The sequence below is a fragment of the Choloepus didactylus genome, chromosome 13 (genome assembly GCF_015220235.1).
Source record: "Choloepus didactylus isolate mChoDid1 chromosome 13, mChoDid1.pri, whole genome shotgun sequence".
Taxonomy (NCBI): domain Eukaryota; kingdom Metazoa; phylum Chordata; class Mammalia; order Pilosa; family Megalonychidae; genus Choloepus; species Choloepus didactylus.
In genome coordinates, this window is record NC_051319.1 from 99,142,205 (window position 1) to 99,214,008 (window position 71,804).

At 45.4% G+C, this 71,804-nt stretch overlaps 2 protein-coding genes across 2 annotated transcripts; both read left to right on the forward strand.

The window, feature by feature from the left end:
- The first annotated feature begins 10,365 nt into the window (after positions 1-10,365).
- On the forward strand, positions 10,366-21,821 carry STC2 (stanniocalcin 2). Its single transcript, XM_037801435.1, has 4 exons — positions 10,366-10,761; positions 12,765-12,907; positions 15,291-15,502; positions 20,683-21,821. Exons 1-4 carry the CDS (start codon positions 10,611-10,613, stop codon positions 21,074-21,076), a joined length of 900 nt encoding a protein of 299 aa, XP_037657363.1. The 5' UTR covers positions 10,366-10,610; the 3' UTR covers positions 21,077-21,821.
- A 24,432-nt stretch (positions 21,822-46,253) lies between these two features.
- LOC119508077 (cytochrome c-like) lies at positions 46,254-46,583 on the forward strand. Its single transcript, XM_037801523.1, has one exon. It carries the CDS (start codon positions 46,269-46,271, stop codon positions 46,581-46,583), a length of 315 nt encoding a protein of 104 aa, XP_037657451.1. The 5' UTR covers positions 46,254-46,268.
- Positions 46,584-71,804: the final 25,221 nt, after the last annotated feature.

A 71,804-nucleotide genomic window follows, 5' to 3' on the forward strand; every position in this document is an offset into this window, starting at 1 on the left:
CAAATCCAAAGCCCCTACTTGTCCCACCCACCCAGAAGCTGCCCCCCACCTCCACCCACCATAGGTCACCTCTCCTTGCCTTCAAACATGTCTCTGTGTGTCAACAAACTGAGATTGATAGCATAATGCGTTCCTCTTTTCTCCCCTAGCTGCCCACCGTCTATCTGCTGAACCCACAGGGAACCTCAGAGAGTTAGTAATGGCACATCCATTCTGACCACTGGTTATTCTCCTTTCTGACCAGCTTCTCCTCTTCTCTGCCATCATTCCCTAGCGGGGCAGGGGGGATTTCCCCTTTTTCTCTCTCACCAATTATCAATTATCAGCCTTCTTGCTTCAGTTTTGTGTGCCTAACTTATATTGTTACCCATTTCTTCTTGTGGGTAGCTTGGCCAAAAAACAAGAAGAATCCAAAAATATAATTTGGCTCTCTTTTAGATTATAATCTTACCTTTGTTTGTTTCTATTTCTTTCTTCTGAGGGCTTGCTTCTATTTATACTTTTCTCTCTCCACGGTTCTTCTGCTTTTCTTGAGGTTTTAAGGTCTTAGAAAAAAATTACGTATATATACATATACATAAAATATACATATATACTATATATATAAATAAAGGACATGTGGACTGGCTTCCTCTGACTATCACGCTAAGCTCACCTTGATTAGCATCAAAAAGAAAGTGTTTTTGCAGCAGGATCTGCAATCCTTTCTGTTAACTGGTGAGGCTGGAGGAGTTGGTTATGATTTCTAGAACCATGAAAAAATACGAAGAGTGGGAATTTGAATACCCAGGTTCGAATCTGAACTTGGAGACCCTTTCAGTTGTGTGAACTCAGACAAGAATCTCTGAATTTGAGGTTCTCATCTATAAAATGCAGATAGCAGTTCTCCTCCCTCCCAAGGTTGTAGAGATCTAAACAGACAATGCATACAAAAGCATTTTTAGCCTATTAAATAATCCAAATGCAAAGTGATATGTGATCAAGGCCTTGACTAAACTAGAAAGTGTCTTAAGAGTTGGGGATGCCTATTGAATTGTCCACTGGACGTCCCACCTGAAAGGTCTACTAGCCTTTTACATTCTCCCCTCCCCAAATTAGGCTTCTCCTCTTTAAGTCCTGATTCTGCTGATAGAATTAAGAGGTATTTCATCATCCAACACATACACGTATGTAGACAATGATAGACGACACAAACATAGACAGATGGATAGATACATACATACATACATACATACATAAATACAGGTAGGTAGATAGATAGAGATAGATAAGTAAGTACAGACAGATGATAAATATGGATAGATGAGAGGGAGAAAGAATGTTCCAGTTTGCTAAAGCTGCCATTATGCAAAACACCAGAAATGGATTGGCTTTTATAAAGGGGGTTTATTTGGTTACAAATTTACAGTCCTAAGGTCATAAAAGTGTCCAAACTAAGGCATCAACAAGAGGATACCTTCACTGAAGAATGGCCGATGGCATCCGGAACACCTGTGTCAGCTGGGAAGGCATGTAGGTTGTGTCTGCTGGTCCTTTGCCCCTGGGTTGTTGCTTTCAGCTTCTGATTCCAGTGGCTTTCTCCCTAAGCACCTGGGAGTCCTCTCTTTGCTTCTCAAACACCACACAATGGCTTAAACAACAGGAATTTGCCTTGTGGTTTCTGAGGCTGGAAAACTTGCTTGTTCTGAGGGTTCCTAGTGTTCTAGCTGGTTGAGGATCCTTGGTTCCCTGACTTTCCCATCACAGGGCATGTCTTCTCCTTTCTCTTCTTTCTTCTTTTCTTCTCCCGCTGACTTCCAACTTCCAGCTTCCCCACCCCATGGCTTTCTGACTGAATATTTTCCGCTTATAAGGGACTCCAGTAATCTAGATTAAGACCCAACCTCATTCAGGTGGGCCACACCTTAACTAAAATGACATCTTCAAGAGGTCCTATTTTCAATGGGTTCACACCCACAGGAATGCAGATCAAGATGAAGAACATGTCTAATTTGGGGTACATAATTCAATCCTCCACACACACTAAACCACCCAGTGCTACCAACCCACCCTGCTCTCTGCTTCTCTGAGCCCTGCATATGTTGGTTCATACCCCTGGAATGTTCTCTCTCCCCTTTTCAACCCTCTGTATGCCTCCCAAGCATCCTTCAAGATCCAATCTCCATTTTTTTAAAGGAGTGAATGTAAAAACTAAAATTTTTAATCTTCAACACCTTTTGTGAATGCCTCAACCCTTCTCCTAGTTACCAAGATTATCTGTCCTCATGTTTATAATTCCCACCTATGAAACTGTAATAATTATTGCTTTCTTCCCTCTAGATTGCTACCTGTATTAGTTAGGGTTCTCTTGGGAAACAGAATCAATGAGAGATGTCTCTGATTATCAAATTGTAAAAATGACTCACGCAACTGTGGGTATGCACGAGTCCAAATTCTGCAGAGCCGTCAACTGTCAACTCCGAGGAAGATGTCCGATGAACTCCTCGGGAAACGAACAGACAACTTCAACTAACTCCTCAGGAAACGAACTGGAAACTTCGACAAACTCCTCAGGAAATGAACTGGGATCTTCGATGAACGTGCTCAATGAACTCCTCAGGAAACGAACCGGCAACTTCGACGAGCTCCCCAGGAAATGCTTCACTGGGCAGCCGAAGAAGTAAAGGTTCTCTAACCATCCTGCTTATAAGCCTTCAACTGATCACCCGGACCAAATCCAGCCAATTGCATTCTCTCATAGAAGGCACACCCCTTGATGAGTCATCAGTCAGCTGCAGTCAATTGACTGATGATCCGACAAACCAGCCCGCTGGTTTATTAACCAGCCTCAAATATCCTCACAGCAATCATCAGGCCAGTGCCCGCTTGACCAGACAGCTGGGTCACCTAGCCAAGTTGACACATGAACCCAACCATCACACTACCTCTATAAGGGCAGAGACCATGCCAGTCTCTTCCTTGTCACCCAGTGTGCAATATAAGATTTAGTAAAGAAACATGCACAAGAGTTTGTTGAATGAACAAATGAATGAATGGAGGGTGGGTTAGGTTCCAGAATCTTCAAATAAAGTAAAAATCTTGAACAGTTGAAATTAATCTCAAAAATCCCATAGATTATCCATTGAAATATAGTATTCATTTTGTGTGAATAGAGCCCTGTACAGTAATTCTTATCCCCACTGTGGTTTGAGAATCAGTACGTTACACTAAAGAAGAGAATAAACAGAGAAGCTACATGAAGGTGTCTCTCATTTGAACCACTGGCTTTAAAATAATCATCAATCCCTAATGATGAGCATGTGTGGGAATGTGGGGTGAGGGAAAGAATTAAGAATGGAGGAAGAATTCTACAATCCCCTCATCTAAAAGGGTGTACTTCAATTTTGTTTTAATATTTGTCTCTATAACCTTAACACCCCAGTCTACCAGAAAAAATGTGTCATCATCATTTACCACCAGAAAATGGAACCTTTAATTTTTATAAATAATTATTTATAGAAGTAAGAATAGAAGGATGATTTAAAAAAAACTTGAGTAGAAAATTTTGTAAGAAGTTAAACATAACAAATTAAATTTCCATCCTACGTTTTCCTGGTTTCAAAGGTATATAAAGCCAAAATGGGCAATGTCCTTTGAATGCAACTAACTGCTCAACAATCATGCATGAATCTGGAAAATATCCATCTTATAAATTTTGATTCCAGACTCCAAGTACATCACTAATAAGTAATATCATTACTTCTGGTTCATTTTGTACTTGCATAACTAAATACCTTTAATACCTTTGACAGCCCATAATTTTGCTAAAGAGAAGACCATCATCTTCTCTGCTCCATAACTGCAAAGCATTTGCATCTTTAAATTTATAAACATCAATCAGAACAAGTCCAATGATTTTTTTTCATTTCTGTGTCATCTATTTCTTTATGACTTCATCACTTGTCCCCTTCAAACTATATCAAGTAAATGCTGGTAAACAAGCATCATAAAAGGTAAAAGAATATTGCCGCCCACCCTCCACCACCGCCCGTTCTTTTAGCAAAACAAGATGGCCCAGCTTCTTGTTGCCAAATATTGTTTGATGGAGTCATTTCTGTTGAATGACTAACTGGATAAGAATACTATATTTTTTTCTTTGTCCTTGGAAATATATTGGTCACTTGTCGATTCCTGGGTTTAAGAACATTCATCTAGAATATTGTTATATGAGACTCGCACTCTGATGCTTTGCTTTTACAATCAGTGTCATCATTGTTATTTAGAGTCCTCAGTGCTGCTCTCTATCCTTTGCATCATCCTCTGATTTGTTTAATAATTGTAAAATATTTGCCTTTGTCACTTTTCTTCTCTTTGCCATTATGTGCAGAAAATAAAAATATCTGTATTCTCAACTGTATTCAACAAAAGCAAAAAAATTAGACTACTAAGATGGTATCGTCTGTCTTCTTTTGTACCTTCCTGTGAGATGATGTAATAGTTTGAGCAATGTAACAAGAAAACCAACAGATGATGCAATAGCAATGGTTCGTTTCACTGTTGCTTCATCCTTACAGGTGATTCCTTCATTCTTCTATTTTATTATTTTAGTCTTTTTAGCATAATTGTAATAATTAATGAGCAATGATGAAACAACTCCTAGGATGATAAAATAGAAAGTGTTCCAAGATATAAAAAATACAAGATCACTAAAGTTCCAATGGGCCTATATAGTAAATTCAAGAAAGAAGGAGCTTTATTCTGTTTTTTGGTTTTGTTTTGTTTTTTTTTCTTAATGTTCTCTTTGACCTTTGGAAGACTTCTAAGAAAGAACAATAGTCATGTAATATCAACCTTCACAAGTAGTTAGAACTGCTCAGAAAAGAAACAGAAAAACTAAAATTGGGTCCAATGGGCCCTGATGGTATACAGAGGTTAAACCACATTAAGAGATTTACTAATTTTGTGAAGGCTTTCAAAATCCGGTTCACTGGAAAGCAGTCCCACAAAAGGACTCTTCCTTCACCCAGCTGAAATCCAAAAGTTCTGAAACCCAGCCAGAGAGAGCTCTGTAATATTCCAGCACCGGGGCTTAACCTGCCTCACTCTTCATGAAAGCCAAGATGTCCCTTCCTGATTTTTCCTACTGAAGTTTGTCTCAGCATACAATGAGGAAGCAAAAATTATGGCCCAAAGAAAACAGACGGATGATTCTGGAGAGACTATTCAGGTTTCAGAGCAAGGCACTAACTAAACTTGGAACACAGTCGAACACCCGATGTTTACTGCTTTATATTCTTTCCAGTAAATGGATTTTTTATTGTCGGGGATACAGGGTTCCTTTTATCCTGGGCTTTAAAAAGCATTGTTTTAATCTTTTCTGTTTCCAGTCAATCCACGAACACAGTTTGACTATTGATCTATGACATAGAGGAAATACCCAATTCACAAAAGTGTTGCATTCCAAAACTTTGGGAGTTGGCTGTTTTGGGAACTCAGAATATATTTCCCTCCAATAAACAATGTTATAAATGATGGTTAGGTTTCCAGGCCAGCTCACAAAAGCCTACTTCACTCATAATATTGTTGAAACACTGGACTTTTATGGTGGAAATTAGGAGTCAGCAATTTTGTTGTAGTACTAATCAACAAACCCAAATAGCAAAGACCTATCCTCCTTTATTCTGAACTCTGACTTAATAAAACAACTGGTTTGATGAAAGAAGATCAGAGGAAGAGGAGACTTTTTACAGAGAGAATTCTGCTTCCAAAAATGTTTGAGGGCCAGTAGCAGTTCTTTATTTTGCCTGTGTAGTGTCCCTTCCATTTTTTTTTCCTTTGGGAGGGGGAGGGGAGATTCAAACATGTCATTGGGAGAACACTGCCTAAAGTGGCATTAATTGATTTGCTATAAAAAAGGAAACTGGGGAGAATTGGTGCCTAAGGCCCTAGGGTCGGCTGGAGACACGAGGAGAGCGTCAAGACTGTTTGGTCAGGCAGTTCCCAATCTGGCCATAAGGTGGCGCCATCAGCGCAGACAGGCTGCCCCGAGGGGGCGGAGCGTGCAGTGGGCGGAGCTCTCACGTGCAAGCCATGTTCTCTGCTCAGGCTCTGGACCAGACAAACACTGTCATTGCCTCATCTCCCAAGAACCGTTTCCCATCTTCCAAGGCCCCAGTTGCACACACCTGAGGAAGAATACCTTCTGGTCCTGCTGGGCATCACAACCGACCTCAGGAGTCCAACTCATTACTTCACATTCTTCTCATCTTTATGTGCTCTACGATAGCACTGAGCTCCTAAACGTTTCCTAATTCCAGAACAGCATCTAGACTAAGGGCAGCCTAAAGTCTCATCCTTAAATACCATCAGGATGAGAGAACGAGGTCTTCCATGGTAAGTACACATTGGTCACAATGGCCCCAGCCTGGACAGCTGTGCTCAAATGACCTCTTCCAGCTTCACCTTCCATCAAACTGGGCAACCCTGTTCCTGGTACACATTCCACCATTCGTCCCTCCATGCACTTTTTGGTTCTTCCCCCTGAGGCACCCTCTCTCTTCTCCCTACCACTTCTTGTCAGAATCTTCCCCCCATCTTCTAAGATCTAACCCAAATACTCCCTTCCTGAAACCTGCTCATTAAACACTGAGTGAATTTAACTGGCAAAGGGGATTCAGAGAGGAAAACATGGGCTCCACACGTCACCCACAGGAGCCCCTGATGTCACGAGAAGGCCTGCTTCATCCTCTGGCATGCTCAACCTCAGGGCAACCGGCTGATCTGTCCTTGCTCTTCCCAGGAGGTGGTTCGATATGATCTCAAGTCCCATCTAGGATGGACTCAGGAGGGACACCAAAGCTCCCAGTACAGTGTGTGGCACAGTGTCAGTTCTCAATTCATGTTAGCTTTATAATAATCATCATAAATCATCAGCCACAGTCTGCCAAACCAGGCCTGAGTTACAGAACTAAAGAAATCAAAGGGGACCAGGCTGAAAACCCCCTACCACCCTGTCCTCACCCACCCCCACTTCCCTCCCCCAACTCCCCCCCCTCCCCACCCTCAGGCCTGGAGCCTGAAGCAGGGGCAATTCCCAAATATGGGTCTGTTGCTCCGCGCGACTAATAGAAGTCACACCAAACCCAGCTGAAGAGGAAAAGATGATTTATTTTACGCCTGCGGAAAGCAGGGGAAGTTTTCCCAAATCTGCCTTCCCTTGGAAGTGTTTCTCCAGTTGGATTTTATACCCAAGTTCAGAGACAAAGAGAGATAATCATCCAATTAACATGCAACAAGAGTGATAGACAAAAGGCCCATCTATCTGGGAGGTTTGGGGCAATCTCCCCATGATTCTTGAATTGGCTAAACCCATTAGAGACAAAGGGAGTCAATTATTTTAGTTAACATGTAACAGGTTTGGAGAACTTCAGTAATTTCTTATTTCCTGTTCTCTAGGTGACACTTGGGAAAGGTGCAAACTTTACATTTACATATGTTTGCAGACCTTACATGTACAAATTGCTCCTTTGTGAGAATAAGAGCTTTCCTTATAGCCTGTTCCAGTTTTAAAGGTTACCTTTTAAGGTTACTTTACAATTTCCTGCTTGTTTACAGTTTAAGATTATATTTTAAAAGTCACTGTTACAGGCCTCAACTGAGTCCCTTGCAAACTGCCTACTCATTCTACAAAAGAATTTTCACAGCCCTAGAAGACTGGAATGGATTTTTCCTGCCCCAGTGCCCTGGCTAAGTGGTCTGGACATAAAACTTTTAAGAACCAGTATCTGTGCTTGCAACACCTCGAATTCCAGCTACAAAGTGTTCTTTTAGTTCCAAAGGGGCAGTTGGCTCAAGTGGAGCCAGGAATGTCCTTTGTGAAATTCTGGAGCAAATAAGCCTCAAGATGAATTTTTTTAATTACATTCCATTAAAAAACAGCAGCAGTATCCCATAGGCCCACTGAGAGCAGCCCCTGGGCCTCATGGTGGCCAAAGGCAGTGCTTAGCTAAAGGCAGTGGGGAGGCAGGAGCCCAGGGAACCCAGTGGTCAGTCCCTTTATCTGCCTGGTGACCTCTAGTTGAGTATCTGCATCTGGCAAAGGTGGGCTTGCTCCACCCCCCCACCCCACCCCCACCCCGCATCTCTCCAATTTCTATTGTTCAGAGAACCAGGTGGCCAGATGCCTTTTTAATTCCAGAACTGTTCGGGTTCTCACCTACAAAAGAGGCTGTGTGAAAAGAAAGCCTACCCAGCCATACCTACAAGCAAGCGAGGGACCAGATGCCTTCTGGCCCCAAGAAGTTTAGCGGCTTAAAAAGTTAGTGAGAGGCCAGGCTGCTGCTGGGTTTTTTTTGGTGGTTGTTTTTTTTTTTTTTTTCTTCCTTTTTTTTTCCTTAAGGATCTACAGGAGGTTGTTTTTCATTAACTAACAAAGGAAGCTAAGTTAACTCTGCAAACAAAAGCGGGGCGGGAAATGCGAACCACCCATTTTAATGTATTTGTACCCCCACCTCCTTCCACAAAAGATCTGAGGCTGCCGGAAGTAATTGCAGCTGGAATCCCAGGCATGAGTAGTCAGTTTCTCCCCGCCACTGCAGTCTCAGACCTCTAAAGTGACCATTTACTGGGGCTCTGAAAATCGGGCGGGGAGGTGAGCGCTGGAGCCCTGGGAAAAGCCCACTCCAAAGGCGCCTTCCCCACGCCGCCTTCTCCCTCCTGCCTCCTCAAGGCCGCTCCAAGCGCCGGACAGCTGCAGCCACCCTGGCCCCCCGCCTCCACCTTCCCTACGCCCCAGTGCAGCCGAGACCCCGTAAGGAAGCCGATCCGTGGCCGGAGGATGACCTGCCCCGCGCGTCTCCGCGCCCCCTCCCCCAGCCGTGTCACATGGCAGCCCCAACTAGGCGGACAGTGCGCCCCGCCGTGGAGACTTAAGTCCGCATCGCCGCCGGCAGTGGGTGATGAAACCTCCCTGGCACATTACCGCAGAGGGCGGGGAGCAGGGCGGGGGTGGGGGGTGGGAGCTGGTACCCCGGCTCACCTGTTCTCCAGGAGGAGGGTGGGGATGACGGGGGAGGGGCGAGGATGCGCCAACTCGGGTTGCGTGCCCAGGGGCGCTGGGTAGCTGCTCTCGCTCCCCGCCCTCCCCCAGCCCTGCGAGACCCCGAGCTGCGCCGTCCGACTGACGATGCCCGGAGCAGTTCCTGTCCCCGGCCCCTGCGCCGGGGAGACGTGAGTGTGCACACGTACACACACAGCAGGGGAAGAGGCGCTCCGAGCGGCGCCCAACTTTCTCCAAGCTTCCACGGCCCGGGAAGAAAGCAGCCGGGAGCAATCCAGCCCCAGCCGTATTTGGGGAGGGGGCTCGAACCAGGAGAGAGAAAGAAATGGAGAGAATTTCTGGGGCTTGGGGGTTGGTTGATTGGATTGTATAACCATTTCCACTCTTTGGAGAATAAGGGGGAGCCGAAACAGGGCGGCGAGTAGCGCTTTGGGAAAATGGAAGAGTGTGTTTGGAGACGCGTAAAGTTGCCTTTCAAGCTCCAGCCCCCGGGGCACGCGATGCTCCGCAGCGGGCTGACTCAGGGCTGCCTGGGCCTCACTCCTACCCGCCTGAAAATGATGCAAGTCCGGACTGTCACCTGGATCTCTGCAACCCAGTCCGGAATACGTCTAGATTGGGGGAAGGGGGCGAGAAACTGCCACCCTAAGTTGCAGAGCACCACCGAGACACTACCACCAAAGTGGTGCAATAACAAAGGGGAAAGATGGGGCAGTTGCTCAGGCCAAGTTCTACACCTAGAACTTGTGCTCCTATTTTCAACAGCTTTTTTTTTTTTTTTTTTTTTTTTTTTTTTGTAATGCAAAGCGTCACACCACCAGAAATTCCCATTTGTGCTCAGTTTGCCCCGAACATCACTGTGCCCAGGAATCTCCTTGACTCTGTCAAGGCCTGGGGTCTGGGAATCCCAGTTAATTCCAAAGGGCGGAAAAAGGAAACTTTCCCGCGCGGTGCGGGAGTGCGGCGGGCCAGGGGTCTGGGAGGACGCTCTCCCAGAGCAGACCGTCTCCTCTCGTCCTTCTTTGGCTGCAACTGGAAGTCAAATTCGCTTTTTTTTTTTTTTTTTTAGTCTATCCGGCCATTGCCCTGGAGTCCCCGCACACGCGCGCGCATCTCCAGCCGCGCTCACACACATGCCGCTGGCCGCTGCCAGGTCGGCAACTTTGCTGGGAGCTCCCCACGGCGCTGGGCTTCCTCCAGTAGTAGTTGCACGCTGGCCCCGCCTCCCGGCGGTGTGTCAAAAGGGCTGGGGTCTCGGATTGGTCCAGCCGCCGGGACAACACCTGCTCGACTCCTTCATTCAAGTGACACCAGAGCTTCCAGGGATATTTGAGGCACCATCCCTACCATTGCCGGGCACTCGCGGCGCTGCTAACGGCCTGGTCACATGCTCTCCGGAGAGCTACGGGAGGGCGCTGGGTAACCTCTATCCGAGCGGCGGCCGCGAGAAGGAGGGAAAAGGCTAGCAAAGAGGAAGAGTGGGCGGAGGAGGGGAAGCGGCGAAGGAGGAGGAATAGGAGCAGGGGCGCACAAAGAATCCAGGTCTCCCGGGGGGAGGTGTATACCAAGGACCATGTGTGCCGAGCTGCTGAGCCAGTTCGTGACCCTGGCTTTGGTGTTGTCCACCTTCGATCCTGCGAAGGGGACCGACGCCACCAACCCGCCCGAGGGTCTCCAAGACAGGAGCTCCCCGCCGAAAGGCCGCCTGTCCCTGCAGAACGCAGGTAAGCGCGTGCGCCCCCGCAGCCGGGAGGTGCTGGGAGAGGAGAGGACACCGTGCGCCCACGCAGCGCGCCCGGGACGCTTTGCCCGGAATCGGGTGCCCACCCAGGGCCGCGCAAACTATTGGGGCGGCGCTGGACGCTCAAAGGGAAGCGCGAGGCGAGGCGAGGTCCGCGCCGGGAATCCGCACGCGCTGGCAGGGTGATGAAATGGCTGAGGCAGGACTTGTTGCTGTCCTCCCCGGGGTCAAGGGAAAATGAGGCAGCGCTTGACGCTGCCAGCGCCTGCTCCCGAATCCTGGATCCGGTGCAAAAGCGCGCTGCTCCATCCTGGCTGGCCCGCGGGAGGAAAGGAGGGTATCGGAACCGGGCTGCGCCTGAGCCCAGAGGACTTCTTTTCCCAGCCGGCCGGCCTCGGCAGGACCGCTTCTCCCCCTCCTCAGAAGATAGATGCCAGACATCCGAGAACTTTGTCAGCGTGACAAATTTGCACAGCGAACTTTGCCCCGGGGGTATTGCTTTCGGAAAGGGGGAGGGGGTAGGCGCAAAGTCTACCTCCGCCGCGCTGTCGCTGTCCCCCATTCCTGGGCAGCTCAGCAAGCCAAGACATGGTGACACTGCCCGAACCGTGCGTCGCTGCTGCTTGACCGGCTTTCCGATCACCAGCAGACTGCCGAGCACAGCCAAGCGTGCAGGGCACGGGGCTGGACCTCTTCCCAGCTCCAGGAAGAGAAACAAAAAATCTGCCTGCGGCTCATTCGCTCTGCGCCCCCCACCCCTCCCCTTTTATTCTGGTGGGGGTGGGGTGGGGTGGGGCATGTGAAGCGCGGCGGCGGCGTGCGTGCGCTCCCCGCACGAGCAGGAACGCACGAGTGCCCATTAGGGACGCCCCAAGTGAGTGAAACACCCGCCCTGCACGATCCTGCCCGGCTGCCGGGACCGCGCGTGGGGTCCTGGCGGAGCCTCCCACCTCCCCATGCCGGTGCCAGCCCCCCAGGTCCGCGCCTCCCCACGTCCCTAATTCGCTGCCTCTCCCTTCCCCCTCTCCAGCGCTTTCCCAGGGAACTGAACGTGATTCTCGGTAGTTAGTGACCCTCAACAAATACACGCCTCATTCTTTCGCTCGATTTAATCTGAATACGTATTATCTACTCTGACCCCGCCCTTCTTCCAAAATGTACTTTTCTGATGTAATTTTGTGGTTGGTTTAAATCAGGGAATTGGGTAGGGGGAGGGAGGGAGGGAAGAGAGCCTTTGCACATGGCAGTCTGACAGTTAACACCCTCTGTCCTTTCGGAGAGAGGAATTAGGGCCACATTCTCGTAGGGCCGTGGGGCTTCTGGGGGATTTAAGTGACATCTCACACCGGATCTCTAATTAAAAGGGGCCTCCAACTGCGGATGGTTGCGTTTCTGAAGGCTGTCCCCCATCTGACTCGCTTGCCGAGCCTGCTCGCAAACCGCAGTTTCCCTAGCGTGGTATTTTTAAAGCGAATGGTTTGGAGGCGCTGCCTCAGTAGGAATTTTGTTTTGATTTTTAGGTGTTGAATCATAAAGCTGAATTGAAACTGCTTTTTGGACGCTCTCATTTGGGGTCAAGGAAGGAAATGGCTGTGATTTAATGGCAACAGCTTCTACAGATCCAAAAAACATTATCTGTAGAGATCATTGATGAAGTACAGAAGGGAGAGGGAGCTGACAGTTGAAAATCTTTTATTTGCCTTGTGGGTTTAAAAACTGAAATATCTTCTGCTCTCACACTAAATATTCCCACAAATACTTTAAGGAAATGGGTAGGATGAAAAATGGAATGCTCAGACCTAACTTCTGGCTGCGATTTTTGTAATGCAGATTTGGCCAAGTTTTACAAATATTGATATTTTTCCTAAGTTATTGATATTTAATCATAAGACTAAAGGATGAAATTTTGCTTCATCAGCATTTTTAATTCTGAAAGTCATTACTAACTTTGATTTCTATTTTTTTTTAATGTAATTCTCATTTTAGCGGAAATCCAGCACTGTTTGGTCAACGCTGGCGACGTGGGATGTGGCGTGTTTGAGTGTTTCGAGAACAACTCTTGTGAAATTCAGGGCTTGCATGGGATTTGCATGTCTTTCCTACACAATGCTGGAAAATTTGATGCCCAGGTAAAAACCGCAGACAGCATGAAGACTGTTTTGAGTTAGCATATAGCCTGATTGAAATGTACACTGGAAAGACTTGTTAACAGATTTCCTTAGCTGTACTTTGTGGTGTGTTTCTGCACTTGCAGGAGACATTCTAGGTGTACAGCATGTCCCCATTGCACTTGTGTTCTGCTCTCTGGAGCTGCCATGTCGGCTAAATCCTTCTATACTCTTAAGCTGTGTCTACACAGGTAGAGTGGAATGGAGAGCAAGTTGAACAATTAACTGGGGGAATTTAAGCAGAGGAGACAAATTCATAATAACCCAGTCCCCAGGGCTCACCTTGTTAGGAAAAATAGATGGGAGTGGGGTGGGGAGGACTCCAATTATACATTCCAAAAGCTATTTTCACCTTATAGGAAAGAGTAGTAAATGCCACACCAAATTTCTAGAAATTCGTCGTCTCCTGGTGCTCATATGGACAGGCAACCTGGTAACGCAGGCCGTCCTAAATAGTAGACCCTCCTCTCCCAACCTGGAAATTGACAATCCTGAATGAGTCCCTTTTGCTCTTTTGCACTTTTCTCTTGTTCTAGATAATAAATAGAGCTGGGGCCTGACCCACTTCAGTTGTCCCAGCATCCCAAGAGTAAAGCTGAGTTGCTGCTTGGGGCATGACAGGGACTAAACAAGCAACATTATGGCTCCAGTGCTGACAATCCAAATACATCCTTAGATGGCATGGGGCATTAGACACACCTTCTTCCTTTTCTTCTCCAGCCCTTATATGCACTGTTGAAGCACCCAGTTATTATATCCTGTAAATTCCACCTCCCATTTCATTGAAGAGTGATGACAATAAGTGGATGAGGCCAAGAGTTTAGGTGTGATTTACTAAAGTCCCCAGCCATCACCTACTGACATCCTGTAGAGAACATGACAAAGCAAAGCCTGGGAAACAGAAGGGGATGTCACAGGGCTGGCAGCCTAAACTGCAGAGGATGTGGGGTGGCAGGGGGCGCGGACAGAAACCGGGGAAGGAAAGCGGTAGAACGTTTGAACTCCTTGACGCTCCTGAAGGCTCTGTTACCCTAATAAAGCATCCTTTCTGTATTAACTGGAATTAGGAAACGTAATAGGAAATCCGGGGGAAAGGTGTATTTTAGGGCAATCCCACAGGATGTCACAGAAGAACACTAAGGCCAACAGAAACGTGTTCTCAAGTTAGAGACATCCCTTCCAAGTTGATTCCCAGCACATAACTACTTAATACAGGGGTGCACGCTGCCCTCCATCCTATTTGGCTCCCCTTGCAAAATCAGGAAAGGGGGCCATGGGGAGGTGAGTGGGCCCCATGGTTTTTCGGTGATCAAACGCTCTCTGCGGACCTTTCGATTACTTCAACATGGAGAAACGAAATAAACGTGCTCAACGGCCTCCCACTCCCAACCTAAACCCATTTGCTTTCTCAACTCATTGATTTCTGGGCCTGTCTGGAGCTGAAGGGCAAGCTCTCCAAAACCAGCTTGTTTCTGTAGTAATGGAGGAGCCAGGCTCCCCGAGCGGGTCTCTTCAATGCCCCTCTGCCATGGGAGGCAGATAGGGAGCTGTTGGCCCTGAGCTCAGCTCTGCATCCCCAATAGCTGTCTCCTTTCTGGGTTAAGAACAATCTAGCAGGGTTGCCAGAAAAGAGAACTGTAGGCCAGAGGTAGCCCCTCGGAGGCAGGGAGCCTGGGGGGAGGGGCTGTGAGTCGGGCAGTCCAGACGCCAGATGCAGCCAGGAAGGGTGCCAGGCGAGCCTTTTAGAGGCAATAATCCTAGCAATTTAAAGGAGTAGAATCGGTTTCAAAAAGGAAAAGAATGTTCCTCCTCTAAAGGCTAAGGAGACTAGAGAGTGTGGATTTAGGGCTGTGGGGGGCACTGAGGCAGAAAGAGGGGGCACGAAGATCAGCCCTTGGCGTGGCTGGTGGAGCAGAAGGGGAAAGGAAAGGTATGGGATTTGGACATCCAGGCATGTTCTACTTGGGAAAAACTATTGCTGGGAACCAAGAAGATGCTAGAATAGGAGTCAAGTCTGGCCAAATTCCCCTGGTGTTCCAGAAAAGTGGCCGCCCAACAGCCCAACCTAGGCAGGGATGTGCCAGGAGGAAAGAATCTTAACAGAGCAGCTGGGGAGGAAGGAGGCAGATTTGTTCGTCTCCAGAAGTAACATCCTCTTTTGACCAAATGCCAGAGGGCCGCGTCACTCTGGACATACCTTCTGATGTGGCACTGGCCTGTCCCCTGGAAGAACGTCAGTCTGAGGCAGGGCCCTGGGGTCCAGTTGTCAGAAAAATCCTGTGTAAGCCCAAAAAGGGTAACGGTCCAAGTATGTAACCAGATCTCGGGTCGTCTCTGCTCTCAGGGCAAGTCATTCATCAAGGACACCCTGAAGTGTAAGGCTAACGGACTGCGGCACCGATTCGGCTGCATTAGCCGGAAGTGCTCGGCCATCAAGGAAATGGTGTTGCAGCTAGAGCGGGAATGCTACCTCAGACACAACCTGTGCTCCATTGCCCAACAGAACATGCAAGTGATGGTGGAGATGATTCATTTCAAGGATTTACTGCAGCAGGAGTGAGTACTGCCCCCTACGGGGACCAGGGAAGAGGGAGGATGCTGGGGGGGAGGCTGGAGGAGAATTCTGTGAGAGAGGTTTACCTCAAAAAGCTGCCTTGACCCCCCCCAGGGGTCCCCTTTCCCACTGGCTTTCAGGAAAAGCAAAAGTGATTTCCACCATCCGTTTGAGACTCATAAACAGTATTAGCAGAGAATTTCATACTGAGCATGAAATGCATAGAAGTTAGAAATCCCCTCTTCTCTTCCCTGCAGTCAAGAATACAATGCTTCTCTGAGAATTCCAAGTAGCAGTACAGATGTCCTTAGAGACAGCAACTAGCTAATAACTTTTACTGAGTATCTGCTAAGTGCCAGGCACTGTGTTAAGGGCTCTATGTGAGATTTTCATGTTTTGCTGACAAGAGCCCTTGTGAGAAAGGTAGCGTCATCATCTCCCATTTTATAGATGAGTAAACTGAGACTCAGGAGATGAAGGTCACATAGCCAGGGGAAGGCAAATGCCAGGATTCGAACCCAGGCAATTGTGCTTCAGAATCTACACTCTTAAATGCCAAAAGCTGAAAGCAATAGCTTTTTTTCTGCCACCACAAGTTATCCTTTCCTTACAAGGTCCAGTTCACTTTCTGTAACACATTGCAATTGCAAAACACATGTCAAAAACCTTAACGCATCAGTTAAACACCTTAATGCCAAAGTGAGGAGCTGTGACCTGACTTATTCAAAGACTTGCAATTTAGCAATAAACCCAGGACATCTCATTCCTTACAAAAGCATGCCATCTATAGAATCGTAAACTTTGCAGAGCAGTAAAGCATGTTGGTACACCTTTGTTCCTAATGTGAAGAATGGTCCATAGCCCCTGAAGATTGCAGTGATATCTTCCTCAGAGACTCAGGGCAAGAAAGAAAGTTGCCTACTAAGCAGTCTTGTATAAAGCTTAGCCAGCTGTGATTCACTGGTCCAGATCAGTACAATTTTATGAACTCTTGCTCCTCGTTTGTTCCACGACCTTCTCCCAGCTCTGTCAGTAAACAGGCAAACGCACCACTGCCACCACTTGGACCATGGAGGACAACAACCATCTCATGTCACTTTCCACTTGTTTACAGGCTCTAGATATCTTGCAACATCCCTGGTACAGTGTTAGAATTAAAAGGTTGACTGTGCAACTCTGCAGGCAGCTCTTGCCAAAAGCACAGTTGCGTGTCTCTTCTTTGATGGACACAAAAGCCTTATAAAATATTATTTATTCTTCCAAATGCCTGTAAAAGAACACTAGCAACCAAGTATCATAATCAACAGCAATAATAATAGCTGCCATTATTTTTTTTTTAGTGTGCCAGTCCCTCAGGCAGACGCTTTGCATAGATTATCTCATTTATCCTTCCCGGTGATGCTATGAAATAGAAACAACTATTCCCATTTAACAGACAAGGAAACTGAATCTCTGAGATTTCATTCCTACTTTTCAACTTGAGAATTTGCAGTACATACAACTGAAGCCATTTGTTGGGAATATACTTCAGAGCTCAGTGATCTTGACCTGTCCTCTCCCTCCAGAAAAGCCAAAGGCTCACTGGTCCCCAAATGGGGCATTGTTTTTTCTTGGCTCAAACACATGCCCATTACACAAGGATAGCATGGGGAAATGCCCTTCCTTCGAGGTGGCCCTAGAAACAGAGGTTTATTCTACCAAATCTGTCAGTAAGACAAGAGGCAAATGCCCCATGGTTGAAAAATTCCAGAAAGTACAGTCGCCCTCAAGCTGTTATCACCCACTAGGGATAGTTTGTTGGCCCCAAGAATGGATGCTGGGGTGCTAGTTTCTAAGTCCATAATACATTCCTGCAGCATGAGAGGACTTTGTCTTTTTGGAGAAAAGTCTTTGGAAACATGGAAGGTTTTTCAGTCCCCTTGTATCATAAGAAGGGGGAAAGCATTGTGGCTTTCTAGTGTCTTCCCTATGGATATGCCCTGGGGTGCGTCAGTCCCTTACTTGCAAAGGGCCCCTCACGTCATTTAGAGTGAGCACACAGCCCCCACTCCCACCCCAGCCTGCTCTGGAAATGGAGGTAGCCCACTCTGATAAGAAGCCTGGGTCTCTTTATAAGAACACTCTTTGCAGCCGCAGGCAAGTCCCTTTGCTTTCTGCAAAGCCAGCACTTCTAAGCAGAGGGTCTCACCTAACTCCAGCCCCACCCCACCCCCAAAAAATACCCTATTACCATCCCTTCCAAAGCCACGACTACACAGTGCATCAACTTGACCTTCAAGCTGAATTGCTCTTTTTTTTTTTTTTTTTAACCATCTTAACTTTTGGCACAAAGAATCCTGTCAGTTCCCAACTATCAAAAAGGCCATTTCAAAATGTGTGGCATTGGTCACGAACAAGAAAATGAGAACTGAAATTGCTTTTCACTTTGGAGAGGAGTAGATCGCATCCCCCAGATTCCACACCGTCCCCTTTCCTCAACCCAATCACTGCCCATCTGAAAACACAATTCAGTTGAGGTGCCTCTTTTCAAACTCTCCATTCCCTTCTGCTCCCCACACCCATCCCACCCCACTTTCTCCAAATCGTCTGCTTCCCCCTAGCTGCTCGAGCTTGGCCACCACAAACACACACACACACACACATACACACATATACACACACACACACAGTCATTTGGAGCCTTCAGCCATGTCCTCCCAAGTTTTTTTTTTTTTTTTTTTTAAATCTGTTAGCCTTGCTGACACCCCATTGAGAGAGCTGGGCTTTGTCATTAGACACAGGCTGAGCTTGCAGCCTGAGACGGCACCATGCCAGCTCGGAACACTGCTTAGATTAACTGGGTTTGGCACACACACCCCTCCCGACGGTCCACTGCTCTCTCCTTGGGCAGGAGAGAGAGTGTGAGTGGGCCCAGCCTTCCCGGGTGTGCCTTGGGGCTCTGAGAGTTCTCTTGGCAGGCGGAAGGCCCCAGCAGAGGAGGCCAAGAGGCAGTCCACAGATTCCCAAGACAGCCCTCTCCCCACTCTGGGGAAAGAAACTCAGAAAAAGTACATCCGTGTAGTCTTCCAAAAAAGACAAGAGACTCGGTCCCTGCCATTTGTTCATCCAGCCTGAGAGGGGTGGGAGGTACAATCAAGTGTTCAAATCCTGTTGCTGCTTTGGCATATATAGTCGGGGAACTTGAGCTTCCTGGACCAGTGACTAGTTTGCAGAAATGGAAAGAAATGAAATGCATTGAACATTGCCCTTGTGTTACATCACACCCTCCTCAGGATAGCCCATGGTGGTCTGAGTGCTTTCACATTGCTTGTCACTGTTAGGGGCCTGCCTTAGAGAGCTGGAGCAGCCTGCTCACAAGAGATGCACAGACTCCAGAAACATCCAGTAGCCCTTAAAAGGCAGCTCGATCTCTTATCAGCCAGAACATTCCTCCTCTCTGCTCTTGGCACAGCCCCAGGCCTTCCACGCTAGCACAAGGAAGCTTCTGAAAGCCACCTTCTCTGCCCTCGTCTCAGTTTTTACATCCATGTAAAATGAGGACACCTTCCACCCAACCTGGGGACTAGTTAATAAAGCTGGCGGTAAATGACTTTACAAATCCTAAAAACACAACCTACTCTCTGCACGGGAACAACTGCCAGCTTGCAAAGAAAAGATGAAATGGGCTGTCATGCAGCCACCCAAGTGGTCCAGGCTTACAGAGGAAAAAAAGTTTTGTCCCTCCTGAGAAGTGACATTCCCTGCCCAAGAGGATGGTTCGGAGAGCAATGCTCATGTTCCAATATCTCCAGAAACTTGGCCAGATGAGGACGGCTTAAGAATGCTGGTTGGCCACGGGAAACATTCCAAACCCTCCCTGGGGATTTTAAAAGTCCAGCAAGGAGGAAGGCAGGCTCGGGGAGTGGATCATCGAGCCCAATGACGGGGACAGCCCTTACCCAGATGGGCCCATAAATAAAAAACAGCAGGCCCACTCCTATCCCCGCCCCCTCCCTTTCCCACACATCCCCCACCCCTGTCGGGAAAGTTTGCTTGATAGAGTCATTCGTTCTCGGACGGTTTTCTTCAAGAACAACCCAAGGCAGCCAGAAAAGCCTGAACTGCTCGCCCTCCCTCCAGAACTGACTGTTTCTTTCATGGAGAGCTGGCTCTCGTGCCAAACACACAGGCCTGTGGCCGCGAGCTCTCACCTCCGGCTTTGGGGAAGCCCCAGTTGAAAGAATGAAGATACTCAGATAGCCGTGCCCACTCCTCGGCCTCAACTACCAAGGAAGGGAAAGGCTCCACTGGAAATGACATCCCAGAAAGGCAGACTTACCACCCACTACTGCCTCTTTTGGGCACCCCCAGACGTATAAGAAGGAAGTGCATCTAGTACCTTCCAAAAATGCACTTCATCTTGAGCTAGGATATTCCCACCAGCCTGAACCGGTGGCAAACGCAGACATGGGGAAAGGGTATTTCGGGAGCTTCACTGGCCTGGGAGAAGGGTGCATCATGCAAAGCAAGTTGTGCATGCCAAATCCATAGGCAAGAACAATGTGGGGTTCCTGGAAGCCATTCAGACTCCCTCCCCAAGCCCTAAATCTCCCATCGCACCTCCCTGCCTACCAAAAACTCCTCAGTTTGAGATTTAAGGGCCTCCACTTTTGCCTGTGTACTATTCCACTGGTCCCTAAGACACATCTCCACCCCAGCTGGCACCCACAGACTTGGCAGACTCTAAGCATGCCCACTCTCTCCTGCCCTCCTTGCATTATCCACTCAGCTGCCCTACCCGGAACCCTCACCCCCAGGTCTCCACCTTCCCCAGTTTCTTGGTTGTAGTGCCCCAGCCATAGCCTTTATCCTGTGCCCCTGCGATTTGTTTCTGGCCCTTTCTCATGCAGGGTGCTTTAGCTCTACAGCTACTCCAGCAGTGGGAGCTTTGTGTCTCTAATTCCAAAGTCTGGCAAGGGGCCTGGTATATCTCAGCAACTCACTAAACACTAGTGGAGGTCAATATTCCAGAGCATATGGGTAAGGGATTGGTGCAATTTCCGAAAGACCTTTCACCAAACCAACCCCAGGCCAACAAGCCACCAGACCTCTCTCTGTCTGGGTCCTGTAATTCTTCTGTGGCCCCAGTTTCAGGGGCTTGTGTCATTCTCAGCGCCGCCCTCTCTCTGCTGTCGATCTCTAGACCCTTTGTGGAGCTGGTGAACCTGCTGCTGACCTGTGGAGACGAGGTGAAGGAGGCTGTCACCCGCAACGTGCAGGCTCAGTGTGAACAGAACTGGGGAAGCCTGTGCTCCATCCTGAGCTTCTGCAACTCGGGCATCCAGAGGCCCCCCACTGTGCCTTTAGAGCACCAGCCGCAGGTAGACACAGCCAAGGTCTCCGGGGCCCAGCCCGGGGAAGCGGGTCCACCCCTCTCACAGCCCAGCAGTAGGGAGACCAGCCAGGGCTCCAAGGGGGGGCCAGGTAGCAAGACCCCTCAGAACACCCCGGCCCGGGGCAGAGCCTTGGCCCCTAGATCTTCTGGAAGCAGCGAGTGGGAGGATGAACAGTCGGAGTATTCTGATATCCGGAGGTGAAATGAAAAGCCCAGCCCTGAGATCTTTCCTCCACACCGTCCATTTTCTTAGCTATGGACATTCCAAAACATTTACCATTAGAGAGGGGGGATGTCACACGCAGGATTTTATGGGGGACTGTGGACTTCAGGAAGTGTATGTTAGCGGAATGAACAGGTGAGATGGAGACCCTTTGGGCAGACAACCTGGGGAATTCTGCACTTACACAGACTCCAGTGAGTGCACCACACCTCCCCGATGTCACTTTGTCTTCTTTCAACCGCAGAGCTAGTGGGTGGCAGCCTGCAGTGTAGTGGGTTGTGGGGGAGGTGAAATGGGGAGGGGGCAGGGTTGAGCGAGCCCACCTGGGCTGGACCACACACCTGGTGCTGGGCCCTACTCCGTGCTGTCTTCTGGTGCTGTCTTCTTGGAGGGTGGGTGGAAGGATTCTGCAGGAATGAATATAACCATATCGCTGGGAACACAGAACAGTGGAGGGGAGTCAGCAGGGATCCTTGATGCCAAAACCAAAATTCAGTTTCTTGCATGGGACCTGGAGGTTTAGAGCCGCTTGGGGTGGGGGGTAAGGGGGTAGGATTCTATATGTAATTTCTGAGCCATTGTTCAGTCTGGGGGACACTGTCCGAGGGAGTGACCCCGCATGTTTGTATTTTAACCACTGCTTCAAATCTGGATTTCACTTTTTTATTTATCCGGTTACATCTACATATCTGTAGTCTAAATAAATAAACGGCTTCCAAACAAAGCAACTGCGGTCATTAAAACCAGCTCGAAAGGGGAAAAGAAAAAAAAGAAAAGAAAAGAAACAGCCCATCCTATCAGGCTGTTATTTTTTTAAGTGCCATTTTAAAAAGAATTAAGCAGCAATGTTGCTATATATTGGACTGCCTGCTGTGGGCCCCTACTGGCTTAGGGCACACCTTACACAAGAAGGAAAACACATGAGGGATGTATTTCACAGATTTCCCTTAGAATGCTGTTAACTCCCCTTGACCCTCCTTCAAGATTGATAAAGAACCATGCAATCCATTCCATGAAGCCACATTGGAAACCTGACTTCCATGCAGGAGGATGAAAAGGGGGAGCGTGGAGTGAAGGCTACTTGTTAATTTCCATCAGGGAATGCTGACTTTTTACATAAAAGGGTGAGACTTTGGAAAACCCCTAAGGGGTAGGATTTTCCAGACCCTAATTAGAAAGTTAGCAAGGACGAGAGGAATTAAAGTGGACCCAGGGAAGGCAGAGAGGGGAGAGAGAAGTAAAAATAAGAAGGGAGGGAGAGGATTATCATAGAAAGTGTCAGCAATTGACTTCTTGCAGTTATTTAAAATGTCTCATGGATAGGCCTTTTCATTCCTAAGAGGCTATCAAGTTAAAGCTTATCCTTCCTTGCAGCCAGTACTCAGATATGTAGCCAGCATTTCAAGGAGTGACAGTATGCCCTGGGCCAGGTCATTTTAGAACAGGGGTGGGCAAACTGTTTTCTATAAAGGGTCATATAGTAAATACAGTGTTTTCAGCTTTGCAGGCCACAGTTTCTTCCATTGCAACTACTCAACTCTGTCATTACTGTAGCATAAAAGCCACCTTGGTAATATACAAACAAATAGGCTTGGCTGCCTTCCAATAAAACTTTGCTTAGCACAGGCCCAGCGGGACTTAGCCCACGGGCCCGTAGTTTGCAGACCCCTGTTCTAGTGTATGGTGGGCAAAAACATATGCATGCTCTATTTTGTGTCAACTCATTAACCCTCCCTCAAAGCGACCTGAGGCCAGAAACAAATGCTTTATTCTAGGGAACAACTCACTCCAAGCACAACTGGTATCTATCTACCCTAAATCCAGTCTCCCTGCTGCCGCGACTTGGTGCAGGGGCGCCACTCGTTGATAGTCCACGTTGGAGAGCAACTATTTGGGTGTTGGGTGGGAGGCAAGGGAGGAGGGTATCAGCATGGTGGGAGGAGCTCCCAGGAGGAGCTGGTGCCACAGAGAACAGAGGACATGAGCCTGGAGCCCTTAACCCATCCCTGCCCTCGGTGGGGAGGGGGAGCGGGTGAGTCAGACTCTGCCATGGGAAATGACAGAAGCCGTGCCTGTCTCATGCCGGGTGGTACTTGAGCACGCTGTTTTACTTACATCACTCAAAAGCTGAAGCAATAACATTTTCCCGCGTTGCTCCGTCAACTGTTCCTTTATTTGCCAGCTCCTGGACTGGATGTGTGAAAGGCGTCCCTTTTCTGTTTCTCAGTGCAAATGTTTTAAGAGTTTGCTTACTGATGTCCCATGTATTTCTTCTATTGTAAATATTTGTCATTTGTATTTACGATGTCAGTGTTTTCTCCCTAAGGCATAATGTGGCTCCATCTGATTATATGAACCTCTTTCCTGGTCTCGGTTGTATATTTTTCATGCCACTTGTTTGTTTTTTCCTCAAAAGTCAGGTAAATCTACTTACATTCTGGTTTCTACTGTTATGGGAAGCATACAGTAATATTTATTGCTAAGGTACTTTGGCTCCAAAAGGAAGATCCAAATTCCTGTAAGCAAAGCAGTCATTAAAAATAGACCCTCTACTTGGGCCTCACACTCTACAAATTTACTCATGAGCCTTCCCTTGAGGAAGGATGTTGATCTCCAAATAAAGATATGATGTTTATTTTGAGCTTTGCATCAATAAGGAGCCCTGAATTGAGAGGACTGAGTATAGCAAAATGCTGACACCCAAAACTAAATGAATCAAAAACACCAGCCCAGAAGCATAGTCTGACTTTGACACACACACACAAAAACACACACACACACAGGGAGAAATTTAAACTCGAACCAAATAAAGGGCTTCACTAGAACAACATGAGAAAACAATGCTTCCGTGGCAATTTCCTAAGGAAGAAAACCTCATCTGATCTCAGAATTGGCACCACGTGAGCTTGCCAAGTTATAATATCTGTTTCTGCTAAGAATTTAGGCAACAGGAGCTGTGTGTTGTCACACTTCATTATTTTTCTTCAGGTATCAATAAAAGTTTTAAATGAACAGCTTCCACGTGAACTGTGTTGTTTTCAGAGAGGGCTTTTGATAGCTCCAGTGCAAAGGGGGGCAGTGGTGGGCAAGTTAGGTTTTGAGCCATGAGACCCCTGTGCCACTGTTAGGTGAAGAAGGCTATCCCTGGGCTTCTCCATCAGCTCTGAGATCTTGCCTGAGTCACAAACAAAAAGGACCATGAACTCCGTGCAGCTGACAGGGAAGTCCCACTCCCCATGCCCCATTAGGGAGGTCCCAACAGCTTCCTATAGTCTCTTCTTTGAGTCTCCCCTGTAGCCTGGCTGCCCCTTTCAGGCCGAGCCTGCTCATGCCACCAACTTAGCATCCCAGTGGCCAGGGACAGGCAGGAGACTCACCACCTCCTCCCCAACTCCTTCCTACCACAGAAAAAGAGTAAGAGTCACTGGTTTACTATTACTAGCAGCACCCATGGTGAATCAGCTATGTGCCAAGCACTACCCTAGGCATTTTGCATGCATCATCTCATCCTGACTGCATCCCACAAATAGGAAATATTATCCCCATTTTCCAGACAGAGAAACTGAAGTCTAGAGAGGTGAAGCAACTTATCCCAAATCATGTGGCTGGTGAGTGGGTGGGGTTGGGGTATGGAGGCTCTGGGCTCAAACCCAGATCTGGGACTTCTGATCCATGTGCTTTGCCCCGCATCAGGCCTAGAATCTCCACATTCGATGTATTTTTAATCTAAACCAATCCGGATCATTCCTATTTTACACCAGGCTTAGAGAAAGAATAATTATACTCTTGTATTTATAGCACCAGGCCCCCGAGGAGTTCTGCTTTAGAACGGAAAGGAAAATTGATGCTCTCACCTTGCTGCTCTGCAAAGGCTCAAACGTTGGTTCCAATAAAGGAGAGTGGGGAAGAGTTACAAAATCTCATGGCTTATCTTTACATATGGGTCATTTTGTTTTTGCTTTTGTTTTTGTTTTTGTTTTTGTTTTTGTTTTGTTCCTCTCATGTGCCACCGAAAAAAGCATTTTGGGAGAAGCTGGGTTTTTTGAACAAGAAACTAGAGCTGAAAAACCAGCCCAATCGCTGGTTCTATGTGAGAAGCCAGGCCTCCCAAACTAATCATCACGATGATTACAATTTCTTGTGGATCTGTTATGTGCCAGGTACTCTGCCTGCTGCTTTACAGTTGTCATGTCTCAACCCCATTTTACAGATGGAGAAACTGGGGCTCAAAGACAGCTTAATCTGCCTGGAGTCAGTTACAAGGCTAGCCAGATAGTCTCACTCCAATGCAAATGGGAATCCAGAGCTCCTGCTTTGTCTTACTGACCTGCCTCTGAGGCTCAAGTGCATCGTCTCACCCCAGCTGTGAAAAAGTGGGTTAAATAAATGCACTCTCAAGTTCAGAAATATAGCTGCCTTCCCCCAACCCTCAGGCCTGCTCCAGTCCAATAGCTCAGGAATTATATGGAGGAAGAAGACAGAACGGCCCCCAAATATGCTGATACTTAAGCAAGGTTTCCAAAGGAAGCTGGAGCTGTGAGCCCCAAAATCTGAAGACAGAAATCTGAATTTGGTCTTAAGTCAACAAGAAAGAAAGCCCCCTGCTGGCGAGGGGACAGGCCTCGGCCAGAGAGCAGGTTTTATGTGAATTTTTTTTTGTAGGCAGAGCAGAGAAGAAAAGAACAATGGAAGCCTTGGGCTGGGTGTCACACTCCTTGCTGATGTTTGCATAATCGGTTGGGTTTTTATCACTCCCAAAAAGAATGAGGGAAAAAAAGTCATCCCCCAAAGAGAACAAAAAAACAAAAGTTACAAAGTTAATCTAAGCTTATGCATGAAATTGTCCTCAACAAAATGAATCCTGTCTTTTGTCAGAACCCCGGTGTCATTTGCCTTAGGGTATGCAGCCACTAGCCACCATCTAAAACCACGTCTGCCCTTGCACTCGATAAAGGTTGAAAGAAACAAGAAATGCACCTCCAAGGAATCCTCAGAGGCAGGGCAACTGTTTACAAGGTGCTGAAGAGAATAAGCTGCTTCCATCTTCCATGAGAGAACTTCCAGTATTTTTTACGGCTGTTAAAGTTAAGGGGAAATACCCATGTAAAAAGAAGTGGCATGCTAAAGAGGACAGGGTCCACCTGCATGCCCTCATGAGTTATGAATAAAACTCAGCAAAGGACTGTGTGCTCCAAAGAGGGCTTTGTGCAGGAAAGCAATCAGGCTGTAGGATTCCATCCTGGCTTTTTATTGTCATATAACACACTACCCTGAAACATCATGGATTAAAATGATTTTATTTTACTCACAATTTCTTGGGTTAGAAATTTTGAGAGGGCTCAGCCAGGTGGTTCATCTCTTCTCCACATGGCGTCAGCTGGGGCAACTGGAGCTGGAGGATCCAATTCCAAGATGGCACCTTCAAGATGGCGCCTTCAAGATGATGGCACCTCATGCCTCTCTCTGCCTCCCTGCTGGCTTCTCATGGCCGGAGGACTCTCACAACATGGCCAGTCTCAAGAGGTTGAAGGGTTTTCCAGAATAATCTGTAAATCTAAGTTAGGGATTTAATTTCACCCTTGGTAGTATAACAACCCCAATTTCTAAACTACATGAGGACAGAGACTGAATCATGTTTTGTACACAATTTCATAGAACATCAGCAGCCCCATCATTGTGCAGTGTGAGTGAATGACTAAACCTAGGTAGGTGTCTCTTCTTGTCCAAAAAGGTGCCAAAATATCAACTCAGATTAGTTTTAATTCACTTTAACCTCAAAAGCAAATATGTCATTGTGTAACGGGCATGGGAATGTCAGAGAATCAGTGAGAGGGTGTCAAAAATAAAAATTCAGTGGGAAGCCAGTTATTCTGGAGTCAGGAGACATAGGTAAGACAACTGATCTGGCCACTCCCACTCTGTTTTGGAATAAGATGGGGTATAAATAATGACTGGAAAAGTAAATCAGGCCCTCCGCCCGCAAGGGCTTCCGCCACCGCGGAGCCGCTGTCCCCGGGCCAGTCTGGGGCGGCTGGCCCCGGAACCTCCCGATGAGAAGCAGAATCTCACCAAGCGAAAGAACTTATGGTACCTTTGCTTCAATTATGGGTTTTGAAAATAAGGAGGTCTCTTCTCTCTAGGGATGGTGAAGTTGGAAAAAGGCTCCCTTAACCTTCCTCCAGGATGAACCACCTGCCAGAAGCCATGGAGAACACTCTCACTGGGAGCCAGAGCTCTCATGCTTCTTTGCACGATGTCCATTCTATCAACGCCACACAACTCATGGCCAGGATTGAGTCTTACGAAGGACGGGAAAAGAAAGGCATATCTGATGTCAGGAGGACTTTCTGTTTGTTTGTCACTTTTGACCTCTTATTTGTAACATTACTGTGGATAACAGAGTTAAATGTAAGTTGGGTTTTTTTCCATGACTTTCTAAGAAATGATTCCAAGATTAAAAAAAAAATGTTCTTGTTTTTCTTATCATTTTTGTCTCATTTCCTGGGTTCCATTTTTTGCCAAATGAGAAAACATTGTCTGTCAGCTGATTTGGGCCTTTCTTGTTCTTTAATGCTCTTGTTTAAACCAAGTCTTGTTATTTTAAAACTCACTATAAGATTCTGAAATTTGAATTCATTCATGGTGCTGTGCTCTGTAACAGGAGTTGGCAGACTACAGCCCATGGGCCAAATCTAAGTGACCTGTTTTTATAAATAAAGTTTTATTGGAAAACACCGTGCCCATCTGTTTATGTATTATATATGGCTGCTTTTATGCTGAGTAGTTGAGTTGGGCAGTTGCAACAGAGACTGTCTGACCTGACCCACAAAGCCAAAAGTATTTACTAGCTGGCCCTTTACAGAAAGAAAGTTTGTCAACCCTTGTTCCATAAAATGTAGCATGCTTCTTTCATATGCTTTAGATGTTGCTTCTACATTCTAACTCCCGTTTTAAGATGTTGCATGTGTTTTTGCTTTGCTTTGTTGTACAAGAGATTATTGATTACTATTTTATTAGAAAGGCTATCCTGGGCCATTTGGAGGTTTGCCCATATTTCATCAGGCTTTGTCTAGAACAGTGATGTCCCATAGAAATATAATGCAAGTTTCATATGTAATTTAAAATTCTCTAGTCACTGTATTAGTAAAAGCAAAAATAAGCAGGCAAAATTCATTTTAATAATGCATTTCATTTAACTCATTATAGCCATTTTCTCCCCAAAACTTTGGATCTGATTATGTTCCTTACCAACAAATAAGTTAACTCTTCCAGCAGGCATTTCTTACATGCAACACTTGTCTGCTTCCTGCACCTTCAGCAGTTCACTTATTTTCAGGAAATATTTGCTAAGACTTAGGTGGTAATAATTATAAGCTATAGTTTATGATTAAGAGATTGCTGTTTGACAGGCACAATGCTTGCTGCTTTATAAGAAATATATTAAACTGGAGAAATTTTGGGAAAAAAAAAAAATGAGATTCCTGACTTGGAATTTGGGCTTTTAACAGCAAAAAACAAGTCAACATCTTAATCTGTTTTGATTAATAATCTGATTCTTGACACCAATTTTAGTTCTAGACTCCACAAACTCTTAATAATTAGGGTTATTAAATTTCATTTTGTTTCATCATGAATCCTAACAGAGGAATAAAATTGATTATGAAAACAGACAATTATATTTACTGAGGCTCCCTATCTAGGCAGTAATAATGAATGTGTTATGAAATCAAAACTTTTAACTCTTTAACGTCTATCTAATTTTGGTCAGTTTTCTCTTATAATCAAGAGTTAATGGATGAGGAATACAAATGACCTTTGTTGGATAATATTCAAGGCATTATTATCCGTACAGATGAAAGGAAACAGAAGCATGTATTACATAAAAATGAGATTTTATTTTACTTGAATTCCCAGGATATAAGACCCACCCATTCCAAAACACATTAGCTCCCACACAAAAAAAACTGTCTTGAGGAATTTTTTAAGAATATAAAAGGACCATAAAAGGATCATATAGTGAAGAATTTTAATTCTGGAAAGGCCCATGAAACAATTTACTAACCAGTCCCTTCAGTTTACGCATAAGGAAATTAAGGTCCAGAAAAGATGTGTGAGTTGCCCAAGTTCCTACAGTTAGGGGTGCAACTGAGATCTCATCCAGATCCTCTGAGGCCGAGGTTATGTGTTAAAAGAGCTTTCTGACTGGGGTGGAAGGCACTGGCACAGTACGTGTCACTTCAGCAAACAGGTAGTGAAAGTAAATGTTTTCTAGAAACAGAGGAAAATACCTAAAAAACAAGTGATCAAGTTGATAGTTTGGTCCTGTCAATTAAGAAATAAATTTGTCCCAGAATCATAGTAATATGTAACATGTATCTACTAAGTTTCTGTTTGCAGATTTTCCTTCTGTTAATTTAGCACTGTAAGTACGCCTTATTTTTGTTCAAAACAAAAGGTCAGTGTTACGACATGCTAATAAAGAAATGTTTCTTTTTGTTATTTGTTTCATATGTATAAACTAAAGAAAATGTTTAATGTGTATTTTTAAGGAATAAGATATTTTCAAGACTAGCAGCTATATAACGAGAGATGAAAAAGAAATGTATCTTTTAATAGAAAAGCATAGCAGCAGTTTTAAGAGGATAGACATAGAAATTATTTTAATGACAGCACAAAGTCAAGGCATTCATCGGTATGCTGCTGATATCACTATGTGCTTTTTTGGTTTTGTTTCCCTATTGTTTAAAAAAATTTTTACTCTAGTACCATATATACAATTCAAAATTTTCCACTTTCAAGTATAGAATTCAGAAATACTAATTGCATTAAAAATATTGTGCTACCATTGCCACCATCCTTTTATCCCAGCTTTTTCATCTGTAGCATCTCAGTCAAAGCTTTGCACAGTTATTAAGCACTAACTCCCCCTTCCAATACCACCCCTCCCCGACACCTCCTTTGGCCCCTGGTAACTTGTAATCTACTATCTATCTCTATGAAATGTGCTTCTTCTAGGTATTTTATATAAGCAAGTTCATATAATATTTATCCTTTTTTTACCTGGATTATTTCAGTCAACATGTCTTCAAAGTTCATCCATGTTATATGGCATGTATCACAACTGAATTCCTTTTTATGGCTGAGTAATATTCCGTTGTGTGTATCTGCATAGTTTATTTATCCATTCACCTGTTGATGGACACTTGATGCTTCCACCTTTTGGCTGATGTGAATAATGCGGCTGTAAACGTTAGTATATAGTATCTGTTGGAAAAAAAAAAAAAAGTAAATCAGGCCTGAGCCTGAGACCTGGCCAAATCAGTTAAATTTTCTAAGCCTGTTTTCTCAGCTACAAAATAAAGAAACTAACAACTACCCAGCTCCCCTCACAGGGGAGTTGTGAGGCTATAATGACATAAGCTGCACACAAAGACATAATACAGAGGAAATGCTTTGAAGACTGAGAAATTCCATGTAAATGATGGTTATTAATTCTCCTGGGCCATTTTTTGAAGGTTTCCACTCAAAGCCTAGAAAGCAGATGGGATGAGTTGTCCCCATTCTTTCCACTCCGTCCTGTCAATTCTCGGAGGTAGGTGCCAAGTCTTTGATTGACAGGACAGAGAGGTCAGCTCTGCATTCGGGGAATTTGCCTGAATTGGGAATGAGGGATAGGAGGTTCCTGTGCTGCCTCCAGTGCTAAAGAGATGGAGGTGTTGAGCAAATCCCAGCCTCTCCCTGCAGGGGAAGAAGAGACCCTGAGAAGCTTCAGGATGCTGTGTTCTGAAAGGAACCCCAGGTAGCAGGCTCAGCTGGGCAGCGATGGGCAGCCAGGCTGGGGAGAGTAAGGCCCTTCCTGCCAAACTCTCCCTGAAAACCTCCAGGCCAGGTACCCACAGAAAAGCCAGTTAACCAACCTCATTAATGATAAAGGAAAGCAGAAACTGACAAGGACGAGGGAGGATGGGGATTGCGGCCAGAGCCCACCCTGCTCTGTGCCAGGGTTCCTAAGAGTTTGACATTTGGAAGAGATCTGGTACATGGGAGCCAAGGATTTGGAACAGGGCTCCTTCCGGCTCCCCGGGAGTGTCAAGAAAAGGAGGAGGCAAAGGAGGAGGAGGAAAATGACTCAGCTGAAATGAAGAGAAATGTATTTTTAAAAAGCAAAACGATGAAAAGCACAAAGGAACGGAATGGAACTCCAGGACAGGCTCCAAATGCCTTCTCAGAGTGAGTGGGGTGAATTTGCAAAAAAAAAAAAAAAAAAAAAAATAGCTAGAGAGCTCGCTAGGGTTTCCGAACCAAGAATAACACCGGGAACATGAAGACAGCCTTCCAGGCTCGACAGCTCCACCTCCCTCGGAACCCTCCCAGTTCCACGATGCCAGCGAGGCTCATGCCCACAGCAACAGGGGAAGTTCTGAAAGGGAACTGGCAGCAGCATGGAAGCCTCTCCTGGCTTTTGGCTCGTAAGAACACAGGCGAGTTCTGATAATAGACGAGATCAGGAAAAAGGCAGATCTCCCTCCAGAAAATGCCATGGACTCAAATTCACCCAGCAGGGTGACAGGAGGAGGGACCCTGGCTCCATTCCAACAAAAGCCCCCCCTTATCCACAGAATCATCAGAGGGGCCATGAGGGGAAGACGATGGAAGGAGTCTCTCTCCTCCAGAAGTTGACACAAATCCAATGCCTCTAAGATCCAAGGTCAGGGACCTTGAATGCAAAAGTGTCATTTTGAAATATTCAGTGGAGAGAAAGCATGCTAATGAAAAGAGATATGAGAATAAATAGAAGTCACGGCCTGAACGCTCTGCTTCTCCGTTCTCCTGGATCATTCAGTGAGCATTGGGTTCATGCCAGGTTCCATCTCCTCCCTAGCATGAAACTCAGTGAAAACTGACATTTCTAGAAAAGGGAACGGGGCGGGGGGGGGGGGAGAGCTCAGCCCAGCGTGGCCCAAGAACAGTAACCCGTGGCATGGGCTTGTCCATCCAATTTATCAGCCTTTTTTAAGAGTCTCCCAGAGGTTAACCGAGAGGTTTCTGTCACTGGCAAACCATCTACATTTCTGCCCTGCGAAGAGTCAGAGCAGGGTCGGCCAACATGACTGGTGTAGAGGGGGACTCGGGGAAGCCAGTTTCCTGGGGCCACTGTAACAAAGCACCACAACCCTCAGTGGCTTAAAACAACACAAATTTATTCTCTCACCTTCTGGAGGCCAGAAGTCCAAAATCAGAGGGTTGGCAGCGTTGGTTCCTTCCATGCACACTAAGCAGAACCTGTGCCTTGGCTCTTCCTCGCTTTTATTGGTGGCCAGCGGTCCTTGGCGCTCCTTGGCTTGTGACCGTAAAACTCTGATCTCTGGCTCCGTTGTCACATGGGCTTCCTCTCCGAAGTACGTCTCTCTGTGTGCCTGTCCTCTTTGTCTAAGGACAACGGTGATTGGATTTGGGGCTCACCCTAACCTATTGTGACCTCATCTTAACTAACTGCATCTGCAGAGAACTTATTTCCAAATAAGGTCACATTCTGAGGTTCCGGCTGGACAGGAATTTTGGGGGATGGATACTGTTCAGTTATGGGTCAAATCCCAACTGTCCTGAAGTGGGGCTAGGGTGGTAAGCCTCCCCCACACCCCTTTGGAGAAGCTCCTGAACTGTATTTGCTACATTCAGACAGGAACTAGGAAAACGGCATAGAATTCTTGGCTCTCAAAACCCTGGGTCGCCCCAGCTCCTGAGAGAAGGGAAACCATTCCCAGGACCATTCGAATGACTGCCAATACCCGACAGGGAGGTCTCCAGCCCCCTCGTGGCTGCAGCCGTGCAGAAGGAATGGGGCCGGCTGCCCTTTGAGGTCCCTCCCTGCCAACCTGTAGTGTCCTGAGATTTCTTTACTGGCCGCTGCTTTTCTGCACAGAGATCTTAGGCAGAGATAGAAGCAGCCTCTGTACATGTATTCTCAGAGGCCCTAAAAGCTGTATCTGTTAGGGTCCTTTGCGAAACAGAGACAAAATGAGAAGTGCAAGAGATGTGTTGGGGGAAATGCTGTGAAGGATAAAGGGGAGAACAGGAGTGGGCAGGTTAGAGCCTCAGATGGCAATGCAGGGCTGACCCCTGTGAAGGGAGAGTGGGAAGGAAGGAGGGTGTGTAGGACCACGGGGCAGCTCCTGGAAAATGTCTCGGCCAGCAGGATGGGGAGCCCACCAGAGAAGTCCTGAGTTGGGCAAGAATGACCCAGTTCTAGCACCCCTTCAGGGTCAGTCTTGTCTGGGAGTAACTTTAGCAGAACATGGCCTCAGCATGGCACCGCAGCAGACCCTAAAGAGTGGCAGCTGGAGATTGCCAACTACCTATACTCTTCGCAGCAGGTTTTCTCGTGAAGGGAGATTTGGACAACAATTCCCCATGGCTGCCCCAAAAACCAAAAAAAAAAAAAAAAAGTCTCCTAATAGCCAAAAAAGTCCCTTAAACTGAGCACTAGGCTTAGTTCTTGAGACAAGTTCTACCCATGACCAGACCTTTGGCAAGAGGCTTCACAGGGTTATTGGGAGACACAAGAGGATGAATGTTATAATAATTTGCTATAACTGTAAAGCTCACACTAGAGGTTCACAACATGGTGACTCTGGAGCCAAATATTGCCAGTGGTTGTGTTTTATTTGACTCACATGTTGATTTTTTTAAAACCCAAGTTAGTTGCCAGCATGTAAAAGCCAGAAAAATCCAGATTTCCAGCTCTTCCAGTTCATAGACTCATATGAAGTTCAAGGATACAGGCAAAACCAATCTATGGGGATAGAAGTCAAAATAGTAGTTATCAGTAGGGTGGAGAGGTGGGGCCAGGTAGTTATTGACTGGACAGAGGTGTCAGGGAAGCTTCTGGGATGATAAAACGTTCTCTGTCTCAATATTGGTGATGTCACAGGTATATCATGTAAAAATCATCAAGTACATGGATGCATTTCAAAAACATGCTAAGTAAAAGAAGCCAGACACACCCGGTCACATATTGTATGATTCTATTTATATGAAATGTCCAGAATAGGTAAATCCACAGAGACAGAAAGTAGATAGGTGGTGGTCAGGAACTGAGACGGGGGTAATGGAGCGTGACTGCTTAAGTGGTATGTTGTCCCTTGGGGGTGATGAACATGTTCTGGAATTAAACAGAGGTGATAGTTACACAACATTGTGAAAGTACTAAAAGCCACCGAACTGTCCACGTTAAAATGGTTAATTTTATGGCATGTGAATTTCACCTTAATAATAAATCATCTCTTAAAAGCCATTAGTTTGCACTTAAGATCTGTACATTTTACTACCTCTAAACTGTATGTCAGTAAAGTAGTGAAACAGAGGAAAAGTAGACAAGCCAAAAAAGATGCATCATTGATTCCATGAAAAGCAAAAAAGCTCTATATATATGAAAAGAAATATATATATACTCTCTCTATATATATATATATACTTGACTATGGTGATGAATGCACAACTATGTGATGATATTGTGAACTGCTGATTGTATACTTTGGATGGTATTCCGGTTTGCTAATGCTGCCGTTATATAAAATATACCAGAAATGGATTGGCTTTTATAAAGGGGGTTTATTTGGTTACAAATTTAAGGTTCTACCACCATAAACGTATCCAAACTAAAGCATCAACAAGAGCATACCTTCACTGAAGAATGGCCCATGGCATCCAGAAAACCTCTGTCAGCTGGAAAGGCACATGGCTGACGTCTGCTCCAGGTTCTGGTTTCAAAATGGCTTTCTCCCAGGATGTTTCTCTCTAAGCGTCTAGGGTGTTCTCTTAGTTTCTCCCAGGCAAACTCTGGGCTAGCAAAAGTCTACTTTCAACAGCTGTCTCCAAAATGTTTTTTTCAGCTGCAGCACTGAGCTCCTTCTGTCTAAGCTCTTTCAGGGCTCCAGTGATTTAATTAACACCCATGCTGAATGGGCGGGGTGACACTTCCATGGAAATAATCTAATCAGTGTTATCACCTACACTTGGATGAGTCACATCTCCATGGAAACATTCAATCAAGAGGTCACACCCTAATCAGAAAGATTAATAAATCTGCCCCCACAAGATTGCATTAAAGGATATGGCTTTTTCTGGGGGACATAATATATACAAACTGGTAAAAATGGATTGTATGGTATGTGAGTACATCTCCATAAAACTGCTTAAAAAGGAAAACAAAACATAGGACTGTATAATACAGTGAACCCTGATATGGACAATGACTGGGGTTAATTGTACAACTATAAGAATGTTCTTTCATGAATTATAACAAATGTGTGACACTAATACAAGATTTTAATAATAGGGTGGTATATCAGAAAAATACATATAAACTATGGACTGTAGTTAATACTACTATTCTAATATGCTGTCAATCAAATGTAACAAAGGTATCACACTAATGCAAAGTGTCAACAATAGGAGGGTGTACGAGAGCACTGTATTTTTTACATGATGTTTCTGTAAACCTACAACATTTTTAATTAAAAAATAATAATTTTTTAAAAATTATACTAAGTGGAAAAAAAAATAAACTGCTTTTAAAAAATGTGTCCCCCATATCAAATGCACACAGAAGAGCATGCAGTATGACCTGGACATCTTCAGGTTCCCATGGGTCCAGCCAGCTGCCAGAAGTGGGTGGAGAATTGTAGGAGAGCTGACTTTGAAGATGAAACACTTGATTAACTAAATAAGCGTTATCAGTTATGTGCCAAACACTTTGAGAGCTCTAGGATCTGCAAAACTAGTCCTTATAGGACAGTTCTTCAGGTAATGCTATACCATCAATATTTGATCTTACCTGCCATTTGAACAATCAATATAGTAGACACAGAAAATGAATAAAAGAATTGAGTGAAGATGAAATCAAGACACTGAAACGGAAAATAACCGATGGAACTTCTGAACAGGAACCAAACTTAAAGAAACAAACACAGCAGGGCTCAGAACCCAAATGCAGAAGAAGGGGGTGAAGGACAGGATGAAGACATTTTACCTTGTACCCTTGAAGAGAAGAAAAACAAAGAACACCTGAAATCTTTATTTGAAATTTTGACTCTTCTGGGAAAATCAAACATACCTCTGGATGAACATGAGGCTGATGAACTCCCCAAAGGTCTCTTTACTCCTGATAACTTCCAAGCACTGCTGGAGTGCCGAATAAATTCTGGTGAAGAGGTTTGTGCCGGTTTGAGTGTATTGTGTCCCCCAAATGCCATTATCTTTGTGGTTTTGTGTGGGGCAGGCGTTTTGGTGCTGGTTGGATTTGCTTGGAGTGTGCCCCACCCAGCTGTCGGTGATAATTTTGATGAGATGTTCCCATGGAGGCGTGGCCCCACCCATTCGGGGTGGGCCTTGATCGGTGGAGCTATATAAATGAGCTGACTCAAAGAGAGAAAAGAGAGTGCAGCTGGGAGTGATGTTTTGAAGAGAAGCAAGCTTGCTGGAGAGGAACGTCCTGGGAGAAAGCCGTTTTGAGGCCGGAGCTTTGGAGCAGATGCCAGCTGCCTTCTAGCTAACAGAGGTTTTCCGGAGGCCATTGGCCATCCTCCGGTGAGGGTACCCGATTGCTGATGTGTTGCCTTGGACGCTTTGTGGCCTTAAGACTGTAACTGTGTAGCGAAATAAATCCCCGTTTTATAAAAGCCAATCCATCTCTGGTGTTTTACATTCTGCAGCATTAGCAAACTAGAACAAGGTTCTAAGAAAGCACTTTGAACCATCAGCAGTTAACACGTTGTTCTGTTCAGAAACAGCAGAAATAGATACTAGAGATATGTGAGTGTTCTGGTTTGAATCTGTTATGTACCCTATAAAAGACCACGTTCTTTTAATCCAAACTTGTGGGGGCAGACCTATTGTGGGTGGCACATTTTGATTATATTATTTCCATGGAGGTGTGGCCCTATCCAGTCAAGGTGGGTCTTAATTAATTTACTGGAGTCCTTAAGAGAGCTCAGGGAAAAGAGAAAGAGCTTAGAGCTGACACAGACCCAGATGCCTGGAGAAACTGAGAGATAGTTTGGAGAAAAGCTAAGAGATGTAATCCAGAGTTTGCTCCCAGGAGAAACAAGCAAGGACCCAGAGGAGCTGAGACAAAAGCCCAGAGACATTTTGGAAACAGCCACTGAAACCAGAACATAATGCAGGAGAGAAGGTTCAGCAGAGCCAGCCGTGTGCCTTCCCATGTGGCAGAGGAACCCCAGATACCATCAGCCTTTCCTCAGAGAAGGTATTTACCTCTGAATACCTTAATCTGGACATTTTCATGGCCTTAGAACTGTACATTTGCAACCTAATAAATCCCCATTGTAAATGCCAATCCATTTCTGATATGTTGCATTTTGGCACCTTTAGCAAACAAGAACAGTGAGAGCTGCATTCGGGAAGAAACTTTCAGGGAAGTGAGAGACTCATGCTTCTTTTCCATTATCACTGATGCTTCAGTGGACATAGCAGGGCAAGAGCACTGGCCCGTGTTGGTGAGGTTTCATGATTAATCTCATAAACTGAGAGAGGAATTTGTGGGCTTCCTGCCTTACGAAGCTGATGCAGAAATTCCAGCTGCGACATTTCACACTACGGTAACTGAGAAGTGGGGCTAAACATGGAGTACTGTCGTGGACAGGCTTACATTGTGTCCAGTGGATTTTCTTCCAAGATGGAAGTTGTTGCTTCTAGACATCTAGAGAAATATCCCCAAGCTATCTGCACACTCTACTCTTCCTATGCCTTAAATATGTGGTTAGCAAAATCAGTGCCTGTTAGAGGAGTATCTCTTGCATTGGGAATAACTGAGGAATTTTCTTCTTTTTTTTCCATCAATCACTGCAACTACTTTTAGAACTTGACAATGTAATTTCAGACCTTTTTCAAAGCAATGAAGAAAGAGGTAATGAACTGAAGGAAATTTGCCATTCTCAATGGACAAGCAGGCATGATGCTTTTGAAATTTTAGTGGCTCTCCTGCAATGCACTTGTTTTACGTTTAGATAGTATAAATAGTGACACAAATATTAGATGAAATATAATATTTATATTATAGTATTTTATACTATATAGTATATTTATACTATACTATATACTCTATTTATATTATAGTATTATATTATAGTATAGCTGGTGGAGCACGTGTACTCTGTAATGCAGTAACAGATTTTTATTTCATTTTTACCAACGTTGCTCTTTAAAATGTCCTATTTTTTACAAGAGCCTTTGGGAAAAATCTCCAGGGAGAAATCTCTGAAGTCTTCTTTGCAACCAGCAGCTTCACTGCAGTGTGCATTCGCTAAATGAAATGAAGGAAAATATTGAGGTTTATCAAGAATTTTGGTTTGAGGAAATAACAGATATGGCAACCAAATTTGATATTCAAATGAAACTCCTTGGCAAATCCCGCAGGGCTCAGCAAGGTAACCTGGCATCTCGACTAACATCTGAGAGTCACTATAAAGAAACCTTAAGTATTCCGAGACTGGAGCACAGTGTTCAGGAACTTAAAGATATATACTCACAACAGCATCTCAGAGCTCTTAAATGCTCATCTCTGGTCCCCTCTGTCACGGGACAGCTCAAATTCAGTATTTGGAGGAACACCATGCTGACACGTACAGAAGTGACTTGTCCAATCCTGACACACTCTCAGCTGAGCTTCATTGTTGGAGAATCAAGTGGAAACACAGAGGGAAAGATATAGAGCTTCCAGCCACCATTTACGAAGCCCTCCATCTGCCTGACATCAAATTTTTTCCTACAGTTTATGCATTGTTGAGGGTCTTATGTATTCTTCCTATGATAAAGGTTGAGAATCAATGATATGAAAATGTTCAGAAGTGTCTCAAAGCATACCTGAGGAACGTTTTGACAGATCAAAAGTCAAGTAACTCAGCTTTGCTTAACATAAATTTTGATATAAACTTTATTTGATGGTGAACACATATATCAAACTCTATACAACTAAGTCAGAGCTTCCTACAGGTAATTCAGAAACTATTGAAAATACAGAAGAGACTTTTTAAATAGGTTTTCTCTTATATTTGTAGGAAAAGCTGTAAGGCGTATGTAGGCTGCTTTATCACTGACTATCTTTGCCTATAGGTGTCCCATTTAATACATTAGTCATTAATAATCTATTTAAAGGGCCCCTATTTGAACTCTCTTGCTTTGAAGATGCATCATTTCTTCCAGAAAATAGCTTTGAAAGCATTGAATTATTTTAGTTAAATCACTTTAGACATAACATTTATCATCACTGTGAATCCAATTGTCAGATTATCAGTCAAGTTATCAATACTCTGAGGAAATAACTGTTGAGAAGGTGTGTGAGAAAGGAATGGATATATTTTGTAAAATGTTACAATGAGGTTCATGACTGACCTTTAACTAGTAGGGGTTCTAAGTATATTGTTAAACATTTGTATTGGACAGTTAAAGGAATTACCAGAGAGTGAGAGAAACTGAGCTCACCAAGCAAGGATTTCAGTGTACATTTTGTCTCCATCAAATGAACCTAAAGTAACAAGTTATACATGAAGTTCAAATACCTCTTTCCACATCTGGTTGTTGCTGTTTGTGTTCCTTTGTTGAGCCTGCACCTTCCAAAGCTTTTTAGCAGGTATGTGTTGAACACTTCTGTTTCATGGTCAAGACAGAATCAGAGGCCATGGGTACTGACAACTGATTTGTCTGTTTTCTGCTGTCTATTTCCATGACTGTCTCTACTGCATCATCTTGATTTATAAGCAAAATCTGGAAAGCCAACAAAAATAAGTGTTTTGTGGTTAATCTAGGAATAATACAGAAAATATTGTTATCTTTAGAGAAGAGAATCTATTTTATACAATTTATTTCAATCTAAATAAAATGTGAATTTTGTTTTTAAAAAAAAGTATAATCATAGAACACTCACCATGATATGGGCTTACTTGTTAGCTCAGTTGTTATTTCAGTTTGCTAAAGCTGCTGGAATGCAATACACCAGAAATGGGTTGGCTTTTTCAATCAGGATTTATTAAATTACAAATTTACAGTTCTAAGGCCATGAAAATGTCTAAATTAAGGCATCAAGAGGCAGACACCTTCTCTGAAGAAAGGCCGATGGCATCTGGGGTTCCTCTGTCACGTGGGAAGGCACATGGCCAGAGTCTGCTGGTCCTTCTCTCCTGGGCTCTGGTTTCCAAATGGCTCTCACTCTCCAAAATGTCTCTGGGCATCTTCTCTCTAAGTGTCACTGATTTCTCTGGGTTTCACCTGTCTTTTATCCTCTCAGAGAGGACTCCAGCAAGGGGATTAAGACCCACCTTGAATGGGCTGGGTCACATCTCCATGGAATCAACCTAATCAAAGGTCCCACCCAACGATACATCTGCCCCCAAAAGATTGGATTAAAGGGACATGGCTTTTCTGGGGTGCATAACAGATTCAAACCAGCACAATATTGTGAACAAATATTGCATGGTCGTATTAATGTATAGATACAGTATATGCAGCTTCAACCCAAAATCTGTACTGGCAGGATGGGCAGAAGGGCTATGTCTGCAGGTAGCAGAGGGGAGGGGAGCATAAGAGAGCTAAATCCTAATATTTCAGACTAGGAGGTCAATAGATAATGCCAAAAACAAACAAATAAACCAGAAATAACAGCAAAGATGTGTTATTTAGACCTCTGGAGGTAAATACTAGAAGAAACCGCCAACAGGTGGCAAGTGGTTGTCTCTAGAGTGTAGGATTCAGAAGTGGGAATGTATGGGGGCAGGATGCTGCTACTTGTAATTGGGTCTGCTAGAATTAGGTTTGACTGAAAGAAACAGAAACCCAAAACAACAGTCCCTTAATTAAAACCAAAAGTTATTTCTCTTTCAGGTAAATGTCTGGAAATAGGCAGCTCAGGGCTGCTCCATAAAATTGTCAAGGACTCAGGTTCTTTTTGTTGTTGCTCTACCATACTTCATGCCTTGCCTCCAAGATCACCTAATAGTTCAAAATGGCTGCTCCAGCTCCAGCTGTCAAACCCCAGTCAATGGAATGGGGGAAGGGACAAAAATGGAAAAGGTGCAAACCTAATGTCTTTTTAGGAATTTTCCCCAAGGCAACCACACAACACTTCTGTTTGAATCTCACCAGCCAGAACTGAGTCCCATAGCCACTCCTAGCTGCAAGGGAAGCTGGAAAATACCATCTCTATACTGGACAGCCATGTGCTGGCTGAATTAAAGGGTCTCTGCCATTATGCCTTGTATTAAAAACTTTATAGGTATTACTCTGATAAAAATTTAAAAAACAAAAAAGAAATAGTATGAGCAACCAAAAGATAAAGGGAAGAGTGGTTCCACAGGATGCTTTGGTCCTGCGCACACATCTGCACAGGTAGTGGAAAATTCCTGATGACAACGGTACCACCACAGCCCAAGAACCAGGAGTTGGGTAAGAAGTAAGAGGGATAAGAAAACCAAGAAGCTGACATCATGAACTAAGATATTGGGAGGGATGATCTTTCCATAGGACCAATAACTCCATGACAACAACCTTGCAAATAGACCCCAGAATCTTAAATCTTTCCTAGCCTTCCACATCTAGGCCAACTTTTCGAATGTTAAAATTAAAAGTCTCACAATACCCCAGGTAAGGTAGAAATGGTGATTCTTACTTTAAAGATTAAGAAACAGACTTCCAGAGGTTAAGAACTTTCCCCAGCTTTTAATTAGATGAGACTAGATTTGGCCACAAGAATCCAAGCCTGAGTCTGTTTTTCTCTCCTCCATTGCATAGGCAGCCCCCACTTGGGGGCTTCTGTCCAAAGGGTTTGGGTGACTGTTCTGGTTTGCTAATGCCGCCATTATGCAAAATACCACAAATGGATTGGCTTTTATAAAGGGGGTTTATTAGGTTACAAATTTACAGTACTAAGACCATAAAAGTGTCCAAACCAAGGCATCAACAAGAGGATACCTTCACTGAAGTATGGCCGACGGTGTCCGGAACACTTCTGTTGGCTGGAAAGGCACATGGCTGGCGTCTGCTGGTCCCTTGCTCCTGGGTTGTGTTTCAAAACGGCTTTCTCCAAAATGTCTCTGGGCATCTGTCTTTGCTCCTCTCTCTCTCAGCTCCTGTGCATCCTTGCTTCTTTCTCCCAGGGCATTTCTCTCTAAGCATCTGGTGGTCCTCTCTTAACTTCTCCAGGCAAACTCTGGGCTTCACTCTTAGCTTAGCATCTCCAAACCTCCTTCTGTCTGCATCTCCAAGCATGTCTCAGCGTCAGCAAGCATCTGGGTCTATGTGGGCTCTTAGCTTCTCTCTTAAATACTCCAGTGAACTAATTAAGACTTACCCTCAATGGGTGGGGTCCACACTTCCATGGAAATAATTTAATCAGAGTTCTCACCCACAGTTGAGTGGGTCACATCTCCATGGAAACACTCAATCAAAAACACTGAACAAGATTGGGTTAAAATATCATGACTTTTGTGGGGGCATAATATATCCAAACTGCAGCTTTTGGATTCTCAGTAAGTCACAAGAAGCAATGGTTCATTTGAAGACAAGATAAACAACAGGGAGGCCCAGTGGAATTGGAAGTCCTATTTCCTAAGAAGTCTGCCTTCTGGAGCATGAAAGAGCACACAGTTAGCAGGGAGGAACCCCTTCTGCAAACACCAGCACAGCAGTTTCCACACAAAGAGAAAGTGCTGCTGGTAATAGAATGGGCAGCCAAGCTCGCAGTGGCAAGTTATTTCCATCCTGAATGGACTTTTGTTAAGCCTGGGCCAGGAGCCTGAGAATATAGAATTCCAAGCCTTTTCCTTCCAATTCCTACCAAACCAAAAGGGGAAGTCATTCTGAGCTGCTCTAATAATAGTTATCCACCACATCCTATGCAAGGATCTCAAAATGCTGCAGAAATATTTCGAAGTAAAACTCCAGATCATTCAAGAGACCTTGGGGCAGTCATTTCCTCTCCCTGCACCCTGGACCTCAGAGAAGTTGGATGGACACCATGGCTCTCAGGGAGAAGGGGGGCGATTTGGCAGAGAGCAGAGAGAAAGGCTTTCCTCCAGGATGTCCCCAGAAAACACATCCCAACAAGACAGGTATGAATACGACAGGCTCGTGAGGACTGGCCAAAGACCAGAGCCCAAATGGCCTGACAAGAAAGGGGCATGGGGGCTCAGAGAAAGCCATGGCTTTCGTCAGGGCAGAAGCATGCAAGGACCCAACCCCAGGTTCAAAGACAGGGCACAGAATCTGCAAAGATATACATGGAGGCAGGACCCTGTCCCCAGAAGGAACCCTCTCTCAGGCTAAGAATCCAGGTAGAGCTGGGTCAAGGCTTGGTCCTTGGGAGATAAGACAAGAGACAGGCCTGCCGGGGGCCCTAGGTCAGAGCGAGGTGACGTCATGCTGCCTCAGCCTGAGGCATTTCAGAGGAGCTTTTCAAATGCCCTGACACCCAGGTCATGGGACTGATGCCAGAGTTGAGGGGGCTTTGAAAGTTAGGAGACTGCAGGGAATAGGGTGCCTCCAAGGCAACTCAGAAAGTGGCAAATACGTGGCCCTTCCTCCCACCCTCCTGCTCACGAGGCCCTTCTCCAAAGCATCTGAGACAAGCTGGTGCCCTTCAATCCAGCCTCGCTCCCTATGACAATACCTAGGACAAAGGCCGGTTCATCCTTGGCATCTTACTGGACTCCCTTAGCCTAAAAGAGCCTTCCCAGGCCATGCTTTTTACCTCTGACCCGATTCAAGCCTTCTATTATTATCTTAAAGCAACGTACTCACACCCCATTCCAGCAACCAGCACAATGCCAGGTACATAGTTAAGCTCAGGGAATACCTGTTTGTTTTACTTGACTTGAAAATAATTTAGTTAAAGACACCTACAAAGTACTCTATGATAAAATGATGATTCACAAATAAGCACAAAATGATACCATACCAAAAAAAGTTATAAATCCTAAGGAAACATGGAAATAACAAGTGAATCGGGGTGGAGGGGCATTAATTTGGGAAGACTGCTTAGAGGAAGTGAGCTCTGAACCAGCTACCAGAGGAAAAGAGAGTTTGGGTTTATAGATTATAATTATTTTGGTGGCAAGTGACAGCAATCTAATTTAAAGTAGCTTAAGCCAAAAAAAAAAAAAAAAAGGAAAGAGACAGAGGAAGGAAGGAGAGTGGGAGGGAGGGAGGAGGGAGAAAAGAGAAAGGAAAAAGAAAGGAAGGGGAAGAAAAAAGAAAGAAAGGAAGACAGAGGAAAGAAAAAAGAAACAAAGAAAGAAGAAAAAAAACCAATGAACTGGGAGGTAATAGATGGATTCAGGCAACAGAAGGTAGGCATGGCTGAATCCAGGTGCTCAAAAGATAGTATCAGGAACCCACGTCTCTCCTCCATGATGGTTTCATTCCCAGGCACACTCTCCCATCAGGGCGACTCTGCAGATTGAGATCCCACAGTTTTGCAATCCCAGCAGGAAGAGAGAGCTTCCCAAGTAGTTGAATGAGGATTAAAGACACACACATACTCATATGTTTTTGTTATTAAGAGATGCTGGGGGTGGGAAGGGTGATTTATTACTGCAGCACAACCTGGCCCGTCCTGACCAATGCACGTCTCTTTGGCCCAGCCTTGGACGCATGCTCACCCCTGCAGCCGGCGGGGGACGGTGCGCAGATTGACTGGGATGAGTCAGAGGCCCAGCTCCCGGAGCTAGGGGGCTGTTACCAAAAGAAAAAGAGGGTCATGGACCCTGGGCATCCAAACTCAGCAGAGCTCCCCAAGCACTTGGTTGAAATGTGGAGGGAGGGTGAGCCTGCTTTGTCCAACAGGAGCTGGATCTGAGGCCCGTGTGCTGTGCTGTCTCAGGAACTCACTCCCAAGGCACACACACGTACAAAGGTCCCTAACGTCTCTGGCTCCTCACTAGAGATTCCCGAAATGGAAGCCGGACTTTCTCAAGAGAGCTTGGGGCTCCCAAAGCAGCGACAAGGTCCTGCTTCCCCCTCTTTGCTGTCCACCACCCACCCTAGGCAAGACTGCCCAGCTGTGAAGATCCCCTGGCCCTGCCGGGGAGGGACATGGTGGGGGTGTGTGACAGCAGGTGTCCACCAGTGACCTAGAGGCCCAGCATCCACACCTGCAGCCTCCCAGGGCCCCCAAATCTCACCCAGACCCTTCCGGCAGCCGGGGCATGGATGCTCACACATCATTTTGCAGCAAAGCCAATTCCTGCAGGAGCTGAGACAAAGCACATCAGCTACTCTAGCCCTGCCATTCGCTAACATATTTTTAACCTCCCCAGCTAAAGAATTCAATCTGGCTTGTCTGCGTCTCCCCACAGACCTCAGCATTCAGCTGGAGCCCCTACGTCACACTTCCTGCAGCAGGCCTGAAGGTCAGGAGTTCACTCGCGGGGGACCCACTGCTGGGGAGCAGGGATCCTGGAGAGCATTCCACCCCCACCCCCCTCCAAAGCTCCGACAGCTGTGTTTCCCCCTCGCTCAGAAGGGACGAGACCAAATAAAGCATCAGGAAGAATTATATGGTGCAGAACTGCACAGTGTTGGAAGAGTCAAAAGGTCAAACTTTGAGTTATGATTTCGAGCAGGTCATTTGTCTTGTTTCTCCCTCAGTTTTCTCATTGGTAAAATGGGGGCAAAAGGGTTAATTGTAAGGAAGGGAGCAAGGCTTCAGTAGGAAGCCAGCTTCTCCATCCTGGTTCTGCTGGGTCCAACAGCTGTTAGAAATCAGAGCAACCCTTTCTGCAGAGAAAGCTCTAGAATCCCAAACCCTCCTTAGGAAAGAGAGCTCTGGTCTAAAGCTGAGCCTGCATCTTTGGTTTTCTGTGGAAACTGGGCACTAGGTAGAGAGAAAGCTGGATGGCTGAGCCCTGGCCTGCAGGCTTTGGGCTTTGCAAGCATCTCCCAGATATGAACTGAAGTTAGCAGCAGGCCAGGAGTGGACAAGCCCAGGTGACCCAAAACACAGGAGCCTGGCCTCCCACATTACACCTGGGATTACCAAGTGTGTGGGGTGGGCCCTCTGAGGACTCACAACCTGTCCTTCAAAGAATCACATATGAAAGAGCAGGACGGTCAGCTTCTGAGAGGACCTTCATGTCACGCACAACGAAAGAGCGAATTCAAAATGGGTGATGTTGAGAAGGGCAAGAAGATTTTTGTTCAGAAGTGTGCCCAGTGCCACACCGTGGAAAAGGGAGGCAAGCACAAGACTGGGCCAAATCTGCATGGTCTGCTTGGGCAGAAGACAGGTCAGGCCCCTGGATTCTCATATACAGATGCCAACAAGAACAAAGGTATCACATGGAGCAACGAGACACTGACGGAGTATTTGGAGAACCCCAAGAAGTACATCCCTGGAACAAAAATGATCTTTACTGGCATTAAGAAGACAGAAGGGAAAGACTTGATAGTTTATCTCAAAAAACCTACAAATAAGTAATAGTTGGCCACTGTGTTATTTATTACAAGACAAATGTCTTGTGACTTTTTTACATGTACCATATTTAAATTGATCTCATACACCAGAATTCAGATCATGAATGGCATCATATTTTTTGGACAGTTCTGAGTTAAATAAGATTAGCTATAGTTAAATGAATATGATCAAGCTTTTTAAATTTTGATAGTAATTCTGGTTTGGCAAATGCTATCACTGATTCCACCTTCTAAAGGTTTAATTGGACTTGAGGCTAGATTGAATTAGTAATGTTCAACTTTTCACAAAGATGGTGAATGTCAACTTACAACCTATAGATGATTGGTTTTATATTTAGATTTATATAACTGGTTTTATGAATACATTTAAATACTAAGGAAATTTCTTCAGTGTTTCATAGAACAGAGCTAGACTCCCTTGGTTTCAGTTGGTGTTCATCAGCCTGTTTAAAGGCAGATGCTGAAAATAAGCTATCTATGTCCACTTTATCTTTCTGGTCTTAACTGTGTAAATCTAATTAAAATTCCCTGTATCTGAAATGTTACCTCTTAATTAACAAAAAGCATTTTGATGTGGTTCATGTATAATACCAAATAAAGAATGCTGAACGCTTAAAAAAAAAAAATCACACATATTCATTAAGGTGACAAAAGGACCACAGAGATATGTCTATACATTTGGGGAGGGGGTTGAAGAGACCTAAAGATTAGGTTAGTCAGAAGAGTGAAGAGAGAAATTGTTCCTGGATGATAGTTTGGAACTCAAAAGTTTTTTTAAAAATAAGTAGTAGAAAATTAAAAAACAAAACCTGGAAAAAATTCTACACACTAGGCTATGGAGAACACAACAAAATATAAGGAATGGGGCCAACTGGGGAGCAAGACTAAGCATAAAACCCTTTTGCTGGTTTGAATCTACTATGTCTCCCAAAAAAGCCATGTTCATTTAATCCAATCTTGTAGGGGCAGACCTATTGTGGGTGGGATCTTGTGATTAGGTTGTTTCATGGAGATGTGACCCTACCCATTCAAGGTGGGTCTTAATTAGTTGAGTGGCTTCCTCTATGAGAGGATAAAAGGCAGAGACATTTTGAAGAGAGCTCAGAGACACTTAGAAAATGCTCAGAGACATCTGGGAGACAAGTCGTTGAAACCAGAACCAGGAGAGAATCTAACAGATGAAATCCAGAGTTTGCCCTGGAGAAGCTAAGAGAGGACCCCCAGTCCTGGGGTAGGGGATTGGGTGGGTGGGGGTGGCAGCCAGAGTGGGCAGAGGGGGCCTCTGGGAAGGGAGTAGTCTTAGATCAGCCTCCCTGGAAGCAGCTCATTAGGAACAGCTCCTGGGAGATGCACCTGGAAGGGATGAGCCAGGCTGGGGCTTGCAGAGGTAGATGCCAACCCACTTTCTGAAAATGGGTGGCCCATCTGATTTGCCCCAAATTGCGGGCCTCTGATCCCCGTATTGGCCAGCCAATGGCCACAGGCTACCCTCTAGAAGGTAGGGATTAACCTTGGGTGAGGCAGGCCCTGCAGTCAAGGGCAGTTCCCAGGGAAGGGAGAGCTGGGGGGCGTGAGCCACCCACTGTGCCAGGAGCTGGGGGACAGGTGCTTGGCCCAGAGGAGGAGACGGGCCGTGAGCCGCAGCATCCAATGCAGAAACCAACTCAGAAGAATGCAGAGACGAGAGATGAAGGGAAGGAAGGAGAGAGGCCCACACTGCAGGCATGAGTGAGCCCCAGGACCCCGGCAGGGCAGGAGGGAGGCTCAGAATGAGGAATGGACCTGCTGGCTTCGGTTTGAACTGCAGTAAGCAGGTTTCTGTTTTGCAGTGGAGACGGTCGCCCTCCCAAGCATCCCACATCTGCTGAAGGGCAGCTTCCAGCTAAGAGTTTCTCCTGGGAAGACAAGGAGGGGAATAGCAGAGTTCAGGAAAACCAAATGGACCCCTGTCATCATGGTCCCTGCAAATGCTATCTCCTATGAACCCTGAAAATGCCATTCCCTCAGCTCACACACCAGCACCAGCCGGCCATGTGCCAAGTCCCTATCACGGCGTCGGTGGACGGCACAGGAGCACTGCTGTCCTGGAGAGGTCCCCAGCCACGCAGCCTGGACAGACCCTTAAACTAGTCACCGCAGGCCCGCGATGGGTCCCAGGCAAGGGCAGGAAGTGGCAGGGGAGGCTGCAAGGAACTGGAGCCTGGGGCGGCTCCCGGGGGGCTCACCGTCTGCCCTGCCCTCCGATCACAGGCTCCCCACAGCAAGAACACCTAGCTTGGGGGCCTAGAGGCAACTTTTTTTGGTCATTTTATGCTAAAATATATCTACCATAAAATTTGTCCTTTTAACCATTTTAACTGTACAATTCAGTGGCTTTAATCACATTCACAGCATTGTGCCACCATCGCCACTCTTTTTCCATCACCCCAAATAGAAACACTCTGGACTCATTAAGCACCAGCTCCCCATTCCATCTCCCCCCACCCACCAGCCCCAGGAGCAACTTTCATTTTAATTCAGTTTTATTGAGATATATTCACATACCATACAACCATCCATGGTGTACAATCAACTGCTCACAGTACCATCTTATAGTTATGCATTCATCACCCCAATCTGTTTTTGAACATTTTCCTTACATCAGAAAGAATCAGAATAAGAATAAAAAATAAAAATAAAAATAAAAATAAAAAAAGAACACCCAAATCACCCCCCCATCCCACCCTATTTTTCATTTAGTTTTTGTCTCCATTTTTCTACACATACATCAATACACTGGATAAAGGGAGTGTGATCCACAAGGTTTTCACAATCACACTGTCACCCCTTGTAAGCTACATCGTTATACAATCGTCTTCAAGAGTTAAGGCTACTGGGTTGGAGTTTGGTAGTTTCAGGTATTTACTTCTAGCTATTCCAATATATTAAAACCTAAAAAGTGTTATCTGTATAGTGCGTAAGAATGTCCACCAAAGCGAACTCTCAATTCCATTTGAAATCTCTCAGCCACTGAAACTTTATTTCGTTTCATTTCACATCCCCCTTTTGGTCAAGAAGATGTTCTCAATCCCACGATGCCAGGTCCAGATTCATCCCCAGGAGTCATATCCTGCATTGCCAGGGAGATTTACACCCCTGGGAGTCAGGTGCCATGTAGGGGGAAGGGCAGTGAGATCACCCATCAAGTTGGCTTAGCTGGGGGGGGGGGGCATATCTGGGCAACAAAGAGTTACTCAGGGGGAGACTCTTAGGCTCAATTATAAGCAGGTTTAGCCTCTCCTTGCAGCAACAAGCTTCATAGGGGCCAGCCCCAAGACAGAGGGCTCAGCACATCAAGCCGTCAGTCACCAATGTTTGTGAGAACATCAGCAACAATCCAGGTGAGGAAGTCCAACACCTCTGCACCCAGGAGCAACTTTTAAAAGACCAGCAGCTCTTCACCCGCAGCATCAGCTGTTCTCTCTGCAATCTTGGCCTTTTGCAAGAGACAGTTCCCAATCCAGGCAGCATTACAGCTTTGCCGGTAGGCAGAGATGCAGTGGGGCTCGGCATGTGCGTTTTGGAGTCATGCTGCCTGGCTCCACCTCTTATAAGTGATGGAACATTGGGCAAGTCAAATTTCCCCTCCCTCGGCCTCAGTTTTGCCATCTGCAAAATGGAGAGAACCACAGTTTCTACCTCATAGAGTCATTGGGAGGATGAAACGAACTCTCAGTGAATGGCACATAAAACTCATCCAATAAAGGGTAGCTATTATTATTACTTTTGTTGTCAGTATTGAGAATTGTGCTTAGGGGATGAAAAGAGAGATCTTCTGCAAAAGTTTTCAAAATCTACAGATTCATAACCTAAAATTCCATTGTACCTCTTCTTTCACTCTCTTTCTAATTTCTTGTCTTCTGGGCACTGTCTTCACAAAATTGGGCAAACCTCTGCTCTCCCCTGGTCAGCAGTACAGAGGATGGTTAAAAAATGGGACAAGGAAATGGAAAAAGCTGTGAACAGACAGCAGCTCAAAGGCCAGCCTGACATGCAAAAGTTGGCATCCAATTAAACAACAACCGTGGAGCTCTAAGAAAAAGCAATGTTCAAGTTCGCCACTAGTAGTCATATCAGAATGGTCTTAGGGCTGTTGTCATGTGAGGACAGAATCCAGACTTCATTTCCCAAAGAGGACAAAAAAGGGACTGAGGCAGCAGTTCCTGTGAGCTGCGTGGAAATGCTGCAGCCTTCTTCATATAATGATGACATTACTGATCTGCGATCTCAAGCACAGAGCCTGATCCAGCCCTGGAGAGGGATCTGCATGGAATCTGTCCCAAGCCCCTATGTGGGTCCCCAAGACCAGTGGTGCCCCTGCACGGGTCACCTGGAGCTGCAGAGAGGCCAGTCTGCGACTGTGAGATAGAGGGAGAAGCCATTAGGCTGAAGGGGCAATGAGCTGCCCACTCATCCTTGCCCACTGTGGCCCCTGCTCCACCACCGAGCTCACACCTTCACTTATTCTTGAGCATCCACTCCCTAATTGAGCTTTTGATCCGGTTCACATTAAAATGCATCAGGATTCCTGGAGTGCAGCAGCTGATAGTAATCGGATGGGAGGGAAGTTGCTCAGGGATATTGGGAGGGGAACAAAGCCAGATGGGGACTTAAAATCATTCCAGACTTTCACACTGATTGCTGGGTCTCAGCAACAGAGGATTTTAATGGGAGTGGGTGAGAAATCAGGAGGTGAGGGGAAAGGTGGCTGAGAGGCAGGGGCAGAGCCAGAAGAGAGCAAACGGACGGAGCAAAGAGGAGGGCTGGGACCGGACGGCTAGGAGGATGAGTGGCACCTCCCTCGCAGACCCTTGCCCTGAACGGCAAGCCATCCTCACACCAAGCGTCCCGGCACTGCAGACAGCACATGTGGTTTTATAAGCACTTGCAGATTGTGCCCCACACAGCCACAGCAGGCCCCCTAAACGTCAGGGTCTGTGTGAGTGGCGCCCCCCAGAGGTGTGCCGTGACCCACCTGAGCAGCCACATGCCACAGCCATGGGACTGTCCCTCCCCAGGGTTCGCTCTCCTTCAACTCCATCTCTCTGCCTTGGCGGCCTCCACCAAGCTTTGCTCCTGACACACAGGTAGGTGAACAAGAGTGTCACGTGATCACAGGGAGCCATCCTGGGAAGTAGCAAAGCCCAGAGAGGAATAAACAGTCTCTGAAATGCAGGGTTCCAGACCTGCTCACTCTACTAATAAAGGTATCGGGCAGCCCAATGTTGAAAAAAAATAATACAAGAAAAAATTCAATTTAATTTAATTTTAAAATAAACACAATTTAAAAAAAAAAAAAAGAGCAAACAAACAAATAAAATAGCCCCACTGAATCCATTGCAAGGCAAATGGCCCTCTACCCAGCCCCAGCTTGAGCCATGCTGCCGGCAGCTGAGGTATTAGGGAAGACATCCTACTACATCACAGACACACACCTACTGGGAAATCTGCTCCCCTGTCAAATCCAGGACCCCCTCCAGGCCAAGCTAGACCGTGGCCCACCACGGTTGGGATGCATTCTGGCGGTCTCCTACTCAACAAACATTTCCCTGCATCGAGCCCCACCTGCCGGCCCCTACTTTCTCACCAACAAAAATGGAAATTGTTCAGGAATCTTGCTGGGTAAAGACAGGCTCTCTTTTCCCGACCCAGGGGATAAATCATGCTTGGTCTAATCTAATCTTGATCATCCTGTTCCTTTTTGCCAGTGATAGATCTAGGACCAAGCATCTGAGCCAGCTCTGGTCAATGAGATGTGAAAAGTCTGCCAAAATTTTCTGGGTTTGCTGACTGAAGAAAGAGCATAGTGGTAAAATGGCCTCTTTGCCATCCTTCCTGCACTGTGGGAGGAGAATGTGAGGCCTAGAGCTGCAGCAGCCATCTTGTGACCAGGGGGACAAACATAAGGCCAAACTGAAGACGGTTGGGTGGGGTTTTCCGTGACTGGCAGCAAAAGGAAACCTAACTGATACAACAGTCAACAAGTCTGTTTTCCTTTGCCCCTCGCCAAAATTCTGCCCCAGGTGCCCAGAGGCCCCCACCCCAGAGCAGGAACTCAGGGCAGCCTCTGTCTTCAACAGGCTTGAGTTTGTCTGTTCTTGCCATTAACTATTACACTGACTCACAGAAGAACCCAACCTCTCTGTGACTCTGTTTCCTTATCTGTAAAATGGGGATGATGATTTCTTTTTAAACTGCCTTGTTTACTCACAGGGTATCATAGGATTAAAAATAGTTGAGAGGATGAACAAAAGTATTTTGTCCACTTTAGAGTGCTAGGTAACATCAATTAGTGTTGTTACTAAAATAATATCTTGAGGAAACATTATACAAATATAAATTGTCATGGAATTGTATACTTTCAATACACATGAAATTATTTGGTATGTGAATTATAGCTCAATAAACCTCTTATTTAAAAAAAATCATAATCATTGTCATTACATTGTTATTGTTATCAAAATCATCATTATTACAATGATAAAAGAAGGCTTTGAAACAGCAGGCTTGCCGCAGAATTCTGCCTCTACCACTTACTAGCTATGTGATTTTAGGCAAGTCACTTAACCTCTCTGAGCCCCATTTTGGCTATAAAATGGCAAGAATAATACCTATCCTACAAGGCCATGAGAAGGATCAAAGAGATAATGTCCATGCTCCTGCTACGAAATGGATGCCCAATAAATGTCATTTCCCCTTTGCAGGAGATCCGTTGCAAGTCAGCAGTAGAGCGAACCACCTTTACCAATCACACGGATAAAGTCCAGTGTCTCTCTCCCAGTCCAGTGTTCACTGAGGTCCCCAGGTCCCAGAATTAGCATCTCTGCACTGGGTTCTGGGAGCTGCTTATTACCAAGCACACAATACCCCCAGGGTCATTCCCAGCCCCAGAGTTTTGCAGTTGACATAGACCTAAGACTCAACGGGTGTGGTGCCCTCTGCCCGATTTCTTGGCTCCCCACCCCACACCCCTGAGGAGGTAGGCAGGGATAGCTATCCCCATTTCACTGGGGCTCTCCAGTGGAGGAGTGGACAGAAAGTGTGGTCTAGAAACAGTCCCTCTGAATCCAGTCCTAGCATCTTCTCACTGATGAGGCCTCAGAGAAGCAGGTGGTCTTGAACCTCAAGAGGCCCTGGGGCAACCTGGGCACTGTCCGACTAATGTCCTTCAGACATGGGCACCTGTGTCCACTCCTCACGCTGACATCCTTTGGATCTGGTGGGGCAGGTGTCTGGACCAACAGACAGCTCTTCTAGTCCCTGAGTCTCTGCAGCTGAGCAGCGCCAGGAGGTCTGGGACCAAGATGGTCTTCTTAGGGAGGACACTCCAGGGACAGCCACCTTGGACCTGACTGTGCAGCAGACTGCACGTGCCAGGGCAAGTCCAAGTGCATTGGCTGTGCTCACAGAGCTGCCCTCCTTCCTCCCTAGTCTGCACTGACCTCTCACTCTTCTCCCAATACCAGTATTCAGGTTTGCTAATTCTGCTGTTAAGCAAAATACCAGAAATGGATTGGCTTTCATAAAGGGAGTTTATTTGGTTACAAAGTTACAGTCTTAAGACCATAAAGTGTCCCAGGTAAGGCATCAACAATAGGATAACTTTACTGAAGGATGCCGATGGCATCTGGAAAACCTCTCTTAGCTGGGAAGGCACGTGGCTAGTGTCTGCTTGCTCCCAGGTTGCATTTCAAAATGGCGTTCTCCAAAATGTCAGCATCGGCTTTCAACGGCCGTCTTCAAAATGTCTCTCTAAGCAGCAGCACTGAGCTCCTTCTATCTGAGCTCTTATAGGCCTCCAGTCATTTAATTAAGGCCCATGCTGAATGGGCGGGGCCACACCTCCATGAAAATAATCTAATCAAAGGTATTACCCACAGTTGGGTGGGTCACATCTCCATGGAAACAGCCTAATCCAAAAATTCCAACCTAATCAACACTAATACATCTGCCCCCACAAGATTGCATTAAAGAACATGGCATTTTGGGGGACATAATAGATCCAAACCAGCACATTCCACCCCCCAAAATGACATGATCTTTCCATATACAAAATACATTCATCCCACCACAACTAGTAAGGCAGGTCCCCTCCTATGCCACTTTCATTCCCACCTCCAGGCCCTTGCCCACACTGTGCCCTGTGTCCGGAATGCCAAATTCCAATCTCCTCAGTTCCCACATGTTTTCTAAGGCTCAGCTTAAGCCCCACCTGCTCCAAGAAACCTTCCTGGCCCTCTTACCTGACGGCTTGTAGTGCTTACTGTCTCTCTCACAATTTGAAACTCTTGGTCACTTTCTATACATTCACTCAACTGAGTCAATACAGAAAAAAAAAAAAAAAAAAAAAGTCTGGGCACTTTCATTGTACAAGGCAGCAAGCACGGGGTTATACAAAGACAACTGAGTCCTAACCGGTGTGCTGTTGTGTGTTGCCACGCACTCTGAGAATCAGAACACCCAGTAGGACCTGGAGTGACTCTGGAGTGAATCGTAGCTGCCCAGCAGGTCTTTCAGACAAGATCCCCCTTTCTCCTTTTCTCACCTGCCCTGAACCCCAAAGGCAGGCTCCTAGAGGCACAGCCTTCAAAAGCCCTGTACCTACCCTGACCACAACCCAAAGACAGTCCATCATACAGACAGGAAAATGAGGCTCAGAAATGATCACCCTGCTAGTAAGAGGTTGAACCTGGACTCAAGCCTCGGTCTGGGTGACCCCATAACCCACAGGAATTCCCACTACATCACACTGGCTCTTGTGTGCAGCTTCCCATGACAAACGTACTGACTCTGTCTTTTTCTTCCCCAGTGTGCTTTCTACTGCTGCCCAGCCTCCCACTCTCCCTCCACACCTTGCATGGTGCTCTCGCCCTAGGAGCTGTGTACTTTCAGCTTGCGTCTTTCTTTTCTCTGAAATCTCATCTTGGCTCTCAAGGGATAACGTCCCCTTTCATAAACTGAGCAGAAAATTGGTTTCCTGTTCCTTAGCACCACCTGGTGGCCATGGGGAGCACAGCGTGATTTTGATCAAGTGGTCAAAGGGATTTTGGAAGCTTCAATACCATAATCTGGAGATTATCTGAATGTCACCCGATCAACAAAGTCAGAGCTTCCAGCAGAGCCTGCTCCACTCCCCAGGGACTCCCACTGACATTAACTCCACTGCAGCCTACACTGTCCACAATTAGGAAATAGTCACAAAGCCTTCCCTTCCTTACCGGATGGTCACTGGGTTCCTGAGGCTGCTGGACGTGGCCTGGTACAGAAAGGGGACAACCCCCTTCAGTGGAGGGGAAGGGCCAGGTGAGGAAGGGGCCACCCCAGCAGCAGAGACACCACATGGCTCCAAACTGGCCAGTCGAGGGTCAACTCCAAGTTTACCCCAAAGCTTCGCCATGCTGCCTCTTCCTTCTAACTCGGGAGAATGCACTGAAAACAGTTCTCATTCTTATGACATCATTTCAAATGATAAATGCAGAATACAAAATATGAAAATGAAATTCAGAATATGAAGAACTGGATGATCTCTTACTTTTTTTACATAAATTTCTGCATGTTATAAAATTATACTAAAAGTTCTCAAAGGAAATACGTTAACACGTTTATGAAGGTTTTTTGTGTGGGGGGGTCTTTGGGTTTTTTTTAATACAAATTTTACTGATATATATTCACACACCTATAATCCATCCAGAGTATACAATCAGTGACTCACAGTATTATGACACGGTTGTGCAATCGTCACCACAATTTTTAGAAATTTACATTACTTCAAAAAGAAAAATAACAAATTGACATAAAAAAGAAAACCCAAAACACCCCATACCCCTTATGCGCCCCCCCCCAATTGTTGGGTTTTGTATTTTTTAATACGTTTCTATTTATTCCAAATTTCCCACAATGGTTCAGGAATACTTCATATGGGAAGTATTCTGTGGAAGTATTTCATGGAAGGAAAAAAGAGATGTTTATGCTTTCTGGAAAAGTGACACACTAGGGGCTATGAGATAGAAATGTGTCCTGAACTTGGGGTTGAAAATCCAGCTCATCCACTCACAAGCTGGGTATCCTTGGGGAACCCCCACCCTGTCCTCTATAAACTAGAAATAATTATATTTACTGACATCCCAATGTCATTATAAGGGTTAAATAAGATCACATATAGGAAAACACTGGTATAGAATGAGTACTCGATAAATGTTCCTTGAGTGAAGAGTATTTTATCTACTTATGACTGAGCAGTTGAATGCAAGTGTCAGAAATCCAACTCAATCCAGTTTTAGAAAAGGGGGGAGGGGTAGAATATATTGACTTGTAAAACTGAAAATTTCTTGGTTTCAGGCACAGCTGTATCAGGGTGCTCAAATTATGTCCCTAGAAATTTGCTTTCTCCATTTCTCAGTTCTTTCCTCTGCATTGGCTCAAATCTCAAGCAGTCTCTCTTCCTACATTCAGGAAGCAGGGTCAGGGACCTTCACCCCAAACCACATGATTATTCAGGGTATTTCCCCAGAGGAAAATTGAGGTACAGTTACCTCAGGAAGTAGAAATGGATGACGGGAGACAGAAACTGCAGAGAGCTCCAATACACAGCTTCACATTCATGCAATAACGTAGTGCAAACGCTATCAAAAGAAGACAGAAGATAGAAATTCTGATCATTAAACACCTGTGGAAAGGTCCCTCCTCTGGTGGGAGGAGCACTGGACTGGGAGTCAGAAGACATGGTTCTTCCTGCAGCCCTGTCACTATGTGACCTTGAGCTGGCAGCAGAGATAGCTGGGTCTCATTTTCTTCATCTGTACAATCAGGGAGTTGCACTAGAAGCCAAGCTCACACACTATTATGGATCAGATCCCATCCCCCACACAGAAATGTTCCAGTCTTAAACACCACCACCACCACCACCACACACCCCCACCCCAGTCCTATGGGTGTGAACTCATTTGCAAATAGGATCTTTGAAGATGTCATTAGTTCAGGTGAGGCCAACCCGAATCAGGGTGGGCTTTAATCCAGTATAACCGGAGTCTTTCTAAGCAGAGATAATTTGAACGGCCACGTGACAGAGATGGAGACTGAGTCAGGGATTGCGGCAAGCCATGCCCAGAACCCTGCAGCCCTCAGAGAAAACATGGTCCTGACAACTTCCAGTCTCCCAAACTGTGAACCAATAAATCCCTGCTGTTTAAGCCAACCACCCAGCTGCAGTATTTGTATGGCAGCCCCAGCAAACTAAGGCAGCCACTCACATGCCCCCAGGGCCAGACAGTCAGCAAATGTGTGACTTGGCTGGTGTTCTGGTTTGCTAATGCTGCCATTATGCAAAATACCAGAAATGGATTGGCTTTTATAAAGGGGATTTATTTGGTTACAAACTTACAGTCTGAAGGCCATGAAAATGTCCAAATTAAGGCATCAACATGAGGATACCTTCACTGAAGGAAGGCCAGTAGTGTCCAAAGAACCTCTGTTAGCTGGGAAGGCATGTGGCTGGCATCTGCTGATCCTAGGTTGTGTTCCAGCTCCTCTCTCAGCTCCTGTGCATTCCTCAAAATGTTGCTCTTGGGGCATTTTGTCCTTTCTTAGGTTCTCCGGAGCAAACACTGGGCTAGCATCTCCAAAGTGTCAGCAAAAGTCTGTTTTCAATGGCCATCTCCAAAATGTCTCTCTGAGCTGCTCTCCAAAAAGTCACTCTCAGCTGCTCTGAGGTCCTTCTGTTTGTGAGCTCTTATAAAGGACTCCAGTGATTAAATCAAGACCCACCCTGAATGTGTGGAGTCCATATCTCCATGGAAACAATTTAATCAAATGTTTCGCCCACAGTTGACTGAGTCACATCTCCATGGAAACACTCAATCAAAGGATTCCAACCTAATCAATGCTAATACATCTGCCCCCACAAGACTGCATCAAAGAACATGGCATCTTGGGGGGCATAATACATCCAAACTGGCACAGCTGGTGCAGCAGGACAGGAAATGAAAGGACCTTGGGAAGCAGTGACCACAGGTCCCCCGTTAGAGGAAGCAGCTGCAGCTCTGCTCAGCCGCACGGAGTCACGTCATAAAGTGGATAGAGCATTACCACGTCTTCTGATTTTTCAAGGCATTTATGTGAAATATCCTGGTCTTTCATTATTGAAAGCTAATTCAATTGTGGTGATGATTGCACAACTCTTGTGAATATCCTAAAAACTATTGAATTGTCCACTCGATAGGTGGTAGATGAATTACATCTCATTATAGCTGTTATAAAAAAAACTGATTCCAAAAGTTTTTTAATATTATTCAGCCATAAAAAGGGGGGTGAAGCTCTGACACACGCTACAACATGGAGGAACCTTGAAAACCGTATGCTTGGAGAAAGAAGCCAGTCACAAAAGATGACAGATCGTACAATTCTATCTATATGAAATGTCCAGAACAAGCAAATCATAGAGACAGAAAGTAGATCAGTGGTTTCCAGGGGCTGGGGAAGGGGGGTGTGTGAGCTTTCCTTTTGGGGTTACAAAATGTTCTGGAACTTTCACACTGTGACAGTACTAAAGGCTTTGGAGTTGTTCACTTCAAAATGGTTAATTTTATGTTAGATGAATTTTACCTCAATGTTTTAAAGCATTTTTACAATACTCCGCTGGTCAAATAAAACCCATCTGTGCACTCAACTGGGGCCATCGGCTGCTGGATTTTAATCATGACCTAACAGTGCCCTAAGTCTCTTCTAACTCTCACGTTCCATTGTTCTGGGGACCGACGTGTGGCTGCCTGTCTGGTGAGCAGCGACCACTGACCCCGGTTCACACCGAAGAGGGAAGTGGCATTCTGTCTGCATGGAGCAGAGCTTCCCAAAGATAATTTGAGGCCAGAAAATAAAAGTCTCCTCTAGCTGGACCCAGGCCAGGATTCTTCTAACTGCCCTTTGCCACAACGAAGGGCAAAAGAACTACGTCTGGGTGACAGCAAATGGACTTTGTTGACACAACCCAACTTTAATTTTTGTGACGTTAATAATTAGGCTGTCATCTCTCCGCTCCAGAGCAATTAGTGGCCTGCAGAGGGAATGAATGGGCTCTATTATCAAGGGAAATTATAAATAGAAGAAAGCACATGGTAGCAGGACCTGCATAGCATCACCACCCTGTCCTTTGGCAGCTCGGGAAACCAGGGCCTCCGCAAGTCTGAGCCTGTTGACTTGCCTCCGATTGACAGCTCCGATCCCAGCTGCCATCCCAAAGGGCTCTAAATTCTGCCTCTGTCATCCGAACCTGACTTTTTATGCTGTCCAGAGCAGGGCCAAGCAGCCCAGCTGAGCAGCGGGAGAGCCGGGGAGAGATAAACGCCTTTGTTTAAACTGCCAGCCGACTCCAGGGTCTGGAGGGCTCTGGGGCTGAGCAGAAGGAACCAGGCGCAGCCTGACAGGCCGGGGTGTTGGGGACGCTGAGTGACAACCTGCCCAGCGGCTCCTGGGGTCAGAGCAGGTTCCCAGCCAGGAATGGCAGCCCCCAAAGGCACGGCTGTAGGCTCCCACAGGGATCTTTTCTCTGCATGCTTTGCTCTGTCCAACATCTCAGCCAAGTTCATACCCCTCCCTGCAAAAACTCTTCTAGCTACCAGATCAGATCAAAACTGAGTTTGATAGTTGAAGAAGGAAAAGCATTTGTCACTGTAAAGAGAGAAAGTAACAGTCAAAAATGCAAATTTTACAGTGAGAAAATAATAATAATAGTAATAATAAATAATAACATAGCAAATATGTACATCATGCTTGCAATGTCCCAGGCACTTTTTATAGATTAACCTGGTTCTGCCTCCCAACAGACCTAAAAAGCAGGCACTGGTACTGTCTCCACTTCACGGGTTTGGAATTTAAGGTGGTACTTGGTTAAGTAACTTACCCAAGGTCATGCAACCAGTAGGTAAAATTTAAACGCAGAGCTTCTAGCTCCAGAGTCCCTGCTCTTTAATTCCTATCTCTGTGGCTTATACCTCACTTAATGAATAAAGCTGGTCGGAGGTGGGAGACAAGAGGGAGTGGTGGGGATTGCAGTGTCCAGGAGACAGCACACCAGATGGGGGATGAGGACTCTGATTTTATTTTTTCAAGAAATACTAGAAATCTGAACTGAATGTGGAACCTGGTTTTTAAATATTGGCGACTGATTCAAAGCTTTTGAAAACACCATGCAGACAAAACAAAGCTGCCGCTTTGCAGCTCTGACACGGACTGAGGTTCCAGCTCTGGCCTCACTGGGATTCAGTCTGAGTTGAACTCCAGTCCCTTCATGCTCCCAGTTCTCTTTCCAAGCAAAGAGAGGACACGAAGAGATGATCCGCGGTCAAAGGGCCCAGGATGGATGGAGGCTGGGCTCTCCCACTAGTTGTGTGACCTTGGGCAAGTCATTCTACTCCTGGAAGACGATTATTTGTAAAATAGAGAAGACGATTATTCCCAGTTTGTTGGGGGACTGGAACCAAGCTGGGTGGACTGAAAAGCACAACAAAGTTGCCAGGGCCACCTCCTCATCAGGTGTGCTCAGCCAGTGGTCCTCCAGGACAGGTAGATGGGAAGGAACCCAGCTCTGTGCAGCCACCTGTCCCTCTCACAGTCACTCCCTCCCTCCGAGCCCAATCCTGCCTTTCTCCTCATGTACCCGATGATGTCAGGACACACACCCACACTTCCACACCTCCCAGATGAACACTGTCTGCCTTGAGCAGTTAACTACCTTCTGGTGAGAGATCAGCCCCTAACACCTGTGAATGACATGAAATCTAAAATCAGAAATATTAAAAACTAGAAAGTGATATAATTGTGTCTCAGAGCCTCCTCCTGAATGTCTCTTTGTTGTTCAGATTTGGCCCTCTCTCTCTAGCTAAGCCAAGTGAAATCACTGCCCTCCCCACTATGTGGGATCAGACTCTCCCTGGCAGTGAATCTCCCTGGCAACATGGAATATGACTCCCAGGGAGGAATGTAGACCCGGCATCGTGGGATGGAGAACATCTTCTTGACCAAAAGGGGGACGTGAAAGGAAATGAAATAAGCTTCAGTGGCTGAGAGATTCCAAAAGGAGCCAAGAGCTCATTCTGGTGGGCACTCTTACGCACAATATAGACGACCCTTTTTAGGTTCTAATGTACTGGAATAGCTAGCAGTAAATACCTGAAACTATCAAACTCCAACCCAGTAGCCTTGACTCTTGAAGATGATTGTATAACAATGTAGATTACAAAGGGTGACAGTGTGATTGTGAAAACCTTGTGGAACGCACTCCCTTTCTCCAGTGAAGGAATGGGTGAATAGAAAAATGGAGACAAAAACTAAATGAAAAATAGGGTGGGATGGGGGGTGATTTGGGTGTTCTTTTTTATTTTTATTTTTTATTCTTATTCTGATTCTTTTTGGTGTAAGGAAAATGTTCAAAAATAGATTGGGGTGATGAATGCACAACTGTATGATAGTACTGTGAACAGCTGATTATATACCATGGATGATTGTATGGTATGTGAATATATCTCAATAAAACTGAATTTTTAAAAAACTGAATTTAAAAAAAAAAAAACTAGAAAGCGAACCACCCCCCCCCCACATCCTCAGAAAGAATTTGGTACATATTCAAGTAAGTAATTATTTCTACACATAAAATTATAAATTACTTATGGCAAGTTTTTATGAAACTGAAATCAGATGCACACTGCAGCTATCTTTGTTTTCTTTCTTTCAGAGCAGTTGTAGGTTTACAAAAAATCATGCAGAAAGTACAGCGTTCCCATATACCACCCCCCGACACACACAGTTTTCCCTATTACTAATATTCGCAGGGTACGTTTTACAACTGATGAACCAGTAGTATTAGGATTATATTATTCACTAAAGTCCATCATTTATTTGTTGTATAGTTCTATGTCATCTTGTTTTTTTTTTTTAAATATAGCAGTAACATGTATAAAATGCAAAATTTCCCATTTTAACAGTTTTCAAGTATACAATTCAAGGGTGGTCATTACATTTGCAGCTCTCTTTTTCCCTTACTCTACCTTGGGCACCTTCGCTTGTTAGCATATGCTACTGAGTTGTTATTAATGGTGGCACAGAGCTTCATTATTATTTATTTTTAACCAGTCCCCTCTAGATGGATGTCGCTTCTAATTTTTTGCTGACAGCAACAATACCACTGGGGTGGAGGGGACAATATTCAAGTAAGGCTAATTCTTAGAGGTGGAAATGCTGACTCAGAAGGGCTGGGCCTTTTTTGTTTGCTGTAATGTTGTCAAATTGCCCCCAAATGGGGCTGGAGAAAGTCACACTCCTCCAGCAAGATATCAGTGTGTCTGAGGGGCTTAGTTTCTGGGAAACTGCCTACGTGACTCCAGCCCCCTAGCATCTCACTTCTGTTCTCAGGCCTTGAGAAAACCCATTCCCTTGACCTTCACTCATGTGTCAAATAGATGCTCAACTTTGCCTCCCAGGTGTCCTCATGCAGAGTGTATCAAATCTACCGCATTGCCTGAAAAATCAGCGTCCCCAGGGTACCCTTCTCCTCCCCATTTGGCTGCCGCCCTTCTCCCGCTGAACTCACCTTCTGCAGTGGCTGGAACTGTGTTTGCCAGTTTGGACATGTGCTCGGCCCACATTCTGGTGGGTGTGGACCCATTGTAAATAGTGTCTCTTGAAGATGTGAATTCAGGAGAGTGTGGCCCAGCTGAATTAGGATGGGCCGTAATCCTATTCTTGGAGTCCTTTAAAACGGAATGAAACTCAGACACAGGGAGAAAGTCACAGGAAGAAGCCAGAAGTCAACAGATCCCAGAAAGGCCAGGAGAGGCCATCACGTGCCTGAAAAGCCAAGGACCAAGGATCGCCGGCAGCCAGCCCCAGAACACCACAGTCTTTAGGGAGAAAACATCACCTTGCTGATGCCTTGATTTTGGACTTTTCTTAGCCTCAAACCCGAGGACCCATACATTCCTGTTGTTTAAGCCAACCCATTGTTTGGTATTTGTTTTAGCAACAAGGAAACTGAGACACCCTCCCTCCACCTTCTTTGACATTCTGCCCAGTCCTTTCTCTCCTTTTCAACCCCAGACTCTGAAGCTACCTGACTCCACGTATCCCATTCCTAATACCCTGCTCCCCTCACCCTCAAACTCCCCATCCTTGCCTGGTGAGATGATTCTTGGCACAGATTATATGCTGCAAACCAAGCTCACCACCTCCACACTCTCCCTCTATTTCTTTGGCCATAATTTGTTAGGAGAGAGAGAAAGGTTGTGTTGGGATGGTGGAACTATGAGTCTTTTCACTTTCTTTATTTATTCAAATTTTTCTTTAAAATTAAAAAAAAAATTATTTACTAAGAAAGGTAGGTGTCACAACTAATAAAGACATCTTTGTTGTGCACCAAAGTACTGACACATCACCATAGAGTACTTAGGATCTGGGATTGACAAATCAGAGCTTGCCCTTGGGGTAACCCTCTAAAGAAAAGAAACCCTCCTTTATAGCTCACTCCCCTCCTACCACTCCGGATTGGAGGGGCCATTTATGTACTCCCTGATGGGGAGGGAGCGTTGCCAGCCCCTCAGGCCAACAACATGGAAGACCCAATTATAGGAAAAGAATTTACCTGGAGAGGGCAGAGGCACTATAAGGAAAACCAGTGAATCAAGAGACCTGGGTTGGAATCCCGACTCTATACCTACTAGCAGTGTGGCACGGGCAAATCACCGACACTCTCTGACCCTCAGTTTCTTCCTCTAAAAACGGGTATAATAATCCCACCTCCCAGACATGTGAAGAATCCAGCACAATTCTTGGCACAGAGCAAGTTGGTTGAACCAGAATACTTGAATGTTATCCTGCAAGCAATCTAGCAAATTCTGCCTAGATTCACAGAGGACTCATGGAGCAAGTGCATTGAGTGGATTTTGCAAGAAACTGCCTGATTAGAGCAGTAAGGGAAGGATGTTTGTTGGAGATGGAGTCATGTCCCCATAAAAGGCATGTTCAACCCTGTGGGTGTGAATTCATTTGTAAATAGGGCCTTTGAAGATGTCAAACTCAATGCCTTAAACCAACATGGCTGAAGTCCTTATGAGCAAAAGAAATTGGACACAGAAAAAAAAGTCACAGGAAGCAGCCAAAAGCTGGAAGTCAACAATATCCAAAAGAGAAAGAAGAAAACATTGCCATGTGCATTGCTATGTGATGGAAAAGCCAAGGAACCCCAAAGAATGTCAGCCAGCCAGAAGGGAGGATCCTGGGGAGGAAGCAAGCCTTGTAGCCTCTGAAACTATGTTTTGTTAAGCCACCCCATTGTATGGTATTTGTTTCAGCAGCCAGGAAACTAGAACTCTGTTGCTAACTTTTTATCTCAGAATAGGCTGACTGCTTCAATGACCCAGGAAATAGGTTGACAGACTCCAAAATAGTTTTTTGGCAGGTGCAAAACCATGGCACAGCACTTTTGTGGAAGACTGAATTTTTGCTCATGCTGTCCTACCTTCCTGAGACATCTTCTTGTCTTCTCTCTAGCAAACCAGATATTTGAAAACCTGGCTAAAGACTTGTCGCTCTGAGAAGCCTGCCCCAGCTCCTCCTTCTCTTTGCATGACTTCAATCCACCAGCCTACAGTTTGGACACACATGCACACAAAGTGGTCTGACATCTTGTACTTGCTAAAACTCTCTCCAGTTGCTTTATGTACCTATATCAGGTCTCTCTAACTAAAGTAGAAGCTTCCAGAAGATTAGGTATCTTTAAAATTTCAGATCAAATAAATGTCATTTACAAATTATCCATTATGTACTGGGTGTTTCACCCACCTTATTTCATTCAATCTTTACCCTTAAAGATTTAGATATCATGTACCATTTACAAAGGGAGGTTCAGAGAAGGTAAGTAACTTGTCCAAGGTCACAGAGCTTAGCACTCAGGGTGCACTGTAGGCACTCAACAAATAATTCTGAATGATTGAAAGAGCAATGGATGTATCAATGGTGGATGGATGGATGGATGGATGGATGGAATGACCCACTCAGAAAATAAGTAATAGAGCCAGGTTTAGGTGACTCCAATTAGGTCTGTCCATCCCAGCATAAGGTAACTCCTGCTTTTTAGCACCCAGAACAAGCACACAACAGGCACCCAATCACTGTCAAACATTCCCCAAAACACAAAGCAGCAACCAAGCATCCTTGTTCCAACCAGCTTCCTCTGTTGCCTCACCGAGGCAGGCCAAGAGCCCCCCAGATTCCGCCACAGGAATCAGTGAGTCATGATGGTTGAGGACCAAATATTCTTCTTTGTTGGTGACACCAAGAATGGGCTGGTGAACCTGAAGTTTCCTGCGGAGTTGGAGGATCTGCGAGGGTTGCAAGAGGCTCCACCCAGACACGCCACAAGGGGGCAGCAATTCCCCGAAAAGCATTTGCAGGCATCCGCCCACCACAGACCCACAAGGGTGAGTCGGGAAGCTCTCGCCTCGCCCCTCACTCGGGGTCTCATTCTTCCACTGGCTATTGGCGAGGGGGAGACGTTAGCTGGGAGTGCTTTAAAAAACACTAGAACAATCCAAACTGTCAGTGCCCGCCGTTAAAGGGGCTAAAACAATCGTGGCATGTGCGCGCAACCCAGCGCAGCCCAAAGACGGGGACGGCGCTGCCGCGGAAAGGTCTCCAAAGTACATCAGATGAGGAAATGCACAATGTTAGCCGTTCGTGTAGCGCGACCCCGTTTATGTATATTTTTTGATATGTGTAAATAAGTACATGGATTATATGTCGGCCTATGCACAAGAAACTTCTTGAAGGAAACCCAAAAGACCCTTTGGAGAATGGTCCTTTTTCTTCCACCTTTCTGCACTCGGATTTTTTTTTCTTTTTTCCTTGTCTTTTTTTTTTTTTTTTTTTTTTTTCCTTTCTTTATTTCTTTCTTTTTTTAGCTATAAGAATATATTAATTTTATTTTAATTAACGGGTTATCTGGAAATTTGGACTGTGGAGATTTTTTGTTTGCTTTCCTCTTTCACACTTTTTTGGGTTTTTTTTTAACACAATATATAACTTTTTAAAGGAGAAAGAGGAAGGCAGCTTGGGCTTGCCTGCAGACCCCAGCTCCAGGGCAGGCTGGCAGTCTCCACCTTCGGGCACAGGGCCAGGATGTTCCGGGCTACAGGGAGGCTGGTACCCTTTGATTTTCTGAGGGCCTTTGGGAAACCAGGATGGATGCCCAACAGTCCCGACCAGTAAAGCCCCCTCACCCCCACTCCCCGCCCCACCAACAGAGAAGGCAGAGCTTCCCAGCAGGGCATATGGGGAGAGGAGCAAGGCCACCGAGTTCTGGAAGCCAGAACAGATATGACCCACCGTGTTTGCCAATCCAACCTGGGCTCAGGCCAACTCTGTCATCAGGCTATGAGCCTGGTGTAGTAAAAAGGACAGGGCTTTTTTAGAATCCACAGACTTGACTTTGTTCCTTGGCAGCTGAGTGACTCTAGGAAAATGACTTGACTTCTCTGAGCCTCATTTGTAAAGTTGCACGTATCCCAGCATTGTTACAAAATTTAGCATTGATGCTCATCAACCACTAGCAAAAGGCTAGCAAAGAGTCAGCATTTAGTTAATAGTGACCACCCTTACTGCCATGGCCATCATCTTTATCACCATCAGTTTCTAGAAAGGAAATCAACCATAAAACTGAATGAAAAATGCAGAAAGTCCCCACCTGGTGTTTGTCATCTAACTGCCCCAGTCTCATCTCTGAACCAGATCAGTGTCTCCTCAAGATTGGAGCTGACATCTTGCCCATTTATCAACCCTGCATCTGAAACCAAAGCACATGCCCTGTCCAGGGCGCAGACCAGCTCCCGATCCTGCAGTTCCTGCATGTCCTCACTTGAAGGCAACGTTGAGCAACAGATTTCAACCTGTCCACGAAACTCCTCTCTTCTCAATTCTCCCAGCCTCAATTGTTAAATCACAGACTGACAGAACCAGGCGACACTAAACGCTGAAAAAGCAATTCTGGAGACAAGGAAAAGGCCTCCTATTTCTCACTGCAAGCAGTAAAGGTATAAAACTTGCTAACCCTAAAGGTGGTACCGGCTGAAAATATAAACAGAGGCACAACATATAAGGAGACAAAATACATATATCAGACTAACTGTATGTAATATATATGATGCCTAAAGAGACAACAAGGCAGACTAATTTATGACTTATTTATGAATAATCAAAATTACAAGAAATGCAAAGACAACAATAGCTAAGTCCACTTGAATGAACATTTAAAGTGATAATTATGAAGACTATCCAGCAATTTGGAGAAATTAGGCAAAGGGGAGAAAGACTGCAAAAACTTATTCTGTATTTTGATGGCAGCCTTCTAACAATTATAAGGCTTATAGGAAAGAGCAAAAAGGAAACAGAAAGACATAAAACTTAAAGTGCAGAAGAGATGGGCCTATGAGTTATTTTTCTTTGCATTCGTGTTGTTTCTTCACTCTTTTAATATTTAGGAATATTAATGGATGTCAGGGGAGTGTTGTAGGGTAGAAACCACACAGATTCTTTCATGACAGAGGCGTGATTACTCGGCATGTTGTAATCTTGAATGTCCACGTTAGAGACTGGGTTGAGATAGGCATGGTCTCCAGAGAACTCCTAAGAAAATGTGCAGCTATTGCAAGAGGACATGCACTGTTCTGCTATTTATTATAACAATTTAGAAAATAAAAATGATGCATTTTATTAGGTGAGCTCTCTTTACAATGGAAAAGCAGAAATTCATCAGGAGGGGATAAAGGAAAATGGAAGCGAGCATCCCATGGTAAACCCTCTATTTAAGCAGGCCTCGGCTTGTCTACAGCTTGTGTCTTGATGACAATTATTTGTCAATTATGGAGCATTCCCATTTCTTTGGTGCCAAATATTACATGGGGCACTTGGTGTGTATTCTCCCTCTCAATATGCTCATAGCCTGGCGGGGTAGAAGGTGTTAACTCTCCTGCCTTATGTAGATGAAAAAGCAGAGTCTTCAGGAGGCTAAATCACTTGCCCAAAGTCCTGTGGCTTGTTGGTTTCCAAGCCAGGATTTGAACCCAGGTGTGTCCCATCCAAAGCCTGGGCTCTTTCTACCAAACACACAACCAGAACCATGGCGAGAGGCAAACAGAGAAGACAGGGTGATCCCTGCAACGGGCAAGACCCAGGCTCACCTTAAACACCAAGCAAGGGGCAAAAAGCTTCCAAAGAAATATGACTCCCGGGGAGGAATGTGGACCCGGCATCGTGGGACGGAGAACATCTTCTTGACCAAAAGGGGGATGTGAAAGGAAATGAAATAAGCTTCAGTGGCAGAGAGATTCCAAAAGGAGCCGAGAGGTCACTCTGGTGGGCACTCTTATGCACACTTTAGACAACCCTTTTTAGGTTCTAAAGAATTGGGGTAGCTGGTAGTGGATACCTGAAACTATCAAACTACAACCCAGAACCCATGAATCTCGAAGACAGTTGTATAAAAACTTATGAGGGGTGACAATGGGATTGGGAAAGCCATAAGGACCACACTCCACTTTGTCTAGTTTATGGATGGATGAGCAGAAAAATAGGGGAAGGAAACAAACAGACAAAGGTACCCAGTGTTCTTTTTTACTTCAATTGCTCTTTTTCACTCTAATTATTATTCTTGTTATTTTTGTGTGTGTGCTAATGAAGGTGTCAGGGATTGATTTAGGTGATGAATGTACAACTATGTAATGGTACTGTAAACAATCAAAAGTACGATTTGTTTTGTATGACTGCATGGTATGTGAATATATCTCAATAAAATGAAAATAAAAAAATATTTAAAAAAAGCCAAAAAAATAAAAAATTAAAAAAAAATTTTAAAAAAGGGTGGGGAAAAAGGATGATGTTCTCAGTGGATTTCAAGAGGTAGAAAAAGAAATAGAATCTTAAAGTTCTGAACTGAACATTGGCTACTTTCTGTATTCTTCACATTAACATTGTTGCTAATCATTTCTGCAAGGCACATCATTTTTTTTTTCATTAAAGAAATTAGAGTATAGTTTACATACAGTAAAATTCACCCTTTTTATTGTATAGTTCTGCAAGTTTTGACAAATGTATATAGTTCTGTAACTACCACCATAATCAAGATATAAAACAGTTCCTTCTCCTCCTCAAATTCCATCCCCTCCCCCGCCAGTCCCTGGCAATCACTGATCTGTTTTCTAACCTTGTATTTTTCCCTTTGCAAGAATGTCATATAAATAAAATCATACAGTGTTTGGCAAAAAAAAAAAAAAAAAAAAAAAAAAAAAAAAGCTTCCAAAGAGACCCTTGTCTGCTTCCAGATGAGGGCATGCTTGATGCCCGTGACCAGTGGGTTCTAGACACGTTTGCCACTGGGGTTCAAGCAAAGTGTGTGGTTAGGGAAGGGAGTGTCTTCAGAAGATGCTCTCAGTCTTGGTTTCCAACCTTTTGCTTTTCACCTGTTCTTTCCTCTTAGCAAGGACAGGTGAGCGCACACTGCCCACTGACAGATAATGACCGGGTCCTTGCCTGTGTGCAAAAACTCCAAGGTCAACAGCTCCAATTCAATTCAACCCCCATCTCCCGAGGATTCCTGTGAGCTGAGCACCCTGGAGAAGGTGTTTCCAATCTGCAAATGTGCTACAAAGAAAGGATTTTTCATGAAACATAATTTGGGTTGGGTTCAGTTGGCTTTCCACTAATACCTATCAGAAATATGTTACATGGGGGACTAATGAGGGAGGCACTGTTATTGTGCCTAGAAAGAGAAAGAGACTTTCCCAAGTTCACTCATCCAGAAAAGGGTAACAGATATCAGAGTCCAACCCATCAAAGTCCAAGCTCTCAACCTCTGTAATATAATGTCTTTCATTCTGCCAGACCACTGGTGGGGGCGGAGAGAAGGCTTCATAGCAACCTCTCTGACCCTCAGGCTCTTCATCTATAAAATGGACTAATAATAATAATAACACCTACACCTCACTGGGTTGTGGCAAAAATTAAACAAGCTAATACATGTAAAGCAACACATAGTTTGCATTCAGTAAATATCAGCTGTCATGTAATTATTACTGAGATTAGAGCATGAAGCCTTGGAACAAACAACTTCCCACCTCTGCTTAAATGGCAAAGGAGCCATCCTTGCTCTGTGTGGCAGTTTCTTCTTTCATTGACACATTCATGATTAGAAATGTTTTCCTAATGTATTTGATTAAATCTGGCTCCCGCAACTTCCATCCTCCCCAGGTCTATTTCTGCCCTGGAAGGGAGCCAGCAGGTAGCCAGTACCTCTGTCACTTGACAGTCCTTCAAGCTGGGGAGGAGCCCACAGATCTGGGGTCCCTCAGGAGCCCTTACCCTCCTGCCCCTCCAGGTGCCTCTGACCACACCGCATCCCACCAGAAGCCCAGAACAGGTGACAAGTGAATACAGCTGGGCCCCACCACTCTCTACCAGGGCTAAAATTCACACAGAATTGATCCCCTGTTGTCTTAGGAGAAAAGAAAAGACTCGAACCACAAAATATTAAGAAATAAAAAGAGCAGTTGTGTTTGGCGCAGTATGTGAGGGGATGTATCTGAGTTCCTGTCTTAGCATCTACCCCCCTACTCATTCTTACTAATAACTAAAGCTTTCCTGGGGTGAGGCCTGTGTCCTGGTTTCTTTTCCAGAGGCTTCTATGCTATAGCTTCCCCAGGAAGTAGTCTCTGTTCTCTTCTATCACACACAGGCAAGGAAAAGAAACCTGTTAAACAGAGCTGGGTTCAGAACACATTTCTGTCCCCACACCATTTATCACATGGGGCGGGGCTGCCTGGAAACCCAGCCCTGCCCCGAGGCCCCCCCCCCCCCCCCCCCCCCCGCGTTCCTCAGTCACATTCGGGAAGCAGCAGGCTCTGGGCCAGCTTCTCACAGAAGCGGAGTCACGATTGGAGTATCCTCATCTCCCAGAGGCTGCAGAGAGCCAGGACTGCTCAGGGACCCCCTCCCCACGCCAAAGGAAGACGTTACTGGATGGCAGGAAGGACAAAATATAGGGTTGCCTTCTTGTCTCTAAACTTAACAGGATTGTTATGGATGTGTGGAACTGTTCTGAAAAGTTAAAGCTTTATTCCAAGTCTGGGTTACATGCTGCCACCTAAGTGTACTC

Bases quoted from the DNA above. Each gene is read 5' to 3' on its own strand.
- LOC119508077 (XM_037801523.1), top strand. From the start codon at position 46,269: ATGGGTGATGTTGAGAAGGGCAAGAAGATTTTTGTTCAGAAGTGTGCC.
- STC2 (XM_037801435.1), top strand. From the start codon at position 10,611: ATGTGTGCCGAGCTGCTGAGCCAGTTCGTGACCCTGGCTTTGGTGTTG. The intron at 10,762-12,764 runs GTAAGCGCGTGC...TTCTCATTTTAG, and splicing joins CCTGTCCCTGCAGAACGCAG to CGGAAATCCAGCACTGTTTG. The intron at 12,908-15,290 runs GTAAAAACCGCA...CTCTGCTCTCAG, and splicing joins CTGGAAAATTTGATGCCCAG to GGCAAGTCATTCATCAAGGA.